Below are 72,089 nucleotides of genomic sequence, written 5' to 3' on the forward strand. Positions count from 1 at the left end.
AAAAATTGCGATCGATTGGGATTAATTTTTTTCTAGAAATTTTAACTGAGTGCTCATAACATCTTGATCTAGGTTGTGTAATAATTTTAGATGATTTCGAATTGTTGTTGTCGAGATTCGCACAAATTTAAGGTAAACGTTGAAACCATCTGTAACACCCCCAAATTACTCACTTTTAAATAAATAATTTAATATATAATATTTGAGTAATTTAGGAGTATTACCGCCACGTGACTAACACGCTTTCGGCAACCAACTACTAACTAACCAAAATAACTTGCAGCGGAAGACTTTAACCAAAAATAATAATACTTCTTTATTAATAAAAGTAAATATTGTCTCAAAACTCAAAATAAATGAAACATTCTAATCTAGGTGAAGATCCCCTTCCTAGTATGCTCCCATGCACATCCAAAATTCACCTGCAAATCTGCTTACTAAATAGGTAAACAGGGCAAAGCCAAATAGGAAAAAGAAAATACGCGTCAGTATAAAACTGAGTACGAAATGTACTAGATAAGTAACACATTTGTTAGTTCGTCATAATTTTTCATTTCGAAAACTCCATAACCAAAAATTCAAGAATAACTCTTTAAGAATAAACTATTTTCAAACACTTAATAATAATTCAAGAATAACATTTTAAGAACAAACTCTTACCAAACACTTGAATAATAATTTAAGAACAACAAGAACAAATTCCAAACACTTGAATAGTAATTCAAGAATAACCTTTTTAAGAATAAACTCTTTCCAAACAACTTGGATTAAAAATAATCCTGAAAACAATTCCTCTTCTTATCTCCCCTTCTAGTTTGCTAAGTGTGCACAACCCCCAAGCTAGTCATCCCATCACGGAGCTATATCAAGGGGTAACTATAATTGCCAACAAGTGGACTTTGAATCTCTTGATATTAATCAAGCGGAAATAATAATAATATGACTTGTAAGTCATGAATAAACCTCCTTTCCTCATAAACAACTTTTTGAACATTCAAAGTTCATAAAAACCAATCAACCTTTCCTTGTAAAAATAATTTAATTTTCCAAAAAGGATAACAAAACTTCTATATAAAATGATTGATAATATCATTCCTTCTTTTCACTTTCAAGAGTGAATAATAAAACATTGTAACCATTTTAAACCAAATTTCTAAACCAATCCAACCAATAAAATCAATAAACAACTTTATCATATAAACCACATTTTAAAAGATCTAGCTACATAACGTACCTTGATCTTGCACAAAAAGTATACTAGTATCTCCACTTAGTCTTAATCTTGAACGATCTCCTAACAAACCAATAATAAAAATCTAATAAGTAACTTATCACATGAACTTAATCATGAATGTAAACATGAATAACCTATCATGAGCATAATATTTTTGAGTAAGAAACATGGAAAATCTTTTTCTTTTCTTAACCCAAAGATAATTAGAACTTGAATAAGAAGTATAAAACTAGAATAGATAAGAAGAGAAAGAAGAACCTTGAAGTATGGATTCTCCAAAGTTTTTTGTGTGGAAAAGATGGCTAAAGGTGTGGGGTATTTATAGGAGTAGAATAGGTAGAGTACTTAATTTTGAAAATTAAAGAGTTTGTAACCTTCACCATAAATTAGAAGATTAAACCAAGATTTGTAACCTTCATCATAAATTTGGAAAACAAAACTCCCCTATTTACTTCACAATCCCGTCAAAAATAATGGCCTAAAAAAATAAAAAAATTTTTTTTTTTTTTTTTTGGTTTTTTGAATAATTTTGACTAGGATTTAAAACCAAAAGTTTAACAAATCCAATTTTGGTGCCATCTTCCGCCAAAATAATTTAAAACGAGTGAAATTGCTAAAATACCCTTTGCTTAAAATATTTATTTTAGAAAATAAATATTTTAATAAATAAATAAATACTTGAAAATATGGGGTATTACACCATCGTTCTCCTAGCATACTACGACTTTTTCGAAGTTTCTTAAGCCTAACATGTACTACTCCCTATTTAGTTTATCGTGTCAAAACTTCATGAAGCTCAGAGTTGATTTGATACAGTTTGAAGCGGAAGTTTGAAGTTGCTATGAAATAGCTAAAAACTGGCCAATGATAGTAAAACAAAAACAAGGATCTAATGAGATTGAATTTTTGATTGAAATTTTAACTAAGTGCTTATAGCATCTAGATCTATTTTGTGTAAAATATTTAGAGTATTTAGATTTCATTTAGTTGAGCTATAGGAATTCTAATGTAACAACCCGAAATCTTCGAACTAGCTTACAGAGGATCAAGCACAGCGGAATAGACTATAGTCGACATAACTGGGACTATTACCATCACCCTCATCTAACTACATCGGAGAGTGTTGAACTTAATCCCCAATTCAGTTCAATTCCAATTAACTATTACAACACGACGGCCTTGATTCTCAAACTCTATTCTAATAAATTACTATAGAAAATCCGACAGAGTTTCCTTTGAAAATAGGACAACACTAAAGCGGGAAATAATTTAAACCTGTTTACAATTTCAATTTACAAAATATTCCAAACTCAACAACCTCAATGCTTTTGCGGAGCAACACCAAGAGAGAATCAAGAGCTCTAACAACTCTTAAATGTGGAATTAGGTTATAAATAATTAACAACTAACTATTACCATGTCGAGCGTCCTCACTTCGGAAAAAAATATAACACTACTCTAGCTCATATCAGCTTCAACTTGCAAAATATTAACTTATGACTTCAACCTGAAACATTTAAGGAAACTGCCACACACCAAGTGACAGAACATAGAAATGAAAAAAATAACCTACACACACATCTGGAAAGCTGAGTTCCAAACCTTGTATATAATTTAAACACATGCTTTGGTGGTTTCTACCTGAAAACGACTCAACAATCAACTTAACCATCATAATCACAAGTGATATAATAATGCATAGCGAACATACAAGGCGACTGCCAAGTAATCATAACATAAACATATTTCACATATATTTATTTAATCCGCCTTTCAAACATATCACGATTCCTTATGAGGAATCTAAGTTAATCAACTCTAATATAAATGATATACTTCCTCAGTTTCAACTTAGTTGTGACACTTACTATTGTAGGAAGTTTCAATTTAATTGTGACACTTTCATTTTGGGTAATAACTTCTATCTATCTCTCTCCTAGCCATTGATACCAGAACGTGGTACATGGCCATGTTCCACGTTCCAGGGGATATATCCCGGAACATGGTACATGATATGTGGTCTAGGAGTCCATATGGTTTACTCTAGATGCTGAGTTTCGCGTTCCCGTTTCTGTACCACGTTCCGAAAAGTTCTGCGTTTCATGAAATAATGCTCGTAGCACATGGGACCCTTTTATTTTCTTTCTCTATCTCTCTCCTCTCCAAAAATTACCTAGGAGTCCATGATTTTAGAAGTGTTATAAATAAATTGAAACGGAGGAAGTACTTTATTCCCTTTAGTCGATTTCTTATCAGAAATCCAATACCATAAGAACTTACCATAATACGATTCCTTATCGAGGATCCAGATGCAAAACACGATGCCTTATCTGGAATCCAATATCCATATTCATATTCAAGTACTGAATAACCATTCATTACCTAACATGATATAATTCCAGGATTCTAATATCGAAACAACTTACGATGATATGATTCCTTATCGGGAATCCAATATCAATATCCAGGCTCGAATATTAAATTAGCATTCATTTCCATAATCTGAGATAACATTCTTTTAATTAGGAAAAAAGAACGTGGCGAAGGAGACAAAGCTTACACTCCGACAGTGGGGGTCGTCACCCAACTATTCGCTTTACTTTTGGCCAATAATCGTGACTAGTCCAGAGTTTATTTTTCGATGAGCAAATCAACAATCCACAGGTTTCACATTACTAGATATATCGCCCGATTATCGCCCCACATAGCAATGGGCAGGTTTCCATGTGGGGTCCCCAAGGTTCAGAGTCCATGGGGAACTGTTCATGTCACCTCAGCCGTCGACTCAGACGAGGCTACTTTCTCCTTTTATATTTCTTTCCATTTCTTGCATAATTGTTCCAATCAATAACGTAACTCTTAACAACAACCTTTGAACAATAAAGCAATCCACAACACTTTTGTTTACAGAATTATAATCAATTAACATAATATCTTTCCGGGTAACTATTTCATACCAATACATGTATGTTTTCAATATTCAACCAATTCCAATCATAAGACTTATGTCAAACAACAACTAATAACTACTCATGTTCGATAAACATCATTCTGAATTAGAATTAACTAACGAGAGTTACTAAGCTAATTCCACACAACATTTGCTTTCAAATATAGACAGTTCATACTATTTCTCTTTTCATACTTATCAATTTGTATTCATCTCGACAATAATATCAGTTTTCATGTCCCAATAACACTCACATTATATAGGTATCTCTCTTAAAATTTACTGAGGAGAGCTACTAAACCATTTACGCGCAACTCATACTCTTGCATATAAATAACTTATACTCTCTTACACTTCATGATCATCAATCCACATTTACCTCAACAACAACACTAATAGTGATTATGAAATAACCACAAAACTCACAATAGGTCTCTCAGTTAGAATGAACTAGCGAGAGTAACTCGGACTCTATAACTTAAGGCTCATTACACGCAGATTAATTCAAGGTAACTATATATAGTTCATATTATTTCATTGGTTGGATTCTACTTCATATAATCAATAATAACAAAAACCAATCATAATCATATAAAGTGAGTTTATAACCGAGGCTACATGAAAGTAATCCACGAGCTTCTAGACACCTAAGTAATAATCTCAAATACTAACCTACTTTTGTGAATTTTAACCAATCGAGACAACTTTAATATATTAATCAAAATACTAATATTATATTGAAGTTCCTTTTACAACCATAACCTCCATACTCTAATTCATTGTTAGGTAAACTAACTCCAATAGTTTTTGTATTATTAATACTAATTAGTTCAACATTTCTCCAACTTCATGTGAGATTATTAGTTAGTTTGATCCATTTAAGTAGTCTACTACTCAAACTATTTTTCCATATAGCATCATATGACAACTCTAGTTAGATTATATAATCTTCACCTCATTATGAATCAAACAAGATCTCACATGACTATCTTCCCTTACCCATTACTCACAAATGATAATCAAACATAAATTTGTCAATCGTATCAAAAGTGTAACCATTAATAAATAAAAAAAAGAGACAGTTTAATATTATATAATTTAATGGCTAACACTTTAATGCAAAATCTTCAGGGTTGAACTCTTTTTAGAATATTACATATACTTTTACTCATAGCTTTTATAAAATGTGTACCTTTTTCAATGGTTACATCCAAATTTAAGAAATTATTAGATTTGAAGTTAGACAGACACAAACCTACATTTCTCTAACAAGCTTATTTCATCTTACTATAACCCAACACTATCTCTAAATAAACATCTTGTACCAACCTAGTCATCCATTATTTTCTCCTTCCTTTGTTTCCTTTTAAATCTCGAATTACAACAGACAACTTCAAAACACAAACTATATATGTGGCTGCCCCATGTATAAAATCCATCATCTTCTCCCTATCTAATTCTTGTAATTTTCTTATCTGTTTCTTCTCTCTCTTCTCTCTCATGGTTTTCCATTTTCTTTCTCACTCGAATACTCGACAGCATTGCCCAAGATCCAAGGGAAACACTCCTTATTTGCTATCCAAATTCGCACAAAATTAAGGTGAACTTTGAAACATTCGTTCGCCTAGCATACTTCGACTTTTTCAGAGTTTCTTGAGCCTAAACTGTAGTACTCCCTATTTAATTTAACTTGTTAAAATTGCATAAAGTTTTGAATATGATTTGAAATGGTTTAGTCGCAGAAGTTTGAAGTTGGTATGAAATCGCTAAAAACTAGACCAGTTCGACTAAAACAATAATTATGATTGATTGGGATTAAATTTGTGCTTGAAATTTGATAACATCTGGATCTAGGCTGTGTAATATTTTCACATGATGTCGGGTTGTTTTTGTTGAGATTTATACAAAATTAAGGTGAACATTGAAACCATCGTTCTCCTAGCATACTTCGACTTTTTCGAAGTTTCTTGAGCCTAACATTTACTACTCCCTATTTAGTTTAATGTATCAAAAATTAATAAAAGTTTTGAGTTGATTTGATAAAGTTGCTATGAAGTCGCTAAAAACTGGTCAATTAGAGTAAAACGAAAACTGGGATTTACTAGGAGATCGAATTTTTGCATAAATTTTAACTAAGTGCCTATAACATCTAAATCTATTTCTTGTCAAAATTTCACATGATTTAGATTTTCTTTAGTTGAGTTATAGGAATTCTAACCTTAAAAATATTATGAGTAACCTCGTTTGTATCACATGAGAAACCTTGTTTAGTTATACAAGTAATGTCATTTGATTTATGTAACCTCTATTAATTTTGGAATTACCGTGTTTAATCTCATGAGTAGCCCCATATATTTATATAAGTAACCTCATTTATTTATACAAGTAACTCAATTTAATCATACAAGTAACCTCAATTTTTCACAAAAGTAACCATATTTATTCAAACGAGTAGCCCCTTTTTCTTCATGACAACAAATTGATTAGTTTCTCATTTTATCATTTAGTCATTCAAGTTATATCCTTTAAGCTATAAGTAACCTCGTTTAATTTTATGAGTAACCCCATTTATTCATACTAATAACCTCACTTATTTATACAAGTAACATCATTTAATCATATGATCTAGTAACCTCTTTCATTCATATGAGTAGAGTGATTAGTATATTATTATCTCGTCTAGTCATACAAGTAATGTTTAATCTACGAGTTTATTAATCTTATAAGTAACCCCCATTGATTTATAGTTTTATACTAGTAACCTCACTTAATCATGAGGGTGACCCTTATTGTTCACAAAAGTAGCTGAATTTATTAAAACGAGTAACCTTATTAATTAATTCGTAAGAGTAAATTGATTAGTTTCTCATTTTCTTGTTTAGTTATACAAGTAATGTTGTTTAATCTATGAGTAACTTGTTTAATCTTATGTGTAACATCGATTAGTCTTGTGAGTAACCCTATTTATCCATACCATGTAACCTCATTTATTTGTATGGGTCACCTCATTTATTTAATCATAAGATTAACCTCAATTCTTTACAAAAGTAACTTGTATATATTCAAACTAGTAACCCTATTATGCATAAGACTAAATTGATTTGTTTCTCATCTTTTTTGTTTAGTCATACAACTAAAATCATTTAATGTGTGGATAACCTCATTTATTCTCATGATTAACCTCGTTTAATCTTATCAATAATCCCATTTATCCATACTAGTAACCTTATTTATTTATACGAGTAACCTCATATAATCATACGAATAACCCCAATTGTTCACAAAAGAAACCGCATTTAATAAGGAGTAACACAATTCATTCATAATAGTAAATTGATCAGTAACTCATTTTCTCGCTTAGTCATACAAGTAATGTCATAAATATATGAGTAACCGCATATAATCATATAAGTAACATCGTTTAATCTTATGGGTAACCCGATTTCTTCATGCTAGTAACCTCAATTATTTATACGGTAACCTCATTATCATATGAGTAACCCCAAAGGTATGAAAAAGTAACCACATTTGTTCAAACAAGTAACCCATTTATTCATAAGAGTAAACTAATTAGCATCCTCATTTATTTCAGACGAGTAACCCCACTCATTCATAAGAGTAACTTGATAAATTCATACGAGTAACTTAATTTGTTCATAAGAGTAAGCTCATTTAATCATACGACGATCTTATATAATCATACCAATAACCCCAGTTGTTCACAAAAGTAACCCCCTTTTATCCCTATGAGTAACCCCATTCGTTCATAAGATTAAACTGATTAGTAATCTCATTTATTCAAACGAGTGATCCCCAACTGTTCACAAAATTAACCCTATTTTATTCATCATACGAGTAAACCTCACTTAATCATACGACAACCCTATACAATCATATGACCTCAAACGCTCAATAAAAGTGACTCTCATTTATTCATAGGAGTAATATCACTTAATCATATGACAATTTTATTGAATCATACAAGTAATACCTCGAAAGGTAAAAAGAATTGCAATCCCCATTCCACCTAATATTCTAGGAATTCGTTGATAATTGTACATAAAAGTTACCACATTTCTTCATACAAGTAACCTCACTTAATTATATGACAATCCTATTTAATCATATAAGTAACCCCAACTATTCATAAAAGTAACCTCATATAATCACACGATTAACCTCATTTAATCATACGACAACCTTATCTTATCATACGAGTAACCCCAATTGTTCATCAAAGTAACTCCAATTTTTCAAACAAGTAACCTCATTCGTTCACAAGAGTAAACTGATTAGTATTCCCTTTTGTTATAAAATTAACAACATCTATTTATAGGAGTGACACCGTTTTACTGTTGAGAGTAACCACATATTCATACAAGTAACTTCAACCTTAATTGTTCATAAGAATTTGTGCATAAGGGTCAACTTCAAGAGACTATATCTCACACCACACTCAATATCTTTGGAAAATTCAAGATGAAGATGAAAATTTGGCTCGATAACTTCGCAACGCTTGGTAAAAAGCTTGATTCCGATGAAAAACGAGTGAGAATGTGAGATATGACCTTTAGAAAATGAGCTGGCTGGCTGACAGGCGCGCGCACTATACCCAAGACACTTTGTTTTAAAAATTAACTTATCAATCTTAAATGAATTAAATTACTCACTAAGTGGGTTAAACTAGTTAGTAAATATATTAAAGAGTTATAGTAAATGGATTAAATAGATTAATTTGGTCATTAATTATAAACTAGTCGAGTAAATTCATCATGCACTTGGGATACATTTTGTATAGTCCACCCAAGACTAAGTTTTGCTCATTTAGAATTCTTATTATTTAGTATATTTTGCTTTTTTGGATGGTTTCAAATCAGTATGGTAATTTTTTTTGCAACTGGTCACTATTATTATTACTAGCATTTTTTTACATGCTATGCGTGCATTTAATATTAATGTTTTTTCTTAATTAGTTATTCATTAGGGTTACAAAAAAAATTGAACGTAGAATTATATTTAATTTCAAATCTTTTAATATGTTATTCTTAAATCAATGTTTCATTGGGTTTTTAGTTATTTGTTCATCATTATTTAAATATAGTATCAAGAGAAGGAAATATAAAATAGAAGAAAGCTTGTGGTCAAATAAAGTGAAAAATTTTGTGAGTAAGTTCAATTGTTAAATATTAATAAAAGTGGGAGATTTTGATTTATTTAATAGAGATTATTGAATAATAATCAACATTTAGGTTTCAAAATATTATCAGTATTATTACTAATATGAAATTCAATATTTTATTTTTTTCTTCTGATTGGGTCAATCAAGTTATATCGTCAACAAAAATTTTATCAAAGTTTTTCACACATATGTAAGAAGATGAAATCATGTTCCTTAATTTAATATTGAATTAAAATTTCACATTCAATTTCATTGTTAACTTCTTCAATATATATCACAAATAGGAAAAAGAAAAAGTTATTTAAAATATATGTCAATTTACATTCATTAAGGTTATATCAGACTTATTATAAGGGGACATCATCTTACTCTTTTTTCACTTATATAATAGAAATTGAATTTGAGTTGTTACCTGATTTTCAATGGAAAGCAGTCGTTTTTTACCCCAAATTTGTACATACACACGTCTATATGATGAGAATCATACACACGATGAATATGAAGGACTATTATTATGAACAAAAAGATCAATACCAATGAATATGTACTAAATGTACATATTCATTCATTTGACTTATAAGTCATATACTTCCTCCGTTTTTTTTAGATGTTACACTTTCTATTTTAGGAAATTTTAAATTAGATGTTACACTTTTATTTTTGGTAATAACTTCTATCTATCTCTCTCCTATCACATGTTCACATGGGGCCCTTTTGTTTTTCATTCTCTCTATCTTTCTCCATTCCAAAAATTACCTAGGAGTCCATGATTTGAAAAGTGTAACATCTAATAAAAAACGGAGAAAGTATATAAATTTACTTAGCTTTTTTTTTTTTTTGACAGTGTGAATTTACTTAGCTTGTTATTCATTTACATTTAACTTATTAACCATATACATACTTTTACCATCTAAGCGTTGTTTACCCCAAGTCCAACCAAAAAACACAACGAAGTTTCTCGTAATTGGTTCCTTGGAATTTTGAGTACGAGAGCAAGAGGAGAGAGAAAACCATGGCCGCTACCTCAGCCATGGAAAGCGTTCCAGCCACCGCACTCCGCTCTGTTCTCCATCGAGTCGCGCAAGCTGCCGAACTGTCGGGCCGCTGTCCCGACCAGGTTAAAGTTGTCGCCGTCAGTAAAACCAAGCCAGTCTCTGTCCTCCGCGAGGTTTACGACGCCGGCCACCGCTGCTTCGGCGAAAATTACGTTCAAGAAATTGTCGAAAAAGCACCTCAGGTTAAATTTCTCACTCATTTTTATCTCTACAATTAATCTTCACATCTTGATTAGGGATGATACTTGATCGTTGAGGTTGATTAATCGGAGTTTCATGAGCAATTTGTTTTTATGTGAAGGATTCTCATTTGAAATTGTTTTAGTTTTTGTTAGTATAGTATTTATGAAAATTTTGTCATAGTGTTTCTGCTTATGTAGCACACACTTAAATTTCTGCTTATGTAGAAAGCTTTTATCTAATTCCGACGAATTATGGTGTATGTTCAACCACAAATGTTGTATTTTGAATCGTAAATGTTGTATATGAAAAAAAGTATCAATATGACAATATCACTTTGTAGTGAACTTTTATTTACGGCATTTGTCTTTTGATATACAACATTCAGAAATAATTTGTACAACATTTGTATATGCTATGAGCCAAAATTGTTCAGCACCGAATTGGTCAAAGCTTATGATATAAATATGAATGTTTCTACCATTGATATTCTATATAAAGTTGCTCAAAGAAGTTTATGATAGTTAAACTTATTTTCAGTACCTTTGCAGTTCTGAAAAACGTGCTGTGAAAGAGCAAAAGAAATAGGAAAATTAGAACTAATATGAGATTTTGTTTTTGAATTATAGACGATTTTTGTGATACGGTAAAAAATTTGGTTACCTAAAGATATTAGAAGAAAACTCATGGTGTTGAATTTATGTATTATGTAGCTTCCTGAAGATATTGAGTGGCATTTCATTGGGAACTTGCAAAGCAACAAAGTTAAAGCTCTTCTATGTAAGGCACTCTTCCGCTTCCTGATGGTCACCCCACTCACCCACATGCACACAGATGCACACATGATCACCGACAGATAGAGGGAAAGAAGGGCAGGGAAGTGAGATTATTGGAGAGAGAGAAAAGCTAGTTCGTGCACACTTAAGCAGTTTAGTTCATATAGTTTCATCCAATTGCATCTTTTTTAATTCATTATATTGGGATTCAGTTTTGTATTTAATCATTTCTATTTTCAATTTTGCAGCTGCTGTCCCAAATCTCGCCATGGTGGAGAGTGTTGATGATGAGAAGGTAATCCTATACTTGGTTAGTTTGCTTTTGATGCCTCATACTATATTACAACGTACAGGCCTTATCTGTATTTGCAGATAGCCAATCATCTTGATCGTGCTGTGGGTATTCTTGGAAGAAATCCTCTAAAAGTATTGGTCCAAGTGAATACCAGTGGAGAAATATGTAAGTATCTAAACTTTGCTCAATCCTCAATATGAATCAAGGCTTATTGTGGTTGCTGTGTTCGAGACGAGGTGGGTTTTTTGTTGTAAGATATCTGCTTGTTTTATTTGCACACTTAAACAGAACAAACATTTTGTTATAGTAACACTAACCCATGCTAAAGTAGAGAGAAAAGGTCAATGCTTGTGCTATGGTGCCTCATTGTTGTTAGTAATTACTAAATCAAATCCATGGTATTGGAGATAGAGTATGTGACAAAAATGTCTTACATTAGTGGTGCTATAAATGTGCATACCACCTTTTTATGAGTCTATCCCGTGTTTAAAAAACGTGCCTTACAATTTACATGCAGAGGTTGTGACTGATCCTGGCTGTTTGTTGTCAGGCTAAGTAAGTTGCTCTCTCTCTCTCTCTCTCTCTCTCTCTCTCCCCCTTTCCCTCCCTCTCCTTCTCCCTCTTCCTCTCTCTCCCTCCCCTCTCCGCCCCTCTCCCTCTCTCTCTTCTCTCTCTCTCTCTCTCTCTCTCTCTCTCTCTCGCTCTCTCTCTCTCTGTGCCTGTTTGTGTGTGTGTAGGGAGCCATAAGGGTAGTGATATAGATATTTCATCTCAAGTCATGATTTCCAACCCCCTATGATTTTATCAACTAAGCTAGTTGACACCTACTTGTTCAAAGTACAGCGACAGAACTAAATTCTTTATTGGATGTGTTCCTTTTCTATCTCTTCTGCCGGGAGAAGGGGGGGGGGGGGAGGCTTCAAGCCTTTTTTAGCCAGTCAAATATATTGCCACTATGCTTCTTGAGTTGGTGGACTGACAGTTTTCCTGTAAACTACAGGCCATTAACGGTTGTATCACTAAATGAACCTTTTATGAGATTTGGATTTCATCCTTTTCAAAGTTTGCTTGGAAACTATTGAAACTTGTTCAAGATTTTAGTCCTTTTTCAGCTTTGAATTATCTTTTTTTTTTGGCATGGTACATAGCAATAATTTTTAGCCATTTAAGTGGGGCCAGTCTTATGATTCAGAATTTCCATGTACCAGTCTATAATTGCGGATGGTTAACATGGTTTTGGCCTTTGGGGTGCTTTTCTGTGGATGCTCTTTTCTTATGACACAAATTGAGTTGTGCTCTTTTCCAATGTGCTTGCAGCTAAGTTTGGTGTTGAACCGTCAGGATGTGTAGAGCTTGCAAAACATGTCTGCCTAAATTGTCCCAACCTTGAGTTCTGTGGCTTAATGACAATTGGGATGTTAGATTATACATCAACTCCTGAGAATTTCAAGGTATTCTTGTACTTGAGAACTCAGCACACAATTTTTTGTCTCACTGCTGAAGATTTCTTAAGGTTTGAAGCCAAATTTTTGTCAATTAGGCATTAGCAAACTGCAGAACTGAGGTTTGCAGGACTCTTGGGATAAAAGAAGAACAATGCGAGTTATCTATGGGCATGTCTGCTGACTTTGAGCAAGCGGTGAGTAAATTGTCACTAATTTGCATTATTTGAACGAAATGAACCTATGTCATCGTGCCGGCAATTTTCTCAAATGCTTGTTGAATTGGATATATGAATTAAAAACTAAATTTGGTGTCGTCGGTGGTAAAACTTACTCTGGAAGTTTGCCTGTTGCAGATTGAAATGGGCAGCTCAATTGTAAGAATCGGATCCACAATATTTGGGGCAAGAGAGTATCCAAAGAAACAACCAAACTAGTTTATTTTCCTTGCTTCCAAATTCCAAATCTATTGTCAAGGGATGCCTTAGGATATGCTGTTACAGTACTATTTTTTTCTGTTTAAGAATTTTAGTCTATGCACATACTGTTTTCAAACTCACATGTGCGATTGAACGTCTGGATTGTTGATACTTGATAGATAATGATGAAATGAGCCATTGTGTACTTGGGATATGTGCTTATTATCTCTGTAGTCTCCATTTCCGTTTTTCCTACAGTGATCTTTTACTATCTTTTCACAATGGATTAGGCTGCAAGCCTGCAAGAAGATATCACGGTTTAGTTGTATAGGATAAAATGTGCAGTATTTTTGGCGGATTTAACGTGGATTGTTTTTGGCGGCATACGGTGATTGTGGTTAGAATGGTGCGAAAGAGAAACAAGGATAAATTGTAGTTACCTATTCATCATTACACATTTTGTCCCTGGTTATCTATTCATCAACTGTGCATTCAACAACCAAGGATGTCTTGGCTTAGTGGTTAAGATTGAGGTGCTGTGAACGATAGGTCACAGGTTCGAATCTTCCCTCCCCTTCTTTGTACGCGCCATTATAACCACAACCAGGCCAAAAGCTGCATTTTTTTGGGAGGTATTCCCGCAATATTCAAGATGCAATACTTGCTGAGTTTAATCTGGTCAAGGCTGAGGTATCATTCAATTAGATGGGAGATCACCTCTCTTCCAAGTACCTCCCAACAATGCAATGCCAGCCTATGATCAAACAAATTATAGCTCAAATAGAATGTTGGGCCTTAAAACTTTTGTCTTCTGCTGGTAAGGCTCCAACTGATCGAATCAGTGCTCTTCAGCATGCGGACATATTATTGTCAAGTGTTTCTGCTGCCAAAGAAGATGAAATGTCACTTGCTTAAAGACGTGAATTTATAAACTAATTTGGAACTTAGGTCAAAAGAAATAAGTTTGGTTGAGGTGGTAACATGAATTTATGTGAACGGAGAAGATATGCTCTCATGCACTTTCCCTTAAAAGCTTCATGGGTAGTGAAGATTTGATTAATTCTTCCTTTTCAATTGATTTTTTCATCAACTCCAATGCAAAATTTGGGTAGGATAGAGGTAGAGAGGAAAAAAAGAGAGGATCCTATGTGATTGAGAGAAAATAAAAGCAAAAGTAGAAAGTGTTGCAAGTAATTATTATTTCCCTTTTAGGAAAGTGTTGCAAGTAAAAAAAAAAACGGAGGAAGTATGTCAAAGTATGATAAACTTTCCTTATTGAAAAGCTTCATTTTCCTCACCTGGTTGGCTATCCTTGAAATATAGGTTACATGTCATAGGTTCATTTAGTTTGTTGTGGTATGTGATCAACTCTGCAGTCTTTGCAACAAAGAAAATGAAACTTTTATTTTTCTCATGTGAGTACTCTGGTCCACATGGGTTTTGTTTGCCATACGTCCATGCGATGACCTTTAAAATAAGTAGTCAGTCGTTTGTCCCATTATCAGTTATCGAACTATATGCTATTTTGCTATAGTCTTAATCTCCAACCTTGGTTCTGGAATGGATTTCCTCTCGGTCGCTCCCCTTCTTTCATATGCTTTTTGGCTAGCTTTTACGGGTTGTTACTTTCTAGCTCTTTGCTTTAATACCTCTACCAGAAGCTTGGCTTCAGGTTTGCCTAACTAAATAATTATTTGCTCCGCATACTAACCACTTTTGAAAAAGGGCGTTTGATTGAGCACAAGCTCTTGTGATTGGTAGACTGAACTGTCTTTTCCTCAAACACGATGCAACACAAATGCCGGTTAGTATGAAGTCGGACTTTTTTCTTGATGGGAGATTCGGAGATGTTAGTAAGAGCTACTCTGAAGTCAAGGTCAGAAATGAAGAGGCAACTAGTAGGGTTGAGCACAAGCTCTTATGATTGGTAGACTGAACTATCTTTTACTCAAACACGATGCAACACAAATGCTGGTTGGTATGAAGTCGGACTTTTTCTTGATGGGAGATTCGGAGATGTGAGTAAGGGCTACTCTGAAATCAAGGTCAGAAATAAAGAGGCAACTAGTAGGGTTACCATTTGTTTATGCCGATTTTGTACCAAGTACGCAAAAGGAAAAGGGAACCAACAACGAGATCTATATACTATGACAATCCATATTAGCAAGCAGATGAAATATGTAAAGGAATTAAAGCAATAAAAAGACAAACGAATTGTTGACGCGGAAAACCCGATTGACGGGAAAAACCGCGGCTGATACTCTTGATCACCAATCCACTAATAGGCCGATGCCGTCAATACAATGATGAATTACAATGATGAGTCCACTTTTCCTTCGTAACAATGGATGCTAGAATAGTATAGAGAAAGTAGAGAGTGAAAGCGTTAACGTGAGCTCCAAAAAAGAAGAAGAAACTAGGTTTACATCGAATTACATATATATATCTAGGAATATTCCCAGCTGCCACTTCATTTATTCCTTCATATACGGGCCACGTCAGCCAAATCCTAATGTCCTCCTTTGTATCTCTCAACTGCCAAAACGCCAAGATGAATTCCTGTTTGACTTAGTCACGCCATTCTCCAGCCCAACTGCCTTGTTCTCCAAATTCAAAGTGAACCCATATTGCCGCCAAAACCACAAAACTCTGGGCCCAACAATTGCCCCTGATTGACGTGTGTCCTAAAACCGCTTTTTAAAAAACCGTCAATTATTTGCCTTGGGACAACCACCTTTTTCACCAACTTCTCACGCATCTTTATTTAAAACCAACCCCATCATCAATTTGTCTTTTCACCCTTTCATCTCCCACTCCTCATTTTCTCTCTCTCCTATTATTGCCGAAAATTCATTGTCTTCAAGAACGTCTGTTTCTTCAGGTGCTTCATCAACCCCAGGCGAACCAAAAACCAGGTATTTTCTTCTTTAAATCTTTTACATTATTCTCATGGCCCCTAAGGAAAACCACCCTAGAATTAGAAAATCCAAAAGAGCCCCCAAAGTTATGGAAAATTCAGAAGAGCTCGTCATAATTGAGGCGGGGGTTATAGGGGGGGAAGAGTGTTGCTAGTGAATTTACCGAGGACGACATAGACGCTTTTCTTGAAATATTTGGGTTACCCATTTCTACAAAAATTAGAGCCCCTAAAATGGACGAACGTCCTGACGATTGCCCCGGAGGTTGGATAGTTCTCTATGAATACCCTTTCAAAATTGGGTATAAATTTCCCTTGAACCCCTTAATTTCTTAACTTTTGACTGTCATGCAAGTGAGTCCGGCTCAAATTATGCCCCTAGCTTGGCGTGTCGTCCATGTAATTGACAAATTGACCCAAGACATTAACATGGAGTTCACTTTGGAAGACCTTCTATATCTTTATGAGGTTAAAAAGGTGGAGAATACTAGGTATAGTTTCTTCTTAAAAACTGGACGACGTTCTTTAGTGGAAAATTCCCGGTAAAATGACAGCGGGTGGAAGAAAAGGTACTTTTTTGTGAATAAGAAATCCTTGGGAAAAAGCTTCGACTTCTTACATGACGGTTGGAATTCTGAAGGTACTTACCATCCTCGTTGCGTCTTTTATTGAAAGTATTGTTGACGAAGTCTAATTTCTTTTGTGTTTGCAGAAGTACTCCCATTATCCGTCGAGGAATCAGTCTATACCAGGACAAAGGTCAACCAACTTCTGAAGAAATATTCTGCCAAGGAACGGACGTTCTGAAATAAATTTGAGTTGGCGACGTCGGACGGTGACACATTGCCCCAGTCCACTGACGAGCATACAACTAACACCAACGAACCAACCAACGACACCTCTCCATCAATGGCGTCAGGTAACCTGTGTTTCTCCCCTTTGAACTTTGAAGTTCTCCCTTTATCATGACGCTGACAGCACTTATGCTACTCCAGAGAATACCATGTCTACCAGGTCGAAGACACCAAGCGTTGTCCTCTCTGAAGCGGAGATGCTGGAGAGGGCAAAAAAGTGGAAACAGTATGCCAGCAGCATGACAGTGACGCCATCGCCCGTGAATGCTCCCGAAGTTTCCAGTACGACCGGTTCAAGTGACGCCCCAAAGGTCTCCAGGACGCCACTCCAAGAGGGAGAGACTTTACCATTAGTCTTCCCATGAACTTCTGCGAGATCACTGCGCCAACCATCTTCTCGTCGGCAGAGAAGCTGGCGTTCTCTGCTCCTCAACGTCGCTTGGCTAGTCTTCCTTTGGCGACAGTGACGAATGAAGGACTGGCTCTGCAAATTCATGTAAGTTATCCAGCACATATTATGTTTGCTGTTTTTAGAAAAAGCACTTACTAACGATGTTTGTTCATGTAGGCCGTCCAAATTTCGATGGCCTTACGCTCCACAGCCCATACTTTAGAGAAGGAATGCAAGACCTTGCGTGAGAAGCTAGAGAGGTCTACCTCTGCTTTGGCGGCAGCAGAAAAGAAGGTTTCAAAGCTTTCCACTAATTTGGCCAAGGAGAAGAAACAGAACGCCGACCAGGCAGCTGACATGGCGTCGTTGAAGGAGGAGACGGACGCCACGGTGGCGAGTCTTCGTGAGGAGCTGGTGGACGCTGCTAGCCGTTATACCTGGAAGACCAAGGATAGGATGATGAAGCAGTTCCCGGAAGGGCAGACGTCGCCATGGACCCCAGAGGCGGACGTCAAGCAGTTCCTGAGGTGTTTGGGACTCCTGAAGATCTGCTCCCCGACAGCGTCGGCACTGTTGACACCATGGTGACTGCTGCGACACCTATAACAAATAGTTAGTTATGTAATGTACTTTGGAGGTGCTGTGTCACCAAACTTGGATGCTTTTGGTTTGTTTTGTGTCGTGATGTTTTAAAACTTTAGTTTTTAGCTTGCGTAGTGCTCTTTCGTTATTATGACAATGTTATTTTTGTGTTCACTGTTTATGCTAAAATTTGTCTACTATGACAGAATTAAAGTTCGGGATGAATTTAACCAGATTTTGTATACGACAATGCTAAGAATGCAAAGAATGAATGCAATGGGGATCAAAGGGGACGAACACGCAAAGATGGTGACGCAGAAAACCCCAATGAAGATGGGTAAAAACCGCGGGTGGATGAAGATCCACCAATCTACTATGGTTGACTGTCGCTATAGGCTAGTGACAATCGTTACAAAGTATGTCTTTCTTTTTGCTTAGTACAAAGAATGTTTCGTTGTCCTATCTAATGATGCTTCTCTCTCTTTTGTATGCCTTTTCTTCCTTTGGCTTTTTCCAACGAATACAATAATATATTCTAAATCTATTACAATGGTAACACTAGCTTGATTATAGGAGATCTTCCTAATTATACTCCAACGTTGCAATCTTTCTCCCTCCTTTGCATAATCTACTCTTTGTCGACGGATCTCACGGCTAATTTAATGCATTGCTGAACTCTTTCCATTCTTAGATAATCCATTACTTGTACTCTGACTGTCCTTACCCTCGTGTCTTTTCGTCGCGTCTTCATGTCACAGTCGTCGTGTCATCATGTCAATGTCATCCTGCAAAAACTCAGCCATAACAGTTTACCCCCAATTGTCGAATCGGGATAACGCGATAACCATGAGACAATTGTTAAAAAAAATCATTAAACCAAATGAAGAATCTTTAATGCAATCAAGGCACTTTACCAAAAAAGCATAGAAAAAATTTCATGCGACAAATGTGGAAAATATCTTTCGGAAAAAACATAAGGGAGGAAACAAAATCCACTTGAGCGGTTTTACTGGGCAACCCAAAGGTCTCAAAACAAAAAAGGTAGTTTTTGTTTTTTAGATAGCCGTTTAAATCTAACCGTTAGCTCAGAGTCATGATTGTTTTTGAAGGCATAAATATTGTGGGCGGTTGAGAATTTCAACCCACCAAATCTTTCTCTCTCCTCAAGTAAGATAGTTTCCATAACTCCCATTATTCTCTATGCCGGAAAAACGATCACTAGTACCCGGTAATTTTCTACTTTCCATTCGTCAATTTCTTCAATTTGCACTCTTTTTTTTTGCTCTTCCTCAATCGCACTTATGGCACCTAGTAGACGTAGCATTAGGACATTCGTGAAAAACCAAGAAAAATCGAGAGGTAAAGAAAAAGTCGTGGAACAGAGGAATGAAAATGAGGATGAACAGTCAACGATGTCAGAGGAAGACATGCTAAGGTTTTTAGGCTTAGGGAATTTGCCCGAAAATACTGTTATTAGGAATGATGAATCTGATGAACCACCAGAAACATGTCCCACCAACTGGGTGGTGCTCTATGAGTACCCCTTTAAAATAGGCCTGAGACTTCCTTTCACCCCCCTAGCAAGAAACCTGATGCAAATTTACCAAATCAGCCCTGGGAAGATTATGCCCCAAGTCTGGCAGATTTTGAGCGTCATCGACAGGGTGACGGCGTCGTGGGAGGAAGCCTTCACCCTTAACGACCTACTATTATACTATGAAATTAGGGTCAAAGCAAAAAATAGAATAGCCCTACATACAAAAGCGAGGCTAGAACCTCTAGTTGGGGGAGTTCAGTCGAACGACCGAGGTTGGAAGAACAAGTTTGTGTTTGTGAAGAGATCGTCTCTAGGGGAAGCTGAGAAGTCCCTGATTAGCGGCTGGAATACTGAAGGTGTGTTTATTTTCAGTCTTTCTACATTCGTATCACGTCATTAACACTACTCTTACATCGTTTTAACCCCAAGTTACTGTTGCATCGCAACGAGTCTCAGAGTCTCTGCGACAAATTTTTAAAAGTACCAGAAGAAGACAGGCAGTTCAGAAGAATTCTATACGCTTCTTAAGACAGTTGTTCATCTATGGCATCTGGTAATTTTACTTATTCTTTCCGCCTTAGGGTACAACTTTTACCAGAAAAATTCACTTTACTGACTACACGATATTGGACAGGTTCATCACAATCGCGCCCTAGGGGGAGTCTGGACAGCCAAGCACAGGCTGAAATGCTGCGCAAACGCAAGAGGGAATCCTCTGCTGACACTGTGTCCCTATCAACGTCGTCGACAAAGAAGGACACAACGATCGTCGTCCACTTGGACGACGAACAAGATGTCGCGTCTAAGACGCGCAAAACCGACTTTCTGGCCCCTCCAAACAAGAGTGGGCCTTCGTACACTGTGACTGTTCCCAACGACTTTATGTCGTTGGAGAGGTCCATATGGCCTGAGGCTGACAGGTTCCTTTTTCCTAGTGTTGGAAAGGATTAAGGAACACACTCTTCCTCGCATGATGTCGGATGGATTAGAACTCCTATTCCAGGTATAGACACTTAATTTACTTTAAGACGCTATGCTATTACGACAATAACTTATAACTTCCAAATGACATACATTCTCCTCTCTTTATGCAGTCCTCTCAACATCTCCTTGTGGCGAAGAGGGAGATCTCATCCCTGCTGAAGGGTCACTTGACCATGAAGCAAAGGATGGAGAAGGCTGAATCGGACGCGAAGTCCAAGGGTACTAAAGTGGAGTCTTACAAGAAGTCTATGGAGGACATGGAGGTAACTCTAAAGAAAAATGGAGAAGAGCTGGAGGAAATTAGGAGGAAGGCGACTAAGTTGGAAGAATCCTCGCGTCGGGAGATCGAGACTCTCCAAGCGAGCATTGACGCACAGAAGAATGAACTGGACCTTATTGAGGCTGAAGTGACGACTAGGGTCAGGCCTAAGCTAGTGTACTAGTTCCTGATGAAGAAGACGGCATCGTGGACGCCACAAAAGGATATCGACCTGTACCTTCAGTATATGGGGTCGATGAAGGATCTGATGGACGAAGAAGACTTGGCTGCGACGGCGGATTCTTCATCAAAGGTGGATGAGAATGCTTCGTCTTGCGCCGGATTTATTGCGTCGGACGTCCCGCCCGACCCGGAGACTGAGAAAGAGGTCGCAACCACTCTTCCGTCAACTGCTGCGTCGCCAGAAAAAGAAGCAAACAAAACCTCTGACACTTAGTTTTTTAATCGTTCTATATTTTGCACTCTTTCTTTGAACTTTTATCGAACTTTGTTCTGGGTCACTCAAGGGGGTAACTCTTTGTTCAGTAATTTTTTGGGTCACCTACGGGGGTGACCATAACTTCTGACGTTTGTACTTTTAGGTCGCCCATGGGGGTGGCCATAACTTTGACAATTATGCTTTGTGCTTTTTAATCTTATGCTTTTACTTTGTGCAACATGCGTGTGTTTCAGTCGTTATTCTGACGTTCCTAAGGCATAGTCAGGCGCTTAGTAAGCCTTTGTTGGTCGTTCAGACGTAACGTTTGGACTTAACAACTTTGAATACACATAGGAAGTACATAAACACTTACATGCGATATATTGCCAGAAAAATACATTGAACGTCGAAAACAGTTGTGGCTTTGAATAGCAGTGCCCCTGTCGTAACGTTTAACTGGGGTAGGTAAAGATCGTCACAGCGTTATTGGAACAGGTGGGGATGTCTTGCCTGGAAGTCAGTAACACACAGTGAGAGAACACTAAGGTCGCTAGCAGTTAGCGGCACTGGATGATAATAATCATTATTTATTTCTTACACAATGACGGGAAAGCAAAGTAAATTACTTAACTAGAAGAAGTACCGTTTGAGGTGTGTAACGTTCCAATTGCGTGGTATGGAGCTTCCATCGCGTCGGACCAGTTGGTAGGCTCCATTACCTACTACCTTACTAATTTGATATGGTCCTTCCCATTTAGGTCCTAGCTTACCAGCGTTAGCTTCTTGTGTGTTTTGAAATACTTTTCTTAGGGCCTAATCACCTTCAACAAAGGATTTGGCTTGGACGTTTTTTTTGAAAATTCTTGCGACTACTTGCTGCTGAGCCGCCATGCGTACCAACGCTGCGTCACGCAACTCTTCAATGGTATCCAGGTCGCTTATGAGCTCGTCACAGTTCTGCTGCTCTGTCGCTAAACTATATCTCGCAGTCGAGACGCTCACTTCGGAAGGCAAGACAGCCTCACAACCATATACAAGTGAGAACGGTGTTTGTCCTGTCGCAATGCGTGGTGTCGTGCGATTAGCCCATAAGATGGAAGGCAACGCCTCCGCCCATTTACCCTTTTTGGCTGTAAGTCGTTTCTTTAAAGTGTCAATGATCGTCTTGTTACTGGACTCAGCCTGTCTGTTGGCTTGCGGATATCTTGGTGTTGATGTTAGCAACGTTATGTTTCATTCGTCACAGAAACGTCTCGTCTTGTTGCTAATAAATTGCGACCCATTGTCGCATATTATTTCGGACGGAACACCAAACCTGCAAATAATGTTAGTATGCATAAAAGAAATCACTTCCTTGTCACGTACCTGTTGAAAAGAATCTGCTTGTATCCACTTAGAAAAGTAATTGGTTAGTGCCAACATAAAGACCTTCTGACCTGGGGCTGGAGGTAATTTGCCAACTATGTCCATGCCCCGTTTCATAAAAAGCCAAGGTGTTAAAGTAGGATGCAAAATCTCACAAGGTTTATGCGTCATACCTGCGTGTCGTTGGAAACTATCGCACTTGGCAATATACCTTATTGCGTCTTTATTCATTGTGGGCCAATAATATCCCATGCGTAACGCTCTACTGGACAAGCTACGTCCTCCCGAATGATTTCCACAAGTTCCTTCATGCATGTCTTCTAAGACTTGCCCCCATTGATCCTTTTCTAAGCAACGTAGGTAGGGGCCTGCGGCAGATTTTTTGAACAGTATTCCTTGAATGAGCACGTACCGTGATGCTTTAAACCGAATTCTGCGCGCCTCTCCCTTGTCTGCTGGAAGCACATCGTTAGCAAGATAATCATAAAGCGGTTTTGTCCAACTGACACTTATCTCCTCAGTGTCAAGGTTGCTTGTGGCCACGAGGCTGCCGACGTTACCAACGACCTCTTGGTTGTCTTGGAGCCGTTCAGTCGTTGCCGCGATGGTATCTCCAACACTCCTAGCGACTGCAGGATTTGCCAGATGAACTATAGGGACGGAAGTAAACGAAATGTCCCTTAAAGAGGATCCGAGATTAGCCAACGCATCCGCCTGCGTATTCTGGTCCCTTGGTATCTGCAAAATATCAAACACTTTACTCTTACGCTGAGCTATTTCTAAGTACATAGCCATTTTAGATTCTTTTGCCGCGAATTCGCCCTTGACTTGGCTGACTATCAGCAATGAGTCGCCGAAGACTTTTAACGCTTTTGCTCCCATGTCTCCTGCTAACGTCATTTCTGCTATGAGCGCTTCGTACTCGGCTTCGTTGTTCGTCGCTCTAAATTCACAACAAATGGCTCGTACTACCTTGCCCCCTTGTGGCGACTTTAGCCCAACACCCATACCTGCACCACGAAAATTGGAAGATCCATCAACAAACAATACCCAAGACTCGTCATTTACTTGGTTAATCTTTGCGACTTCATCATTTGCAAGCTTTTCTAATTCTGGGCTAAAGTCCGCCACAAAATCTGCCAAAGCTTGCGACTTAATGGTTGTTCTCGGACGGAACTGGATGTCATACGCACTGAGTGCTATTGCCCACTTACTCATGCGTCCTCTTAATTCGGGGTGTCGCAAGACAGACTTGACAGGATAGTTAGTCATAACAATAATAATATGTGTCTCAAAATAGTGCCTAAGCTTTTTAACAGCATCAACTATGGCTAAAATGAGTTTTTCCAATGAGGAATACCTGGTCTCTGCGTCTAACAGAGACTTAGTGACATAATAGATTGGGATTTGCTGAGTTTCTGCTTCTTGTGTCAGGACAGCACTGACGGACACGTTACTCACCGCAAGATAAAGCTGCAGCGTCTCTCCGTCACTTGGCTTTGACAGTAACGATGGTGACGCTAAGTACCTTTTGAGTTCTTGCAGCGCGTCTTCATGTTGTTGCGACCAGTCGAAGCCTTTATTCTTTCTCAGGATGTCATAGAATAGATGACATCTTTCGGACGACCTGGATATGAAACGATTCAACGCGGCTACACGACCGGTCAATTTCTGCACCTCTTTGATGCTCCTTAGAGATTAGATGTTGACAAGAGCTTTTATTTGATCCGGGCTAGCTTCAATCCCTCGTTACGTAACGACATATCCTAGGAACTTTCCTGCAGGCACTCCAAATGTACATTTAGTGGAATTTAATTTCATGTCATACCTTCGCAGGACGTCGAAAGCCTCCGACACGTGTTGGACGTGATCGCCTGCTTGCTTGGATTTGATGAGCATATCATCTATATATACTTCCATGGTGTCGCCCAATTGGTCTTTGAACATTTGGTTGACCAATCGTTGGTAGGTCGCACCTGCATTTTTCAGACCGGGTGCATCAGTATTTGGTTGTACCCAGAGTATGCTTCCATGAACGTTAGGAGCTCGTGGCCTGCCGTCACGTCCACCATTGCGTCAATATGGGGTAGAGGGAATGGGTCTTTGGGACACGCCTTGTTCAAATCCGTGAAGTCTATGCAGACTCTCCACTTCCCGTTCTTCTTGCTCACGACCACGACATTGGCTAGCCAATTTGGATATTTAACTCGCGGATTTTTCCAGTGTCGATCAGCTTTTGAACTTCGTCATTGATGATTTGGTTCCTTTCAGGCGCGAATTTGCGTCTTTTTTGCTTTACGGGATTGTGCTCGGGGTCGACGTTGAGTTTATGTGTTATGACGTCGGGACTGATTCCTGTCATATCCTCATGGGACCAAGCAAAACAATCTTGATTAGCCTTTAAAAAATCGATTAACTGACCTCGTATTTCCTGTGATAGCGTCGCTCCGATTCGAACGACATGATCGGGGATGGATGGATCGAGCATCACTTCATCCACGTCCTGCTCACTAGGCGCGTCGGGCGCTGACCCATCCTTTAATTACTAGATGGCTGCCTTTGGGGGCTTGAGCGATGAGCTGTAGCATTCTCTTGCAGATTTCTGATCGCCCTTTATTTCTTGGACTCCCCACTTGGTTGGAAACTTCAACGTCTGATGATAGGTTGATGGGACGGCTTTCATCTTGTGTATCCATGGGGTGCCGAGAATGATGTTATATGCAGACGGGCAATCCACAACGTTGAATCTGGTCGGCAGGTTGACGCCTTTGGCTAATGTTGGCAGTGTGACCTCTCCGACATTGTACTGTTGGGCCTCTCCACTGAATCCAACCAAAACAATAGATTTTTTAGTAATATCTTTATCACACAATCCCATACCTTCGAGGGCGCTTTTGAATATGATATTGGTTGAGCTACCCCCATCGACTAACACTCGCTTCAACAAGCAATTACTGACTGTCAAGGATATGACTAGTCCATCATGATGTTCTACGTTGCAAACATCGTCGTCCTCAAAGGTAATTACCATCGCTTCCTGCTTGCGTTCTTCCGCTGACCTGCAAGATTTAAAAACGGCGGACGAGGGGGTGCCCTCTCTTGCTAGCCTTTTGGCTGCGGAGTACGTTAGTCCACATACATCAGACCCACCAGAAATAACATTAATTGCCTTTACGTGCGTGGGTGACGCAGGAGGGATGGACTGCGCATGATTCTTCTCGAAGGACGTTTTACCTTTGTCGCTTAAGAGATCCTTGAGATGCCCTTTATTAAGCATGAACGCGACCTCACGTCGCAACGCAATGCACTCGGCACTCCTCCGTCTTATGGCCATGATCATGATGGAACTGGCACCACCTTGTCTGATCTTTTTGCGCCTCCGGTCGGTCACTCTTCTTTGGCCAACGGACCGGTGCTCCGATTTTGGTCAAGGCATTTACGACGCCTCCGACATCGACGGAGAATCCATAGGAGTCTAGATCTAGGAAGGTTGGCGACTCCGTCCTCGTGTCATTACCTGCATTTTCGACAACGTCAACAACATTGTTTACCTGGTTGGAGCGACCATACGGGTGGTTTTGCCAATTTTTCTTTTTGGGGACGAAAGCCTTCCGGTTGTTGGTAGCTTCTGGTGCACGACGCGTTGATATGGTGTTGAGGATGGCATCATCTTCTTCCAGTCTCATTTGGGCCAACGCTCGTGACTTGACTTCCTCGAACGTTTGACACGGGTACTTTGTCAGACGGTTGTATAGTTTTGATCGCAGAATTAGTCCTTTCCTGAAACATTCAATAGCAGTCTTAGTATCAAGATCTTTAATGCTAATCATTTCTTTATTAAAGCAATTATAATAATCGCGAACAGATTCTTTAGGCCCTTGGACGACGCCATATAGGTCACTCGTCTGCTTTTCCAGGCTACGACTGCCTTCAAACTTCTCATAGAACTTGTTGACTAGGGTGGAAAAATTGCCAATGCTTCCTGGCTTGAGGGATCCGAGCCATTTGAGAGCGGGGCCGGTGACGTGGCTCCAAAAGACTTGCACATACAAGCTTCTACCAGATGCCAAGGGATTGACGCTTGCCACATCCGCTGCTTGTACTGGGCGACATGCTCGCATGGATCAGTCGAACCGTCGTAATTAGCAGCGAGGGTAGGCATGTTGAGCTTTTTGGGGAGCACAGCCCTCGCGATCCTCTCTACGAACGGTGACTCTGCATAGCCATCTGGATGTTCCACGATGCTTGGCGTCGGGGCCCCGGGGAGCTGGGACATGAGCTTCATTAAGCGCCTATTCTGCTTTTCGATCTGGACCATGCGCTTTGCCATAAGACTCGCTTCTCCTTCGCCTTGGTCGTTCTCTTCATAATTCAAAGTCTCTTCATCCTCGAGTTCTTCGTTGTTTTCAGGCTCCTCATCGTCTGACTCAGAGAGGTCCCTCATGTAAGGAATGTCGTTCAGATTAGTGCGACGTCGGGCCTTCGAAGCTTTGGACAACACTAACTATCCTTTCAATTTTTGAATCCTTTCTTGCGATGTTGTGAAGTCAGTGGCTTATCGTTCATTAACTTTCTTCATTTCGAGCAATTCTGCTCTTATTTGCTCATATTGCCTCTGCATTTCGTCGAGATTCGGTGTCTCCCCCATTTGATGGATTTTGAACAGTAGTTCGTCTGGTTATTCCCCACGATGGGCGCCAAATTGTTTATGCTAAAATTTGTCTACTATGACAGAATTAAAGTTCGGGACGATTTTAATCAGATATTGTATACGACAATGCTAAAAATACAAAGAATGAATGCAATGCGGATCAAAGGGGACGAACACACAAAGATGGTGACGCGAAAAACCCCAATGAAGATGGGTAAAAACCGCGGGTGGATGAAGATCCACCAATCTACTATGGTTGATTGTCGCTATAGGCTAGTGACAAATCGTTACAAAGTATGTCTTTCTTTTCGCTTAGTACAAAGAATGCTCTGTGGTCCTATCTAATGATGCTTCTCTCTCTTTGTATGCCTTTTCTTCCTTTGGCTTTTTTCCAACAAATACAATAATAAATTCTAAATCTATTACAATGGTACCGATAACTTGATTATAGGAGATCTTCCTAATTATACTCCAACGTTGCAATCTTTCTCCCTCCTTTGCATAATCTACTCTTTGTCGACGGATCTCACGGCTAATTTAATGCCTTGCTGAACTCTTTCCATTTTTAGATAATCCGTTACTTGTACTCCGACTGTCCTTACCCTCGTGTCTTTTCGTCGCGTCTTCATGTCCCAGTCGTCGTGTCATCATGTCATCATGTCAATCTCATCCTGCAAAAACTCAGGCATAACATTCACAATTTGTCTTTTGCTACGTCATGTTTGTTTGCCATGAATGTTGTTTGTGTATGTATGTAAATGTGTGCGTATGTAAGGTACCTTTTTATGTGGACCATGTGATGTTTTTGCTGCAATGAAGGGTCGATGCCATTTCCAGCTAAACACACTGGTCTGTCGATGTGGTGACTATGAAAGTTGTGATGGTCCGTCTGACGGGATAGGGCGTCCGTCGCGTAAAGATGTTAAGAGATATGTATCTTGCCCCTGTGTCGTCGTGGGATGGCCATAAGAGGTGTGGAACCAATAATACTGACGCCAGGTGTAATTACACTTACCTGTGTGATAAAGGAACCTACAAAGTTGTCAATACACCTCAAGTACTAATGTTAGTAAGGCATAAAACATGACGCAAATTTAAAACCAAACGAAGTAATGATACCACAAGTTCAACATGACATTACTTACTTCCACTACTTTTATCATAATGACGCGTCGATCAAAAGTGATAACGTTTAAGGTGGACGGCATTCCAACTCCTTGGGATTGGCTTACCCTCTTTGGTACGGTAGGCACCATTTCCCACTATCTTTTGAATACGATACGGACCTTCCCATGTCGGTGCTAGTTTTCCTGCGTTGAGCTCTTTAGTGTTTTGAAAAACTTCTCTCAAGGCCCAATCCCCAACGTTGAACGTTTTGGCCTTGACATTTTTATTGAAGCTTCTGGCCAATATTTGTTGTTGGGACGCCATACGAACAAGTGCTACCTCTCTCAATTCTTCACTAGTGACGATATCATGGCCTAACTCTTCTTCATTTCATTCTGGGGTCAATAATCCGTACCGTGACGTCGGGATACTTACCTTGGGAGGAAGAACGGCCTCACATCCATATACTAGAGAGAAAGGGGTTTGCCCTGTCGCCGTCCTGAGAGTGGTTCTATTCGCCCAAAGAATTGACGGGAGTTCTTCTGCCCATTTACCTTTGGCTGCCTTGAGGCGTCTTTTGATGACTTTGGTAATTAACTTGTTACTTGACCCAGCTTGCCCATTTGTTTGTGGATATCTAGGCGTTGCAGTGCTAAGCTGTATATTCCATTTGGCCAAGAAATTTCGCGTGGGGGAGCTAATGAATTGGGAGCCGTTGTCACAAATGATTTCAAAGGGGACGCCAAACCTGCAGATAATGTTACGCCATAAATGTAATAACCTCTTTATCGCGTACTTGAGTAAACGAGTCAGCTTCGATCCATTTGGAGAAATAATCAGTTAACGCCAGCATGAACACTTTTTATCCTGGTGCTTGGGGAAGTTTCCCGACGATGTCCACACCCCACCTCATGAAGGGCCAGGGGGTAATAGTAGGGTGCAACTTTTCTGCTGGTTTGTGTGACATGGCGGCATGTCGCTGACAAGCGTCGCCTTTCTTAGCATACTCGACAGCGTCCTGACGTAACGTCGGCCAATAGTACCCCATGCGTAAGGTCCTGTTGGAGAGGCTACGTCCTCCCGAATGATTGCCACAACATCCATCATGCATCTCTGGTAACACTTGGTGGCATTCGTCACCATCAAGACATCTCAGGTATGGTCCTGCAACGGACTTACGAAAAAGGATACCGTCAAGTAGTACGTACATTGAAGATCTAAAACGTACCTTTCGAGCTTGCAGCCTATCTTCAGGAAAGGTGTCATCCTTAAGGTATTTGATGATTGGCGTCTGCTAACTTACTGATGATGTCGTGATGTCGTTGACGTCGCTAACTGTAGTTGGTTTATCAATTGCAGGTGATGACAGATGTATTACAGGTATGCTTTTGGATCCCGACTTTCTCATAGCTGACCCAATGTTTGCCAGTGCATCTGCCTGTGTGTTTTGATCCATGAGGATTTGAAAAATGTCAAAACTTACGAAAGATTTTACCTTGAGTTGAACGACGTCCAAATATGCCGTCATTTTAGAATCCTTGGCGGCAAATTCCCCTTTGATTTGACTGACGATAAAAAATGAGTCACTGTAGGCTTCTACTTCGGTGGCGTTTAGGTCCTTGGCTAATGTCAACCCAGCTAGCAATGCTTCATACTCTGCCTCGTTGTTGGTAGCATTGAAGTCGCAACTGATAGCTCGGGCTATGATGTCCCCTTGTGGCGACTTTAGAAATATTCCTAGGCCAGCACCCCGAAAATTGGAGGATCCATCTACGTGCAAGATCCACTTATTTTTAGTTATATTAACTTCAAGCATACTTACCTCGGTATGTGCCATCGCTTCCAATCGGCCACAAAGTCCTCTAATGCTTGCGACTTTATAGTTGTCTGTGGCTGATATGAAATGTCATAACTGCTGAGGGTGATTGCCCATTTACTCATTCTTCCCGTCAATTCTGGATGTCTTAAAATGGAGTTAACAGGATAGTTAGTTTTGATGTGAATAGAATGTGCTTCAAAATAATGTTTCAATTTTTTGGACGCCATCACTATTGCTAGGACGAGCTTTTCCAAGGAAGAATACCTGGTTTTAGCGTCGACCAAGGATTTACTTACATAGTATACCGGCAGTTGTCGTTCTTGTCCTTCCCCCCCTAAAACGGCACTTACCGAGGATTCGCTGACGGCGACATCCAATTGTAGCGGCTCGTTTGCGGATGGCTTGAACAGCAACGGCGGCGTCATAAGGTATTGCTTGAGGTTCTGGAGAGCTTTCTCATGTTCCGGCGTCCACTCAAATCTTTTGTTCTTCTTCAGGACGTGATAGAACAGCCGACATTTGTCGGAAGACTTAGAAATGAACCGATTCAACGCGGCGACACGTCCGGTTAGCTTCTGTACTTCTTTCAAATTTCGTGGCGACTGGATGTTGAGGATAACTTTGATTTGGTATGGGCTAGCTTCGATGCCGCGTTGGGTGACTATGTATCCCAAAAATTTACCTGCAGACACTCCAAAATAACACCTTGTAGTATTTAATTTCATGCCATACCTACGAATGACGTCGAATGACTGTTGTAGATGTGATACATGATCATGTGCGGTTTTCGACTTGACCAGCATGTCATCTATGTAGACCTCCATGGTGTCCCCAATCTGGTCTTTGAACATAGCGTTGACTAGGCGCTGATAAGTCGCACCGGCGTTCTTCAGTCCGAATGGCATGACCTTGTAGCAATAGATGCCCCGGTCGGTGACGAACGACGTCTTCTCTTGATCTTCTGGGTGCATGAGTATTTGATTGTATCCCAAGAAGGCGTCCATAAACGTCAACAACTCGTGTCCTGCAGTGGCGTCTACTAATGCGTCGATGTGCGGTAGAGCGAATGGATCTTTTGGGCAAGCTTTGTTGAGATCAGTAAAGTCTATGCAAACCCTCCATTTGCCGTTCTTTTTTCCTACAACAACAACGTTAGCTAACCAATCAGGATACTTTACCTCCTTTACCTTACCGGTGTCAATCAGTTTTTGAACCTCGTCATTGATGATTTAGTTTCGCCGGGGGCGAATTTGCGTCTTTTTTGCTTGACGGGTTTATAGTTGGGGTCGACATTGAGTTTGTGTGTAATCACGTCGGGATCGATTCCTGTGACATCTTCGTGTGACCATGCAAAACAATCAGCGTTAGCCATTAAAAACTCAATTACCTGTTGTCGGACGTCGGGAGATAATGTTGCCCCTATCTTGACGGTTTGGTCAGGCTTGCTAGGGTCTAGTATAACATCATATACTTGTTGTTCGTCGAAGTCTTGTTCTCCCAACGTCTGCATCTGTAATTTCTATGCCTCCGATTTCCTTGTTTTGAGGGACGTTTTGTTACATTCCCTTGCGATCCGTCTGTCCCTTTTGATCTCTTGTACCCCCCATTTTGTGGGAAAGTTTAGAGATTGATGATACGACGACGGGACATCCTTCATGCTATGGATCCAGGGCCTGCCTAAAATGACATTATAAGAAGAAGGACAATCAATGACATAAAATTTAATTGGCATGTTAACTCCCTTGGCGAAGGTGGGCAGCGTCACTTCTCCCATGGTATGTTTGGATTCTCCACTAAATCCGACAAGGACAGTGGACTTTCTGATGACGTCTCGCTTGTCGATCCCCATGTCTTCTAGAGCGCCTCTCATAAGGATGTTGGCTGAACTGCCATTATCAACTAACACATGTTTAAGTAGACAATTACTAACGGTTAACGATATTACCAGTCCGTCATGATGTATGTCTCTGTCGTCATCAAAGGTGATGGGCATAGCCTCCAGTTCAGCGTCACGCGGATGACGGAGCTCTTTTGGGACGACGTCCTGATTTGGGCCGTCTCTAGCATGTTGCTTAGCTGCAAAGTATGTTAGTCCACAGATATCTGATCCACCACTGATAACATTAATTACCTTTACATGCGCTGGCGAAGAGGGTGGTTGTCGTCGATCCTCGCCTTTCGATGCTGTTTCTTTTCCTTTCTCTATTAGCAGGTCTTTCAGGTAACCTTGCTTCAAAAGGTGGGCTACTTCTCTTCTCAGGGCGACGCACTCGTCAGTATGATGCCCGTGGTCTCCGTGAAATTCGCACCATTTGATTTTGTCGCGATGGGCCGTTGGGGTCGTTGAGATCTGTGGTGCCGTCATAGAGCTTCATGGACGGGACAGAGAATCGCTTGGGCACCTCGATCAACGCAATGGGGTCGGCGAATGGAGAAGCTGCATAGCTATTTGGGGTAGCCTTCTCCATTGGTCGGGGGACGCCAGGAATGCGGGCGATCATATCTTCCAATTGCTGGAGACGCTGCTGGACGGAATCATCAAGACGACGACAGGGTTGACTCTGGGGCGGCTCCTTCGGGGGATTGACGTCACCACCGCCATCGCCATCCTCCTTTTCTTACTCGTCAGCGTCTTCATTGATGACATGGTTCAAAGGAGTCTCGAATCCTTCGACGTCCAAATTGCGTATTCTGGGGATGCCACTGGTGTTGCGAGGCTTTGGCCCTTTTGAGGATTTCTGGGCGGATTTCAAGCTCTGATTTTCCATGCAGGACGCGACGTAGCTTTCTTTCAACGCCGCTATTTCTGCTTTGACGCGGTTGAGTTCATCCATGACCTCTTGGGTAGTGATCCATTGTACTGTCATTGAAAACACAAAAGGAGGGGAGAATGCGGAAAACTAGTGTATCCAAAACGCCAAGATGAATTCCTGTTTGACTTAGTCACGCCATTCTCCAGCCCAACTGCCTTGTTCTCCAAATTCAAAGTGAACCCATATTGCCGCCAAAACCACAAAACTCTGGGCCCAACACCATTATCCTTTTGGAGTAACGAATGCAATATGTGTTCCTAAGAAAGGGAGTTGGTCCAATATTTTGGGGTTTCAAAGGTCTACATAATTATTATGCATTGCTGTGTATTTGAATGAAGGGAATTTCGTAAAGTTTTCAAAAGATACGTGAAGACTTTTTTTCTTCTGTCAGGATAAATCTGACCCCTTCCTCTATTACCCTCCTACATATATCGGATATTTTAAGAAGTGAACATCGTTTTTAGTGACAAGATGCGGCAAAAAAATAGGAATTTTTTTTTTTTTGAGAGTAAACATTACACAATCTCCAAGATAATTTTTTTTTTTGGAAAAAAGAGATCCTTCTTGTTTTTTTTTGAACTTACTCAATCAAAAAACCTTCTATTCTCAAAAGTCATTGTTAAGCGAAACCAAGTCATGCCTTATACCTGCGACTTCCAGTCTTCCAGATGAACAAAGTTACGTCTGGCTTTTGTTTGAGGCTTTATCTTTTCTCTTTTCGTTTGTCTTGTACCCTTGTTTTGTAGCTTTATTGGCTACTTGGTGTTTGTAATGATTACAGTGTTGATGAAGTTTGTAATCTTGTGTTGCAAGCTGATTTATAAGAAAATCAAGAAATATACTAATGCTCCACAGACTATATTTGACATAGACTATAATGGCTGCTATATTTTATATACAACTTTACCACAAGTTTGTAGTAAATTATGGGAAGCACGCAGCATAAAATATCACAATTGCACCCAATGAATTGAGACAGTTTGATTCATATCCGGGAAGCATAGCAAATGATAAATATGTATTGCCCCTGCGTCAAGATAGCATCAGCACACAAAAATCAGCTTTCTTGCATCAGTTCTTTGGCTGTTCCTCCTTAATACGCTGGTAACATCTGGGCTTCAGGATACCCACATACGGTAGATTTCTGTAGAGCTCGGCAAAGTCCATTCCGTAACCTACTGCAAAATTATCTGGACACTGCCAATACTAAGGCTGTTAGACATCGTAGCCGCTAGATACTATGCTGACACAAAGTTTATTATAATCATACACACACATATAATCTAAGATGAAATTGAGCATGAGAAGATGAATCAAAATACTAAGATGGTAACATCAAGCCAACAGTCCACTGTCCATAACATCTCAAAAGAGCATAATATCGATCTATTTCAAAATAAATTCCAAACGAGGTGGGCTATTGGCCTTAGGTAATGACCTCTTCCAAAACGAGGTTGGTTGTTGCCCTGCTTAAGCAATTTGATGCAACAACCAGTCAACCACATTACAGGAGCTGGCCCGGATAACCTAACAGTCTAGAATCTAGATTCAGAACTGAAACCAAAACACGGTTCTAATTATAAAATTTTGAGATGCTAGACAGATTCAACATGAATAACTAGCACAAGGTAGAGGTCATAGTAGAAGTAAGAGTATATAAGCCAAGTCGACCTGGTCAAACTAAATTTTTTGCAAGCTCTAACGGCAAAATGGTTCAATCTACAGCATCTAATTAAGGGACTACAATATTAACACGAAGAACAAGTAGCTGAGGATTAAGCAGCAGACGTAGACAAAGAAAAATGGTTGATTAATTCTTTTCGGATGTGCTAGTTTCACAATACTCGGTGGACAAATACATAATAACGCACTATTGCACTGCTACAGATCATGCACAACATAGAAGTATAACTTCAAATATCTGAAACTTATTCAAATGTTTGAGGCGTGATAACTGATGGTAAATATTATTTTACAAGCTTTCTACTTTGCATGATTTAGATTTACTATTCAATACACATATTAAGGCAAATAAATAAATAATACTTCATTTGTTGTAACTTTTGTCTCTTGAAATTTTTATGTGGCCTTTAAGAATCTTTGCTGCATTGATCAAAAGCAGATAACGCCTTTCAAAAAAAGAAATTATGTTCATCTTCAACAACCTTTCAAAGCTAATTAGAAAAAGCCGGGACCAATGAACAATTACCTCAAATCCTCGATAGAATTTTCCTTTCCCCACCACCTCAACAGCCGCCTTCCGCCTTGATGGCTTATCAAGGAAGGTACACACTGATACAGAGGATGCCCCTTTTAATTTCAGATGTTCAATGAGCTGTAGTAAGGTGAATCCCGTATCCACAATATCCTCAACCTGAATCCAACAGAAGAAAGTGAAGCTTAATAACATATTGAGAATATGGGCAAATATGTATTTTCCATTTTGTCCTACTGATATCACAGCTGTTGCTGCTGTTGTTTGTTATTTTGTCAGCTAGTGTTTTTTGTCTGTTTTATGATTGTACTGTTGTGGTCCAGTGGACACATTTCTCTAGGTCATGTTTTGATTCCTAGTATATATTTGGTGAGCAATGGCTGCGCCGTTTTGTAACACAGAAAAGAGAGACACAAAATATTGTGTGAGAGAAATACAGAAAGGTTGAGCAAAGTTAGCTCCAACCAAATGAAATTCTGAGTCTTTGAAACTTTTATTATGGTATCAGAGCAGGTTGTTTGAAGAATTCTATTTTTTCTTAAGTTTCTAAGGCTCTAGATAACACATAATTTACCACCTGAGATGGCAGGAAATGTTGATTCTGGTAACAAACAAACTGGTGGCAGCTCTCAAAATCCTTACAAGGACCCTTTGTTCATTGCTGTGAATGAAAACGCAGCAACACCTTTGGGAGGAATATTCCTTGATGGCACAAACTTTCTCAACTGGAATAGGAGTGTGAGGATTGCATTGGGGGCAAAAAACAAGCTAAGCTTTCTAGAAGGAAAGAATGCTAAGCCTTCATCTGGAGCAGATGAGATACAAAAGTGGACAAGATGTGACTACATGGTAAGGTCATGGTTACTGGCTACCATGAAACCTGAAATTGCTAGTAGTTTGGTGTGTATGAAATCCACTAAAAATCTTTGGGAAGAGATTGTGGAAAGATATGGGCAAACTAATGCACCACAACTATATCAACTTAAGAAGGAGCTTTGGGATTTCAAGCAAAATAATCTGAGTGTTAGTGATTATTATTGCAAACTTAAGGAATTGTGGGAGCAGATTGCAGAACTTGAGGAGATACCTGAATGTGGGTGTGGTGCTATGGAAAAGTGCTCTTGTGATCTTGCGAGCAAGGTGGCTCAGAGAGACTCAGATAACAAGTTGATGAAGTTTCTCAATGGGTTGAATGATGGTTATGAGCAGATGAGAACGAACTTCTTGGGAATGGACCCTTTGCTTGCTGTAAACAAAGCATACAACTTGGTTATGCAAGTTGAAAAACAGAAGAATATGGTTGCAGAGATGAATATTGGTTCTGAAGTAAGTGCTTTGGCAGTTAATAGGTATGGCCAGAGTGTAAGCTTGGGTCCTTTGAAGGATTTTCAAAGAAAGGATTACAAAAAAATGAAAATGGAGGACTATAAGAAGATGAAGATGGAAAAGGAATTTAAGAAGTGTGATTATTGTGGAATGAAAGGACATATCAGAGATGAGTGTTTCAAGCTGGTGGGTTATCCTGAGTGGTTCAAACAGAACAAAGGAAAAGGATGGACCAAGGAAGCCTCCAATATCTCCAGAAAAGAGTCAGAGTACTCTGGAAATCATCCTTTAGATTTTAATGACTCAACTGAAGCAGAGAAAGGTAAGAATGATAATGCTGTGATGGCCTCTTTTGTTCAAGAACTCATGAAAGCAATTAGAGATAAGCAGACAGCAGGAAGTGCAATCTCAAGCAATTATGCAGGTAAAGAGATTGTTTCTTGTTCTGCAAATTTTTGTAGTAATTTTTTATCAACCACTTGGCTCATAGACTCTAGAGCAAGTGATCATATGACAGGAAATAGAGATATCTTATGCAATGTTAAGAGCCTTGATAAACAGGTTAGGGTAGGATTACCTGATGGAAGAGTTATGGTAGTAAGGGAAGTGGGTGATGTGAAGTTGAATGATAAGATTACCCTAAAGGATGTTTTGTTTATCAGAGATTTTAGAAACAACCTACTGTCTGTGAGCAGACTCTTAAAAGAGAATGATTTCAGTATGTTCTTTGACAAATATGGATGTTCCCTACAGGGCCATTCCATTGAAGGGGGACTCAAGTTTGGAAGAAATGAGAGAGATCTTTACAAACTGAAGATTGAAAGCACTAATGAAGGAAGAGAAGGGTGTATGGCAGCAAAAGTTAAGAAGAAAAAGGAGGCAGGAGCTTGTAATAATTTAAGTAGATTGAACTTAATACATGCTAGACTGGGTCATGTATCTGTTTCCAAAATGAAATACTTAAGTTTTTGCAAATGTGAAGAGTTGAATGGCTATTTTTGTGATACTTGTTATGTGGCTAAGCACCACAAACTTCCTTTCATGCTTAGTAAATCCATTGCAGATGAGATTTTTGATTTGATACATGTTGATCTTTGGGGTCCATATAGGACCAAAGCACTCACAGGTGCTTCATATTTCCTCACCATAGTAGATGATTTCAGCAGGGCTACCTGGACTCACTTGTTATGTAACAAAGAACAAGTGAAAAATGTCCTGGTAAATTTCATTAATCATGTTGAAACTCAGTTCAACACCAAAGTAAAATCCTTGAGAAGTGATAATGGGACTGAGATCTTTCAGGAGGAATGTGGGAGAATTTTTTGCTGAGAAAGGTATCACACACCAAAGAAGCATTGCAGGTGTTCCACAACAAAATGCCAGGGTAGAAAGGAAACACAGATTCTTGCTTGAAACAGCAAGATCCTGAAAATACATGCTGGTTTACCAGGTTATTTGTGGGGTGAGTGCATTCTAGCAGCTACTCACTTAATCAACCTTATGCCTAGTGGGGTGATAGGATGGGAAACTCCTTATAAGAGGTTGATGAAGAAGGAACCTGATTATGATCATTTGAGAGTCATTGGGAGCCTTTGCTATGCAAGCCCTAGCAAGAAGCCAGCTGATAAGTTTGAACCTAGGGGTGTTAGGTGTATCTTGGTGGGGTATCCTTACTGTCAAAAAGGTTACAAGTTGATGGATCTACAAAGCAACAAGCTCTTTGTGAGTAGAGATGTGACTTTCAAAGAACAAATATTTCCTTTTATCCTTAAGGAAAAAAATCATGACTTTGCAGATATCCTAAGAAGCTATGATGTTGTTTGTCCTTTAGATGCTGATGATACTCACAGTAACCTGTTAGATGAGCCTAATGTTGAGGGTCAGCAGGATACTGAAGTTTTGCAGGACATTACAAGAGATGAGATTCCTTCACAAGACAACATTGCTGAACCTTATGTAAGAAGATCTACCAGAGAAGCTCATCTGCCCAGCAGGTACAAGGATTATATCCTTGATTTACCAAAAGGTAAAGAGGCAGGGGACCAAGCTAGTGCAAATATGATTCTTGCTAGGCTAAAACACTCCAAGTATTACACTTCTGATTACTTGGCATCCTTAAACAATGCTTTAAGGATTCGAGAACCTAGTCACTATAATGAGGCTTGTCAAGACACAGCCTGGGTAGATGCAATGAAGGCTGAATTGAAGGCTTTACATGATAATGAAACCTGGGAGCTTGTTAGTCTCCCAGCAGGAAAGAGAGCTATAGACTCCAAGTGGGTATATAAGGTAAAGTTCACTCCAGAAGGACAAGTAGACAAGCTGAAAGCCAGGTTGGTTGCTAGAGGTGACAAACAGATCAAAGGGAAAGACTATAAGCACACTTTCTCTCCAGTAGCTAAGTTTGCTAGTGTGAGAATTCTCATTGCTCTTGCTACTGCAATGAAATGGAAGTTGCATCAGTTAGACATCAACAATGCATTCTTACATGGGTTTCTAGAAGAAGAAGTATATATGAAACCACCTAAGGGTTACACAGAAGCTCAGGAAGGGCAGGTTTGTAGACTTAAAAGAAGTCTATATGGTTTGAAGCAGGCATCAAGGCAATGGAACCTTGAATTAACTAAATATTTCTTGGCACATGGTTACACACAGTCCAAGAGAGATTATTCCATGTTTTCCAAACATCACCAAGGGAAGCAAACTGTCATTTTAGTCTATGTAGATGATCTCTTAATCACTGGTGATGATCATTCTGAGATACATCTCATTAAAAAGGGTCTAGATGAAGCTTATACTGTTAAGGACCTTGGTGAAATGAGATATTTTTTGGGGATTGAAGTTGCACGCAACTCCCAAGGAACCATGCTAAATCAAAGGAAGTTTATCCTTGATATTCTTAAGTCTACAGGCATAGAAGGCTGTAAACCTTCTAGGTTTCCCTTTCCTAAAAATGTGAAACTCTCTACTGATCAAGGAGAGATTTTGACTGATCCAGAAACCTACAGGAGTATAATTGGGAAGTTACTGTATTTGAATCTCACCAGACCAGATATCTCTTACAGTGTGCAACAATTGAGTCAGTTTATGAGTGAACCCAGAAAACCACATTTGCAAGCTGCTATTCATGTCATAAAATATCTGGCAGGCACCATAGATTGGGGATTATATTATTCAATCCCTTCTTCTCTCACTCTCACAGCATTTTGTGATTCAGATTGGGGAAGCTGTGCCTTTAGTGCTAGATCTCTCACTGGATACTGTGTGTTCCTAGGGAATTCTCTCATTTCTTGGAAAACAAAGAAGCAGAAAACAGTATCCAAATCGTCCACTGAGGCAGAATATAGATGCATGTCTCAAACCACAAGTGAAATTGTGTGGATCCATGGCATCCTTGAAGACTTGGGTCTCCACATTCCTACCCCTATTGACTTGTTTTGTGATAACCAGTCTGCAAATCACTTGGCACATAATCCTATTTTCCATGAGAGAACTAAACATCTCAAGGTAGACTGTCACTATGTAAGGGACCATATTCAAGAAGGTTTCTTGAAGGTTTTGCACATCAAATCCTTTCTTCAGCTTGCAGACCTGATGACCAAGTCATTGAGTGAACAACAACATAATCACCTCTCTTTCAAGTTGGGCCTCGTGCCTTCTGCTCCAACTTGAGGGGAGGGTATTGAGAATATGGGCAAATATGTATTTTCCATTTTGTCCTACTGATATCACAGCTGTTGCTGCTGTTGTTTGTTATTTTGTCAGCTAGTGTTTTTTATCTGTTTTATGATTGTACTGTTGTGGTCCAGTGGACACATTTCTCTAGGTCATGTTTTGATTCCTAGTATATATTTGGTGAGCAATGGCTGCGCCGTTTTGTAACACAGAAAAGAGAGACACAAAATATTGTGTGAGAGAAATACAGAAAGGTTGAGCAAAGTTAGCTCCAACCAAATGAAATTCTGAGTCTTTGAAACTTTTATTATAACAATAACTATAAAGTCATGGTAAGTTCAGTTGCTAGTCAAAGATGCATCTTCTTTTTTCTTCAACTTTCGATTTATTGAGATATCTCTAAATGTCAGAAATCATAGAAGTGTATTGAAGTTATAGATACTATAATTATTTAAATGAAAAACACAGAGTATTTCGCAGAAAAGGTGAATCAGTCACCTCCTATGGATCAAATCTATAAAGCTCCTGGGGACGGGAGCAAGAAATCCATTATATCCATAAGAGCACAGAAACTGAATAATGCTCGAAAGGTAGAAATAAAGTCCCCAGGAACCAAAGAGATTAGAGAAATCAACAACATAAGCAGTGATCAGCAACATTATTCTAGTCATTACACAAGACAAGAATTGATATATTGATCAGTTATTAGCTCAGAACCTAACAGAATATGAGACCTTCTACAAGCACAAAAGTATATCAAAAGTTACAGCATGATGTTAGAATTTAAAGCCTCATTTGGTAGAAGTCAATACATAGTGATGATGATAATGCTTACCCACCTTCAAATTTCCCATTCCAACGTCATGTAAAACTCTTTAAGAAAAGTCCCATTCCAACGTCATGTACTCATGTCCATGACAATGCTTACCCACCTTCAAATTTCAATTTTTTCTTCATAAATTTTCATCAAGATTACCACCTTTGAGGTTGCATTAATAACTAATAAAAATGACTTTGTCTAGAAAGAGACCGCCTACTTTTTAAATAAAATTAGGCATTGGTAAGTCAATAATGACTAGGTTAAATTCTTTCGTGACGAATTTAATCTATTTAACGACTAAGTTACTTATATATTAAAATTAGACTGTCTCTTTTAATAATTTTTGAATAAAATCTATAATGGAGACATGTTTCAAAACAATAGACAATGGAAACAATTATTTATAAAAGTTAGGTGGAAATAGATGTGGAAGTAGGAATAGAAGTAATACCAAAACAACATGTTTGCCGAAAATATCAAGCTTCAAGTCGGAGGAGATAGTAGGAGAGCCATTAGAGAAAGTATCGCATCCATAGGAGCTAACACGAACCAAATCGACGGAAATTGGGAAAGATATGCGGCGCACTAAATCGGCTAGAAAGACGAAAGCGCCGGTAGCAACACCGACAAACACTGGCATATGAGTCGAAGAGGAGAGAGAGTCAGCTGAAAGGTCATGGTTGAGCTGCGCAGCGAGTTCTGAGACTCGGTTTGATATCTCATCTGCGCTCCATAGTACCCTCTCTATGTCATCTTCCATTGAAAACTGGTATTTGAGAGACAGACGGTTTTGTGCTTTTACTGTTGGCTGCAGCCTGCAGAGTTGATTACAAATATGAAACAATGTTCAAACTTTCACCACTTTATAAATCGGGGCTTTTGACACGAGGTAGGGACCAGGGATTATTTTTTGTCCAACTTTTTTGTATTTAGGGCAAATTTCACAGTAACGCTTTGTTGGTTGTTTCTTTAAATAAAGGAAGAAAAAAAAAAAGGGAAGAGAAAGGGATAGAAAAGAAAAGAAAAGAAAAGAAAAGAAGAGAAAAAAGTTAGATGTCTACGCGTTGGTATAATTGGTGGATTTGAAAGAAATGACATGTTTGGTTGTCATTGGTAAATGAATGGAAAAGAAGAAAATAAAGAAAACATAGATAAAAGATTCTTAGCTTTCTTTCCTGTTAAATTCCTCCAATTTTGGGAGAAAGGAAAGCAAGAATTTAAGAGTATTTTTTTCCTTCCACTTGCTCTCCTCCTTTTCAATCAAACCCCTCTTATTTTCTTTTACCAAATATGAAAAAGTTTGTTTTTACCTTTCCTTTCCTTTCTATCCAAATCCTTCCTACCAAATAAAGCCTAAGGCTAATTTGCTTGGAGAATGGGTTGACAATTAACTTGCGAATAATAACAACTTGCAGGAAATAAAGTTGCGAAATGTAAATGAGAACACACAACAATTTTTTACGTGGAAATCCTTTGGAAATGAGGGGAAAACTACGGGAGGATTGATATCCTGCTAATTAACTAAGTTGCTCGAGTTTGCGGAGGAGTACAAGTGTTTAAGCTAGAGAGAGAAGATAGAGTAGTGAGTGATGATTTACAAAGTTTGAGATAGTAGACTATTTATACTGATTTATAATAATAACACTGATTTTTAGCCGTTTTACCCTTGGCATCTGATTGACCTAGATCCTATTTTAATGGAACATGTGCAAATCTTTTCCTTTGGCGGTTATCTACTGCCCCACTTCCTTCTCCCATTATATGCTGCTTCCTTGAATATAGGATGGTTCAAACTGCTTCCCAAGTCACCGGTCTTTTTACTCTTCACGCGTTCAATAAGTTGCTGCCACCTATCTTGGCAAAGTGACACAACTTGGCTACTTGTTTCCTTGCCATGTCGGATTAAACTAGCCCTAACAATAGCGCCTAATATTCTTCTTTGGGCGGCAAAATAATGGAAGAAAATTATATTAACTTTCAAACCCTGATAACCGTCTTGCAAAATGCGCCCAATTATGATAGTTTTTTCCTTTTGCATGCGCTGATTAGACAGTTAACTTCTCCTGTAACACCCCGTAATTTTAACCCTTTATTTTTGGTGTTTGTTTATTTTAAAATGGTTTTTTCCTTTTCATAAGATAAATAATTTATTTTTTTTTTGAATTATTTTGGAACATATTATGAAAATGTGTATATATATTTATATGTTGTGATATATTTATATATATTTATTTTAAGTTGTTAGATATTTATTTTAAGTTGTTATGTTAGTTTCGTTATCTATTTGGGCGTTTAGGATCCGGTTTTGTCTCGTAGCATTTTATAACGTTGTTGGACCGACTTGGGTGATGAAATATTGCATCGCGTGTGGCATGTCGTGCTGGCCAAAAATCAGCAATTATGGAGTGGAGGATGAAGAGTTTTGGTGCTTATGAAGCAAACCTTTGAATATCTTGTAACCCCCTATTTAATTCCCCATTAACCCACCTTTGTAATCACCCTTTAAACCATTTCTTAATGAGGTTATTAATCAGGTTTTTGCTGCATTCTAACCCCCATTTTTCGTCCAACCCTTAGAGAGGAAGAGAAAGGGTTCTTCTCTCTTTTCGGATTTTCGTCCATTTTTGCACACCTATTTTGTTTGAGTCATATCTCCTTCGTTTCTTATCCGAATTGAATGTGTGAGTAGTCAAAATCTATTTACTCGGAAAGATCTTGCTCGTCGTATAATTTGTTTTTGAAGAAAGGGGAATACGCGACTGAAGTTTTCGTTTCAATCAGACGAGTCATCAGATTTTTGTTCCCTGTCACACCTTCACGAAAATAACCGTAGCCGGAGATCTAACCGTTGGGCCGTCTTCAAATTTGGACAGAATGTGTATAACACCGTGGGATTTACTTTGACCAGAGAGATTTAAAATCCAAGCTTTTGATCACCGGGAATCATGGTCGGAACAGAGCAGTGCAAAATAAGAATTTTCACCATTCAAGAAAAAGGTAACTAGCATTATTCTAGTTTGATAGAGAATAGATTGTGAACTTAGGTTGTTAGAATCGCTTTAGAGAACGTAGTATCATGCTAGGTGGAACTTGGAGGATTTTATGATTGAAGTTACATGTAGTTTCATGGTTGTTGGTGTTGTTTTCATACCTTGGATTGCTACTATGATCATCTTGTTAAGTTTTGTTGATTAGTTGTATCCTTGTTGTTGTTGTGGTTGAATTGATTCATTGGTTCACTTGGGTTATCTTTGGATTTTGATAAGTTGCCGTTGTTGATGAGATTTAGCCTCATGTGAGGATGATTGGTGTCGCGTTTGGCATGAATTTGAGTTGGTTTGGACGCTGGGGGCTTGGTGTAAGAGTCGTTGGATTTTTGGTTGGCGAACGAGCGAAGCTCGCAAGCCACGAGCAGACGCTGCTCGCGACTCGCGACGCGACGCTCGTCGCACCTCGCGACGAGGGTTTATCCCTGTGTGGTGTAGTTTTGATTTAATTTCCCTTTTTGTCTTACAACATGAATATCTTTGCTTGGTTGGTCTTAGGCATGTATGCTAAGTGTGTTAGAGTAAGTTTTGGTTGGTTTAAGTTATTACATTAAGGGTATGTGCCCAATTATCTGTTTCCTATTGTTAATATTTTGATATACTCTTTTGAAAAACGTTTAATTTCAATTGTTTTATAATGGTTTCGTAAAAGAAAGGGGGTTATGAAATTGTATTTCAAGATATTCTTCAAATTTCTCTTACCATCTTTGACCATCTATATCTATATATAAATATTTTTTTTCCTTTTAATATTTTTATTTTTCATGCTAATCCTTGTTTAGCCTTTAAATTATGGTTATAAGTTTTATAGTCTTTGAAAATAAAAGTACTGTAATGAGTTGTCTTGGTGTTAGATTGAAATGTAGACACAAACTATTTTGTTTTAAAGATTAGCATCCAATAACTTTTACTTTACTTACTTTTCTTATTACCATTATTTTTCAAACTCAAATGCGTGAAAGGATCTCGTTTACTACTTGTTGTTTCTTGTTTAAATATTTAGTGCTTTCTCATTTCATAGCAAAATTTTGGTTGTTTTCATTACTTCTTATTTAATTCTTTGGTTTTGACTGGTCTGTTTTATATTCTTTGAAAACGAAATTTATATCCTCAGTCTAAATTTTGAACTTGTTTGAGTTGATATTAAGTCATAATGGGTGATTCCTTTGACTTGTATGTCAATTTGATAAGTCTCGATTTTAAACTTGTTTGAATTGATATTGAGTCATAATGGGTGATTCTTTTGACTTGTATGTCAATTTGACGAGTTGACACATTTCATCTGTTTTGATTTAATTTCCTTTTTCAGTTGATATTAAGTTTATACTGGGTGATTCCAATAAACTTTAATGTCGAGTTGATAAGTTGGCTTTCAAATATTGTTTTGTTGATACTAGGTTGCAATGGGTGGTTCCATGCACATTTGTGTCGACTTGACAAATTTTATAATTGTTGTTAATAATTTATTACTCGATCGCCTATCTATTATTAGTGTTTCGTCGTTGTGAAATTTATTTTTAAAGTTTTCAATTTCTTTTGCGAACTTTAATTTTCATATATATGTTTAGGAGGCGTACGCTCTTATAACATATGTCATGACTTGTGTTCATAAGTGCTATTTTAATAAAGCAGCTAGCTACTATTTATTAAAGTGTTCTTATCTCTTTAAGTGGAGTATAAGCCCGTGTGGTTACCTCTATTTAAATTGGTTTGGGCTATCTATTTACGAACTTTTTCTTCTTCGTTTCTTTTCTAAAAATATGTATGTATGGTCGGATTTATTCTTCTATAATTTTACGTAAATATTTATTCTTGCTTCTTTTTGCAAAATTACCTGTAGTATTGTGCAAACGTTTTTACCGAAAACTTTCTACTTGTCTTGGTTCTTCCACATTTTATATAATAATTGTTGTTACTGTGCTTCTTTACTATACAACTCTTTTGGTCTTCCAAAATAAATTATATATTATTTGAGTTATCAAATTTTATACCTGCAAGGTTGTTTAGTTAACTAAAATCCATCGATTTCTATTTTCTTAATGTTCTTAATATCGAGTATTTTCTTTTGTCTCGTGATTGTTTTGAAGTTTCGAGGACGAAACTCTTTTAAGGGGGAGTGATTGTAACACCCCGTAATTTTTACCCTTTATTTTTGGTGTTTGTTTATTTTAAAATGGTATTTTCCTTTTCATAAAATAAATAATTTTTTTTTGAATTATTTTGGAACATATTATGAAAATGTGTATATATATTTATATGTTGTGATATATTTATATATATTTATTTTAAGTTGTTAGATATTTATTTTAAGTTGTTATGTTAGTTTTGTTATCTATTTCGGCGTTTAGGATCCGGTTTTGTCTCGTAGCATTTTTGTAACATTGTTGGACCGACTTGGGTGATGAAATATTGCATCGCGTGTGGCATGTCGTGCTGGCCAAAAATCAGCAATTATGGAGTGTAGGATGAAGAGTTTTTGGTGCTTATGAAGCAAACCTTTGAATATCTTGTAATCCCTTATTTAATTCCCCATTAACCCACCTTTGTAATCACCCTTTAAACCATTTATTAATGGGGTTATTAATCAGGTTTTTGCTGCATTCTAACCCCCATTTTTCGTCCAACCATTAGAGAGGAAGAGAAAGGGTTCTTCTCTCTTCTCGGATTTTCGTCCATTTTTGCACAACTATTTTGTTTGCATCATATCTCCTCCGTTTCTTATTCGAATTGAATGTGTGAGTAGTCAAAATCTATCTACTCGGAAAGATCTTGCTCGTGGTACAATTTGTTTTTGAAGAAAGGAGAAGACGCGACTGCAGTTTTCGTTTCAATCAGACGAGTTTTCAGGTTTTTGTTCCCTGTCACACCTTCACAAAAATAACCGTAGCTGACGATCAAACCGTTGGATCGTCTTCAAATTTGGACAGAATGTGTATAACACCGTGGGCTTTACTTGGACCCGAGCGATTTAAAATCCAAGGTTTTGATCACCGGAAATCATGGTCGGAACAGAGTAGTGCAAAATAAGAGTTTTCACCATTCAAGAAAAAGGTAACTAGCGTTATTCTAGTTCGATAGAGAATAGATTGTGAACTTAGGTTGTTAGAATCGCTTTAGAGAACATAGTATCATGCTAGGTGGAACTTAGAGGATTTTATGATTGAAGTTACATGTAGTTTCATGGTTGTTGGTGTTGTTTTCATACCTTTGATTGCTACTATGATCATCTTGTTATGTTTTGTTGATTAGTTGTATCCTTGTTGTTGTTGTGGTTGAATTGATTCATTGGTTCACTTGGGTTATATTTGGATTTTGAGAAGTTGTCGTTGTTGATGAGATTTAGCCTCATGTGAGGATGATTGGTATCGTGTTTGGCATGAATTCGAGTTGGTTTAGACGCTGGATTCTAGGTGTAAGAGTCGTTGGATTTTTGGTTGGCGAACGAGCGAAGCTCGCAAGCCACGAGCAGACGCTGCTCGCGACTCGTGAGCCTCCTCGCGACTCGCGACTTTAGGGTGTCGCGAACCGCGACGAGGGTCGCACCTCGCGACGAGGGTTTGTCCCTGTGTGGTGTAGTTTTGATTTAATTTCCCTTTTTGTCTTACAGCATGAATATCTTTGCTTGGTTGGTCTTAGGCATGTATGCTAAGTGTGTTAGAGTAAGTTTTGGTTGGTTTAAGTTATTACATTAAGGGTATGTGCCCTATTTTGTTGGGAAGCCTATGGTTGTCTGGTTTGGAGTATGTTGAGGGCTTATGCTTTGTTGTGCATTCACACAGTCGAACCTTGTTCGTTAGTGAATTCGATTTGCTTGTATACCTTGTTGTGTATACCTATGAAAGTTGGATTAGATGGATTTTGTGTATACCTTGTCGTGTATACCTTGTGCTTGTAAAGTTGGATTGACCCTATGAACGATATGGTTCTAGGAATTTGTGTTAGCTTATTCTAAGAACGGTATGTTTCTAGAGATATGTGATCCTAAGAACGGTATGGTTCTAGGAATTTGTGTGATGATCCTAAGGGCGGCATGGTCCTAGGAATTTGTGTTTGATTATCCTAAGGGCGGTATGGTCCTAGGATGTGGTTACTTAACCTTGGGCGGTATGGTCCATTGGTTCACTACGGGTGGTATGATCCGTAGAATTTAGCTATTCGAAAAGGGCGGTATGGTTCCTCGAATATGCTGGCTATTCGAAAAGGGCGGTATGGTTCCTCGAATATGCAACGTAGGCCTTGGGCGACATGATCCAATGAGTCTACTCACAGACGGCATGGTCTGTTGTGTTTTATAAGATGGAATTTTTGTTTTGTTTTCTCGTGTTTTGCAGACCTGTTACTCATGCTGCTGGCCAGCAGGGGTAGCAGGTCTGAATTTTTTTTATAAGAAAGGCTCAAATGCTCCGGTTGTTAAGGAAAAACCGGAGCATTTGTTATAACAAATTCTCCGGTTTTTCCTTAAAAATCGGAGCATTTGTAAAATGCACAAATGCTCATATGACGTTTTCTACGCGTTCAATACGGAGTGTTTAGGGCCTAAACAACCGGAGCATTTGAGGTTTTTTCTACTAGTGCAATGACCTTATTGTGTTTAGGTTTAGGTTCAAGGTGCCAAACCTTGTTTCTTTCAAATTGATGGAGTTCATCTTGCATAGCTACAATCCAATCAGCATCAGTGAGAGCTTATTCATGGTTCCTGGGTTCCATCATAGAAAGAAAAGCATGAGAAGCACAAACATTTCTAATTTGAGATCTCATTTAAGTTCTCTTGTTTATGTCACTGATTATGAGTTCCACTGGATGGGAACAATGATGTTTCCAAGGCTTTGGTTGAAAATCCTGGATGGAAACTTGATTTCCTTGATCATCTTCACCTTCCATGTTCACGGGAACCAGGTTCAACAATAGTGGATTCATTCACTTGTGTATCCTCACCTAGTTCTTCTTCTTCTTCATTGGGAATAGGAACATGATGTTGTTCCTTAGGCTTTGTTCCCATGACTTCTTCTTCTTCCAAAGTCTCATCAATTTGTGTGCTTGGGACAAGTTTATCTGTTTCATCAAAAATAATATGCACACTTTCTTCTACTCACATAGACCTTTTATTATAAATTCTATAGCTTTGCTACAAGAAGAGTATCCTAAGAATACAGCTTCATCACTTCTAGCATCAAATTTTCCAAGATTTTTTCCCATTATTATGAACAAAACATTTACATCCAAATGTTCTGAAATATGTAATATTGGGCTTTTTACCAAAATATGCTCATAAGGAGTTTTATTTAACAAAGGTCTACCATGGCACGATTTATAATATGACAAGCAAGTATTCACAGCTTCGGCCCAAAAGTTCATAGGAAGACCACTAGCTATAACATAGTCCTAGCCATTTCTTCTAATGTTCTATTCTTCCTTTCAACAACACCATTTTGTTGAGGTGTTCTAGGGGCGGAGAAATTATTGATCTAAGCCTGTCCACTAAAGTCATCAAACTTAAAGTTCTCAAATTCTTTACCATGGTCGGATCTAAGGTATAACAATTTTTGACCACTCAAATTTTGAACTTTGTTTGCAAAGACAAGGAACTCATCATAAGTCTCGTCCTTGCTAAAAAGAAAAATAACCCATGTAAATCTAGAGAAGTCATCACAATAACCAACACATATTTATTGCCACTCATACTTTGAATCCTCATTGGTCCACACAAATCCATATGAATCAACTCTAATGGTCTTGTGGTACTTACCACATTCTTGGACTTAAAGGAGGACTAACATGCCTCCCTTTAGCACACGCATCACAAACATGATCTAAATGAAACTTAATTGAAGGTAACCTAAAACTAGTTCTTTAGAACGAAGTTTGTCAAGCAAGAGAAAAGCTAGCATGCCAAGACGATATGCCATAAAAAGAATCATCATAATAACACTAAGGCATGTAAACTTTTTTGGGAACAAGGTTAAGATCCACAACATATGTGTTCCCTTTCTTGTTCCTTCTAAACAAAATATCCTTTGTGCTTTTGTTGACATTAGACATTTTTCACTATTAAATTTACAAAGTTCCCTTTATCACAGATCGAATTGGGAAATACTCAACAAATTATGCTTCAAACCATCAACTATAAAAACGTTATCTATGGAATGTGACGATGACTTACCAACTTTGCCCATGGCAACTATGTTACCTTTCTGTTGTCACCAAAAGTCACACTTCCACCATCATAGGCTGAGAGTGAGAGAAATCTTGATTTATCTCCAGTCATATGCTTAGAACAACCACTGTCTAGGTACCATGTGTTGTTCCCCTCACTCCAACCTGCAAGAAAACTAATTGTTAGAGTTAGGAACCCAATCTTTCTTGGGTTCCTTTCCTTCAGGAACAATAGATTTCTTTTTCCAATTATTTACTTGTTTCCAAGTTCTCTAAATGCGACCAAGTCTTTTAGGACAAGAGTTCCTAAAGATGACCAGTGTTCCCACAAAACATACAAACTTTATCACTTGGTAAATCAACTCTCTTTTTAGGTTTTTCAAATTTCTTTTTGTGATTAAAACCAAGACCTTCGTTCGTTTTGTTTGAGGGTTCTTAATCCATTTGGAATAGGTAGCATTTTTTCTTTTCTTCTTTGTGCAGTTCCCCTCAAGTTCTGTTTTCTATTTCCAAAAATGAAACATGATTTTTCAATTCGTTTATTTCAGATTTGAAACTTTGCAAGGGAACTGACTTAATGTCAAATGAACTTACTTCAGGAACAAACTCTTTTAATTGTGATAACTCAAGGCTTAACAAGTAGTTCTCATTTTTAAGATTTTCGAAATCCTCTTTTAATTTAAGATTTTTGTCAAACAACTAAAAAATCTTTTCTCAATATCAATTCGAACACTTTTAAGCCAAGAGGTATGTTCCTTTGCACTACTAAAGCATGTTGACATTGTTTTATTTAATGGACTCATCTTTGCAATCATTTACGCGTCAACAATAAACTCAAATAATTTTTCTTTACTTAAAGAATTAAGACGAGTTTTGATTGTGTCTAGACTTGCCTCAAGAGATTCAATCTCTTCATCAGATTCGGAATTGTCAAGAGCCATAAGACAGAAGTTTGCAGTCTCCTCATTTGGTTGAGGATCATCTTCTTCTTCGGAGTCAGAGTCTCCCCATGCAGCAACCATAGCTTTCTTCATATGTCAGATCGAGTATAGGATTTTGTATTCCTTGTTCCTATCTTGCTTCGTTCCCTTCCTTTGCCTTTTTCTTGTTCCCATTGGGGACAATCCTTGATAATGTCTCGAACTGCCACACTTATGACAAACAAGTTTGTTAGAATTTTCTTATTCTTACCTTTGTAGTCTTCATTCTTCATGTTCCTAAACATTCTTTTGAATTTTCGGACCATGAGAGCGGATTCTTCTTCATCAGTTTCTGAGTCTTCACTTTCATCAGCTTTTAAGGCAATCGATTTTTGCTTGGACATATTCTCCATTCTCATTGTCCAATTGCAACTCATGAGTCATAAGGGAACCAGCAAGTTGTTCCAATTGAACTTGTAAAGTCCTTAGTTTCCTGTAAGGCAGTTACCTTAGCCATCCATCGATCCCTAGGAAGGCTCCTTAGGACCTTTCGTACCTGTTCCTCAGAGTAATCACTTTCCAAGAGATGTTAGCTCATGAATAATATTAGTAAAGCGTGTAAACATGTCTTGGATTTCATTTGAAAAAGTTCATATTGGTTCATCAAAAGATCTATTTTTGATCTCTTAACTTCACTCGTACCTTCATGAGTGACTTCAAGAAGATCCCAAATTTGTTTTTGCGGTTTTACATCCCATGACACAATTGTGTTCATGAGGTCCAAGACCACAATGAAGCAGTTTTATAGCAAGAGCATTAATTTCCATTTTTTCGAAATCTGCTTTATCAAAATCAAATATATATTTAGGAATTACCTTTTTGTCATTAGTGGTAGTGACTTCAAAATCACCTACCTCTATGACTCTCCATACCTGGTAATTGTCGGCTTTGATAAAGATCTCCATTCTGTTCTTCCAGTAGTGTAAACTTACCATTGAACATTGGTGGCCTCTGCGTAGAGTACCCTTCTTCCAGTTTCTCTCTAGTATTCTATTTTTCAAGATCTCGAACTCAACAGGGTTTCCTGAGTTTTAGAGTTCCCGCTCTGATACCAATTGTTGTATAATATGAGCACTATAAGAAGGGGGTGAATTATAGTGAGAGAATAAGCTATACTTTTTGCGGAATTAAAAGTAAACTTGGGAACAACAATGGGAACACAAGAGATTTTACGAGGAAAAACTTCCTAGGCCTAGGAAGAAACAACCTCGACCACAAGGGATTTTAAACAACTTTCCACTATAATAGGCCAAAACAACTCTGATTACAACCTATTACTTTTCTCTCGACTCAACTTAAGTCACTAACTCAAGTTCCCAACGACAGTTCCCACAACTGACGTTTCTCTCAAACTTCACTCGAAGTTCCTTTCTCTTTCTCTTGCTTCACTCAAAGCTTCTCACACTTACAAGAGTTCACTCAAACCCTTTCTCAAAAATACAATTTTAAGACAATGGAAGAGTAATAACTCGAATAAAGTAAGTATGAATTCTCTTAGGAACAACACTAACTCATTAGACAACTAAGAATACTTAGCTAATCCACACACACGTTGGTGTGACTCCTAAAAGTCAGACACACATTTGGTGTGACTAATAAAAGTCAGACACAGAATGTTCTAAGGTTTAGGCGCCTATTTATAGACAATTCAGGCAAGACATAAACTTATCCACTACTTAATCCATTATCCCATGATGTCCACGACTCTAATTAATTAATTAGTTTATATTAAATATTCCTTGAGAAGTAATTAATCCACTTCCTCCACTACTTAACTTAAAACTAAGAAGCAGTAAGTATTACGTGGTTTTCAATACTTGGGGAAAAGTTAAACTATTTAAATTAATTAAGACTTGGGAAATAATTAACTAAGCCCACTAACCACTAACTACTAACTACAAGCGTGTAGTAGTAGTGTTTAGCCGTGATAACTGATTTCTTGGGGAGTAAATAAAATATTTACTTTAAATAGTTTTTAGGAAAATATCTTTAAAAATAAATTGATTAAAATGATAATCATTTTTATATTTAAAAATAAAGTCTTTTTAAAATCGGAAATTATATTTAATTTTGAAAACAAAATCTTTTAGTTTAATTAAAATATAAAAGATAAGATTTAAACGGTTTGATATTTATCCTAATTAAATCAGAAAATCAATTTAAATCTTTTACTAACAAATTAATAACAAACTCCCTAAAATAGTGGATCTAGTCAAAACTAGCCTAGAACTTCTAACTAACCTGTTGGGCGCACAAGTAATGTTAGGCGCACCACTTAGGAGTTATTTAGGTGTTCCTAAAGCTGTTTATAGGTATGTTCCTTAACCTTGTTCCTAACTGTGCCAGTGTCTGTTCCTTTCATGGGAGCAGAACCAAGTTCCATTTGAGAATTCACCACAAACTAAATTGAGCTTTCACTCAACCTTAACAAGAAGATATTAAATACACCCTAATGTATTCTAATCTTCACTCCAAACTTGATACTTCATCATTCGAACATCTTCACTTCGATCTTTGATTAATTCTCCATTTTAATCTTCAATCAAGTATTCTCTTTGCTCGAGAATGAATTACCTAACATTAACATAAATAAAATACAATATTTCTTTTGTGGTTAAGTAATCTTCAAAACTTCAAGGGTCAACAGACCTGACGACTAAAGTTGCCGCTTTCACCAAAAAGAAGGAAGATGCTGAGGACCGATGCCAACGTTGGCTGGACCGATTGAAAGAGGAGCAGGAGGAGGTGCAACGTTTGAAGGGGGAAGTGGAGAAAGTTGAGGAGGTTGTGAAGAAGTATAACGATCATCTTGATGAGATAGGTATGCAACTGTGGTTGGCAAGGATTGAGGCCATGGATGAATATGTTCCAGGCAAGCATGTGGAGTGGAATCCTGCTGCAGAAAGATTGGCTTATGAAGAAGCCAAGAAGTTCTACGGTGATAAGGACACCACTGCTGCTGCTGCTATGATTGAAGAAGTTGCCGACGATGCATCTATTCATGTGGCGACTTCCACTGTTGGTGCACATTCCCAGCCAATCAATGTTGATGCCGATAAGTTCCAGGATGATGCTCCTTAGGTTTTCTACTCTTACTTAGTATCAAACAATATTTAAATTTGTATGTGTTGTTTACTTGCTCATGGGAGCAATGTTTAACACAAGTTTGTTTGTTTTTGCATCTGCTCATGGGAGCAGGTTTTAACACTTTACTTTGTGTTTTTTTTCTGCTATTTAGAAGCAGAATGTAGGAACTAATCTTTGCCTTCCATATCAAGGGAGACTTTTATGATATTTGCATATTTTAGTTTATTTGTACGATACGATTATGCTTTTAAGAATAGTCTATGTTTGTGCATTTTTTGTCTCATGCATGCATGTTGTAGCAAACTAAAATGTCAACCCAATTTGAAGTTGCTTTTCGTATCTTTTTGTTTTGCAACTGCGGTGTTAATGCCACTGAAATTATTGGCATAACTCGCAAAAATGTGACAATTTGTAGTTTAGATAATTTTGAAAGAATTGCACGTTTATATTATCAGAAATTAAGATTACAAATAACAAGAAAGAGGAGTAATTTCCTTACTAAATACTTCTTAAAAGGTAATGGCAATGTGCCCTAATTAGAGATTACAATCTTGTAAAGCTGACATACTGCTCCTTGAGTTGCCATTATGAAGTTGCTCAATAATTTGCTTGATCTCTAATTACACATCTCTGACTTTGGATCAACCTAAGTTGCTCCTTGAATCGCTGCATATGTGTCTATCCAAGGAATTGCTAAAAGAACTTTGATATGGAAGTTGCTTCAGGAATTTGCTGGAGAAGTTATCTAGGAGTTTGTTGGAAACGTTGTCTAGAAAATTCTCTAGCTTCTGGCGCACTAGCCACTTGAAAAAATGGTTCGTTAAACCTAGACCATTGGCATTTTACCAATGGACCTACGATGCTTAAGTATGTATGTGTATTTGCAAATAAAATGGAATGTAGATGCAACTAAGGAATGGCATAAGGAGATGTTACAAGAAATTGTTTATCAAGCGCTTTGTATTTAGATATTACCCGGGTAGTTACCAAGTTATGATCAGGCAAGTTGCAGCCCCTTGTGAAGTGATCTGACAAACCTAGACCGTTGACGTTTTGCCAACAACCTTCCAATGCTTAAGTCAGTAGATGTTTCTGGAGGAAAAAGAATAGAATGCAAGATGTAGAGAAATGACTAAGGCTTAGAAATGATATTGTTTGAGGTGAGTTGCGTTCAACTGCGTGGAATTTGGACACCAATTCTGGTGAACAACCTGTATACTCTGTTGCCTACTACCTTTTCAATTTGGTATGGCCCTTCCCAATTTGCAGCAAGCTTACCTAACTTTGGATCTTTGGTACTCTGGAACGTTTTTCTGAGGATCGAATCTGCGACTTGAAATTGCTTGACTTTGATATGCTTGTTGTAACTCCTGACAAGTGCTTGTTGGTAGGCTGCCATTCTTACCTTGGCACTGTCTCAAATCTCATCAGTGGTATCCAAATATGTCCCAATTATGCGTCACTTCTATCTTTCGTCATGAGTCCATATCTTGCAGTTGACATGTATACTTCAGTTGGGATAACTGCATCGTAACCAAAAACTAAAGAGTAAGGAGTTTGGGTAGTGGCACTTTTAGGAGTTATCCTATCTGCCCATAAGATCATAGGCAATTCATCAGCCCATCTTCCGCCTGCTTTGTTAATTCGCTTCTTGATGTTGTTAACGATAATTTTGTTGCTAGATCCGGCTTGCCCATTAGTCTGCAGGTATCTTGACGTTCAGGTGTCTAACCTGATGTTCCATTTTTTGCAGAACATACGTATGTGAAATGCGATCCAATGTTGCAAATTATTTCTAAAGGGATGCCAAACCTGTATAATATGTTGCGTTTGATGAAAGATATTACCTCAAAGTCGGTGACTTGGCAATATGCCTCTACTTCGATCCACTTGGAGAAGTAATCAGTCATGGCTAGCATAAATACTTGCTCCATGGAGCTTGTGGAAGTTTACCAACAATGTCCATCCCCAATTTCATGAATGACCAAGGAGCAAAGATTGGATGAAGTTGCTCATCATGTTGATGGGAAACTGCAGCATGTCTAAGCATCGCATCTTCCTCATAGTAAGCCATAATTAGTCTGGAGTGCTTTGTTGGAGAGGCTTCTGCCTCCAGCATGGTTGCCACATTCGCCATCGTGTAATTCGCGTAACACAATAGACACATCTTGCCTTTTGAGGCATCTTAGGTAGGGACCTACAACTGACTTGTGAAACAATATGTTATCAATTAAGATAAAATGGGATGCTTTTACCTTGAAAGTTCGCAGATTTATAAGTTGCTGGGGCAAAATGCCTTCTTTTAGGCATTGAATGTATTCTTCTGTTCAATATGTGTCTCTGGAGGCAACTTTAGTGCTAGTTTTGTTTACTTGATGTATGTCCATTGTGGGTTGCTTGATGTACATAATAGGGATGTTGCTTAAGTTTAGTGCAGCAACGACTGAGCCTAAGTTGGCTAAAGCGCCCGCTTCAACGTCCTTGGGATTTGCTTTATGGTGAATTCTTCGAATCTACTGGCAATATCCTTAGCTATGTTAAAGTACTTTGCCATTTTATGATCTTTTGCTGCATAAGATCCATTGAACTGATTGACAATTAATAAGGAATCACAACTTAGCTTGATACGTTTTACCTTGAGTTCTGGCGCAACATTGAGGGCAACAATTTAAGCTTCGCACTCAGCCTCATTGTTAGTTGCCTTGAATCTGCAATATATAGCCTTGGCTAATATGTCCCCTTGTGGCGATTTTAGTAAAAATCCAAGTCCTGCTCCATTCGTATTTGATGCTCCGTCATAGTGTCCATTTGGGACTTGTAGTTTGCTCTAGCAATTGCAAAAGTTCTTCGTCAGCTTTAGTTTGCAGATTTAGACTGAAATCAGCCACAAAGTGTGCCAATGCGTGTGACTTAATGTCCATCCTTGGTTCGTACATGATTTCATAGCCACTCAAGTGTACTAGCCATTTGGCCATTCTGCCTGACAACTCAGGTTTGTTTTATAGGATAGTTAGTTTTAACACAAATAGAATGACATTCAAAGTAAGGGCGCAATTTAGTAGAAGCTATGACCAGAGCAAGTATAAGTTTTTCTAATGAAGTATACCTAGTTTCACTATCTACGAGAGTTTTACTTACATAGTATATGGGTGATTGAGTTCCATCTTTTTCTCTTACTAAAACGACACATATAGTTACACGGGCTACATCTAGGTAAAGTTGTAGTTCTTCTTTGTCTTTTGGTTTTGTGAGGAGTGGTGGCGTCATCATATGAGTCTTCAAGTTTTGAAATGCTTCTTCACGATTGTTGGTCCATTCAAATGACTTGTTCTTTCTTAGCACGTCAGAGAACAATTTGCGTCTATCCGACGACATGGATATGAATCTATTAAGCGCCGCAACTCGTTCGGTTAATTTCTACATATCTTTGACGCATCTTGAGGATCGCAAGTTGATAATGGCCTTGATCTATTTTGGGCTTGCTTCAATTCCTCTTTGAGTCACGTCGTATTTGAGGAATTCGCAAGATGCAACTCCGAACGAAGACATGCTAGGAATTTCGAATGCTTCTTCAAAGTGTTGTGTGGTCGCCGACTTTTTTGGACTTGACTAGCATGTCATCAAAGTAAACCTCCATGGTCTCCCCAATTTTTTTTCAAACATTTTATTTACTGACATTTGGTAAGTTGCACTTGCGTTCTTCAAGCCAAATTAAAAGGCATTACTTTTTAGCAATAAATTCCTCGATCTGTGATGAATGTTGTTTTTTCTTGATCTACAGGGTGCATGAGGATTTGGTTGTACCCACTGAAGGCATCAATGAAAGTCAACATACATCTCGTGGCCAGCAGTTGCATCCAACATGGCTTCAATGTGGGGGTAGAGCAAATGGATCTTTTGGGAATCTTTATTGAGATCTGTAAAGTCAATGCAGACTCGCCGTTTTCCGTTCTTCTTTGGCACCACCACCACGTTTGCAAGCCCTACTGGGTATTTTGCTTCTCTTATCTTACTTGTTCTAGGAGGTTTTGCAGTTCTTCATTGATCACTTGGTTGCGCTCAAGTGCAAATTTCCTATGTTTTTGGTTGACAGGCAAGTGGTTAGGATTAACATTTTTTTTATGTTTTATCACCTCAGGGTCAATTCAATTACGCGTTCGCGCAACTCACCTTGCAAGTCCGCTCCTATTCTGACAGTTTGCTTAGGCTTTAACGAATCAAGGACTATTTTGTCAATTTGTTCAACTTCTGGTTTAGCAGATTCTTCGATGGTCCGTCGTTGCTGTAATTGCTATGCTGGCATCTTGTTTGTTACAGAGGGCTTGAGAGCTGTCTTGTAACATTCCTTTGCCAGTTTCTGATCTCCCTTTTTTTCTTGCACTCCCCACTTAGTTGGAAACTTGATAGGTTGATGATAGATGGATGGCAGTGCCTTCATGTCATGTATCCAAGGCCTGACAACAATGACATTGTAAGATGATAAGCAATCAATAACTAGGAATTTTACCTAAATGTTGACGCCTTGTGCGTAGCTTGACAAAGTAATCTCGCCAAGCGTATGTTTGGTCTTATTGTTGAATCCTACGAGCATGGCGGACCTTTTGGTGATGTCGCTTTCGCTCACCCCATATCTTTGAGGGCATCTAGCATGATGATATTTGCCGAACTGCCATTGTCAACGAGCACTCTTCTTAGGAGGCAATTTTTGATTATGAGGGAGATAACTAGTCCATCATGGTCCAAATCCGCCAAGTCTGCAACATCTTCTTCATCGACAGATATAAGCACGCAATTTGCCTTCCCTTTTATGCATACGCTGATTGGTTTCTCCACGGCGCTTTCTTTGGCATGGTGCCTTGCAGCTGAATATGTTAAGCCGCATACATTTGATCCTTCTAAAATAAGATTGATTATTCTACAAGGTTGCGGGGGAACTGAAGGCCTTTATGAAGTTGACGCTTTGCGCTGCACAATTGCTTTGGTTTATCGGTGAAGAGGTCTTTAAAAAAACCTAATCTAAGCAGGTGGTCAACTTCTCTCCTTAGAGCAATGCATTCGTCTGTTGTATGGCCAATATCAGCATGCAAGTCGCACCATCTTGATGAATTTTTCTTGTCAAACGGGTTGTTTGGCTTTCTAGGCCATTTGACTGCGTCGCCTAATTTGCCAAGGCTCCTTAAGAGTCCTGTGAGACTGACACTAAAGTTGTATTCTTGAATTGTTGGAGGATGATTCGAATTTGCCACGTTGTCATCACTTTGCGCAACATCTTTGTAATAAGGCTGATATCAGTTTTCTCGACGGTTGTTGTTGCTTGGGGCATTTCTGCCGCCTCGGTCTAAGTCCGCTGCGCCTTTCTTGGTATCGACATCTTCCTCGAAACTGATATGTGCAAGAGCTTTTGCCTAGGCATCTTCGAAAGTTGGGCAGGGATATTTTGTCACCTCTTTGTATTGTTTTGTTTCTTCTAGCAAACTCTCTTCGTAAAGCTCCGATGGTGATGGGAGCATCAGATCTTGGGATGAAGACTTTTTCAGGGTTGAATCTGTTAAGATAGTCTCGCAGTGGTTAGCCATATCTTTGCATGACCCAGTCAAGTCACTGGTTTGCTTTTCCAGGTGCCTGTTGCTGGCGAACTGAAGATTGAATATGTCTACCAAACTTGCAAAAGTCAAGATTGCACCATTGAAGAGTAGGACCTGAGAGGGTTGATCCGAAGCCCTTACACATGCAAGCTTTACGCATCTCGCACAGAACTAGGATGGTGATCGTCATTTATTTGTATTGGGCGACATTCTCGCCGGGATCCGTCGTTCCGTCATACAGCTTCATGGCAAGAACAATGAAACGCTCTGCAATTTCAACCAAAGAAATGACATCTGCAAATGGCGAGTCATCATAGCTGGTCAAGGCAGCTTTCTCCACGGGTCTTCGCACTCCAAGGAATTTGAGGAACATCTCATCGACCTGCATGAGGCACTCGTACAAGGGATCTGCAGTTATAGCTAAAGGTGTGTCTCTAGGCATGTTTGGCACATGCTGCTTTCTCCAGGCATCTGGCGTCTATTGGGGTTGCTCCACGACTGCTTTGGACGATGACTCCTTCTGGGGTGGCTGATCTTGCGACTTGTTCGCTTCTGCTTCAAATGGGTTGATACATTCATAGGTAGTGTTGCGATTCAGATCAGGATATTTGCCGCCTATTGGTGCTTCTTGCTCTGGCGCGAAATCTTCGCCGTCTTTCTGAATAGGGCCCTCCATGTTGAGTTGCTTGGCTACGCTGCAAATATCGCTCCAACGCTGCTTTCGAGAATTGGACGCTTTGGACATGTTGGACAGCATTCGTGACTGGAGTTCTCGGTCTTTTCTCAATCTGGACACCTTGCATGGCAATCTCCTCTCTAAGGGATTTTTTCATTTTGTTGATGGCCTCCGTGATACGGTCCATGGCTTCTTGCATTGGCACCTTAGTGGGAGAGTTGGGAGTTGTAGGTGACTCAGTTGCGTTGATTTCAGACATGTGTGACTGATTGATTGAGGATTAGGATTGCTTTTTAATTATCGGCCCCATAGTGGACGCTAATTTGTTTAGTGAAAATTTCAGACTAAGGCTAATTTGATTGGAGAAGGGATTGACAATTAACTTGCGATTAATAAAAAATTGCAGGAAATAAAGTTTCGAAATGTAAATGAGAACACATAACAAGTTTTTACGTGGAAACCCTTTGGAAAGGAGGGAAAAACCATGGGAGGATTGATATCCTGCTAATTCACTAAGTTGCTCGAGTTTGCGGAGGAGTACAAGTGTTTAAGCTAGAGAGAGAGTAGAGAGAGTACTGAGTTATGATTTACAAAGTGTGAGCTAGTAGACTATTTATACTGATTTACAATAATAATGCTTCTTTTTAGTCGTTTTGCCCTTGGCACCTAATTGGCCTATATCTTATTTTAATGGAACATTTGCACATGTTTTCCTTTGGCGGTTATCTTCTGCCCCACTTCCTTCTCCCATTATACACTGCTTCCTTGAATATATGATGCCTTTAAACTGCTTGCCAAGTCATCTATCTTTGTACTCTTCACGTGTTCTATAAGCTTCTGCCACCTGTCCTGGCTACACAACATGGCTGCTTTTTTTCTTGCCACGTCAGATTCAAAATCTCTCTCGCTCGATCAAGAAAGGACCGCCGGGTCGGGAACAAATACCCACCCGATCAGGCAATTTCACCCGATTGACCGGGAAAGAAGTACTTAATTAGCCAATTTTTTTGATTAATCTGACTTTTTATCCAAAATGTTTTTACGCCTGGTAGGGAAAAATCAGCCCGCCGATCAGGGGAGTTGACTAACACCGTAAGTTTTGTAATATTTTTTTGAAAATCTCATTCCACCTGCAATAACAAACACCAAAAAACAAAGTGAGTAAAACCACGAAAAGGTGAGGAAACAAAGATAAGAATAAAAATAAAAAGTATAGAAATAAAAGAGAAAATAAGCAAAAACTCGATTGCCTCCTGAGAAGCACAAATTTAAGGTCTTGCATGACTGTTTAAGATTAGTAGACCACTCATAATAGTTCAATGCTCTAAGAAGCTTATCATATGTTCCTGCAAAAATCTCATAGCATATTATATAATAATGGAAGGGAAAAAGGAAAAAATTACTAAAACTACGAAAACAAAAATCAAAGGAAAAATTATATTTACAAGAAGAAAAAGAAAAATCGTTAGTCTTTTTACATGACTCAAAAGAAGGATTACAAACTAATTGTACATTATTTACATTATCATGAGAGCCATTCAAAGGGGAGAAAGAAGAAACGATGTAGGATATAATATAGGTGAAGAAAGAATGATTTCAAGTTTTTGAGAGAATGGTACGTGAGACTCAAAAAAAAAAATCAGATACCGACAAAGATTTATGGATTATCTCACTCTCAACTTTAGACTCATATGCTAATTAAAAGTTTATTGAAGAAGTGTGAGACACTTCACTCTCAACTATGGATTTGGCGACATAGAGACACTCACTACAAAATTCACCAATTACACCCTTACCTTCTACCAGATTATCATGAGTCAAATCAACGCATTTTCTCCTCCGAAGTATAATTTTCAACACTAATATCAATATCATCAGTTATTACCTGTTGGTTAGTAGATTGCTGCACAACAAGTAATTTATAGATTTCGCAGTGTTATGGTAATCATTCGAGAATTCATTTAAATATTCATGTTATTTAACAATATACTGTTCTGATGTTCCGGGTTGAAAATAATTATTCACTTCAGGTTGATAACATTTGGTATAATAAAGCACATAAGAATCACTAGTGTAATGTGAGTATTCATAGAAAATCACGCATATATTTTGTAAATTTGGACAATCATATGATGTATCAAATACATAATCATTCGCATTATGATACCCAGAATAATCATACTTCCCTTGATAATTAGAAAAAACATCTCCCTCTGAACTATAATTATATGACTCTGTGACAACACACTTATAAAGAAGGATAAAAATTATCCACAAAATGAATGAGAAAAAATATATATGTTATTTCACTAGTAACAATATAAGAGGAGGGGGGTGAATTGTATTTGTAGAAACAAAAGTAATTTTTTGCGTAATTATAAAACTTAAACAAAGAAACAAGCTAAAGGAACACAAGAGATTTTTACGAGGAAAAACTTCTTGGACCGAACAAGAAAAAAACAACCTCGATCACAAGGGGTTTTAAACACAATATTTTAACTAATTAGGCTAAACAACTTTGTTACAACCTAATCCTACTCACGGGCCACACCTTGAGTTCCTAAACTCAACCACCTGAACAACTGTTTTGATCCCTTAATAGTTTTTCCTCTCAACTTCGGTTGAAGTTTTCTCACTCTAACTTGCTTCACTCAAAACTTTTTCTCTTACAGGAGTTCACTCAAAATACCCTTACATCAAAACCAAAGTACAATGATCAATAAACTTAGTGGAATTAGAGTAAGAAGGCATAGAATGAATGACTTTAATTAATGAGAGAATGAAGGCACCGATACTTTACTTAGTTAAACTTACTAAATCTCTTAGTCAGACACAAATTAAAACTTAATTAGACATTAGTATCTATACCAATGATTACATAGAACGTGGGATAAAATCATGTGTTAGTGGTAAAAATATTTTCCCAAGATATTCCTCAACTAGAGGAACACGTTCCTTTTTACACCCATGATCTCCACGATCTTTGTTGAATGTGTGCAATAGAAATTTTACTGCTTCCTTAAAATTTAGCAACTACTTATGCAGTAAACCAAAAATCCGATTTAATTAAAAAATATTATCTTTTATCTAAATATTATCTTTAAAAAATATTTTCATTAAAATATTGAATCCTTTTATCTAAATATTATCTTCCACTAGGGGAAAAAATAGAAAGGGCTGCGCAGGAAGGGCTGCGCTTTTCCTAAAAGCGCAGCCCTACTAGTGAAGGGCTGCGCTTTTTTTAAAAAGCGCAGCCCTACATAGCAGAAGGGTTGCGCTTTTAGGAAAAGCGCAACCCTTCTGTAGGTAAGAAGGGCCACGCTTCTCCTAAAAGCGCAGCCCTTCTGCTATGTAGGGCTGCGCTTTTTAAAAAAAGCGCAACCCTTCCTAAAAAAATTTGAAATAAAAAAGTTCGCGGGCTTCAAATATTAAGCGAGATTCGTCAAATATATCCCTCATTCTTCTCTCTCCTCTCTCACGTCCCTCATTATTCCTTTTCCTCCTTCTCTCACGTCCCTCCTCCCTCTCCTCCTTCTCTCTCATCCTCTCTTCTCTCTCAAAAACTCCCAGAAACGTTGCGACAAAAACGCTGAAATAATTTGCACTAATCATGCCGACGGAGTCCGATTGCCTATTGTGGTACCTTTTCGGAAACAGAACGGGCCAACGAGTCAAACTCACCGCTATGCCGTGATGTTTAGGCTTTTTAAGCCATCCGAGTTCGTTTAAGCCTCCAAATAGCCATTTTAAGTTTTTCCGAAATTTTTTTTTTCCTTAATTATGTATTAGGGTTTTGTTTTATGTATTTAAACATTATTAGATTAATGTTTGGAGGTAGTTCTTGTATTTTCAGATCTATAATGTTCTTGTATACTTCTCTTTATTTTGATTAAATGTTCTTGTATACTTCTCTTTGTTTTGATTAATGTTCTTGTATACTTCTCTTTGTTTTGATTAATGTTCTTGTATACTTCTCTTTGTTTTGATTAATGTTCTTGTATTTTCATCTTTGTTTTGATTAATGTTCTTGTATTTTTAGATCTATAATTTCTTCTCTTTAGTATATTAGTTTTTGTTCCTTTTTTTCATTTTCGTTTCGTTCTTTTTTTTGTTTTGGGTTTAGTATTTTCATTTTTATTTCGTTTCTCTTCTCTTCTGTTTAATTTCAAAAAATGTGAGATTATGAGAAAAAAATGTCGAAAATTTATTTTTTTTAATTTTTTTTTTTTTGGTAGGACGGGCTGCGCTTTTTAGGTAAAAGCGCAACCCTTCTAAGCTAGAAGGGCTGCGCTTTTCTAGCGCAGCCCTACTTAAAAAGTGAAGGGCTGCTACTAAAAGGGCTGCTGTCAAAAAGCGCAGCCCTACATGCCTTTTTCAGCGCAGCCCTTCTTCATTTTTCCACTAGTGTTCAAAAAAATATTTTCATCAAAATCGAAAAGGATTTTAATTATCTAATAAAAATAAAATCGTTTCCTTAAAAAGATTTTTCTTAAAATTAGATTTTTACTAAATACAAACGGTTACCTATAATTAAGGCTTTAATAACTCAAACGTCATTAATTAACGATTATACAACTTCAACCTACGTCTAGTTGCTTTTAACAGTTAGTTCCTTTAATTTAACATGACTGTGCTAGTTCTGTTCCTCTTAAAGGAATAAACGCTCATTCTCTTTTTAAATTGCCACAGTCTCTTACCAATTCTTACTCGTTCCTTTTGCATTGAAACTAGAAACAAAATGCCTTGCTTTGGTTCTCTTGTTATATTACAATGCATCTCCAATATCAGTTTCTTGAGCATCTTCATTTACTCTTCAAAATCCAAAGTTGATTCTTCTTTTGACTTAGTATTCTCTTTACTCTTGTCAATGATACCTTGCAACAACCCATTCACTTAACAACTTGTTAGTTCATTACTTAGTTTGTATCTTTGTTCCTTTGTCATCATCAAAACTAGGGTTGAACAATTTGCCTTTTTTGATGATGACAACAACGTTACAGACTAAGGAAAATAAAACAACAAATAACTTAAGGAATTGAAAGACAAAAATAAAATAATACATTATAATTTTACTTTATAATTTTATTAAGGCAAATTAAGGATTTTAATTTTTTTCAACTTTTCAGTTTTTCAATTTTTACAACTTAGTTTGTTCCTAGTATCTTTTCCCCCTTTGTCATCCTCAAAAAGATCAAACTCTTGGTGATTTTGTAAAGACTGATAATTACAAAACCTTTTGACCATTAACAAGTACAACAAAATGGATAAGTTAGGATTTAAAAAGGTTAGAATTGCTCAAACACGAATCACATAATACTAGCCATTCCAAGTAAGAAATTATGCAATTAAATCACAAACGAAGATAAGTTTAGCAAAAGTCATTGTATTTATAGCACTTGTTCCATAAAATTACAAAAGACAAAGAGGAAGAAAAGAAAAAAAAATCTAAGAGTTCTTGTTCCTTTAAGAGAAACATAAACTAAACATTGGGAAGGAAAGGGAAGTTATGTTCGTCTACTACTTCTTCTTCGACCACCTCCTCTAATTTCTTCATAACCTCCTCATGATTCCCATTCAGTTGCTACTTCAAGGTGTTGATTGCCTTGGCCATTATTTCCATATTCTTTTGTTGTTTTATCACTATATCACTTAGGACTTTCATGAGACCCATCATTTTAACAATTTTATCATCCAAAGTCCCATGAAGGTGATTAAAGAACTTTATCATATGTTGAGTAGGGAGAAAAACCTCATTTACCCAACCATAATCATCCGAAGGAACTTGTTCCTTTCCCTTTGAACTAAAGTCTATAGGTGGTTTTGGTGGAGGAACGGGTGTACGTGTTAGCTTGGGATGGTCCTGTTGTTCCTGAGAGAGGAAAAGAAGGTGAAGTAGGGGTGTAAAGTGAAGGAAGAAATGGAGGTTAGGGTGATAGGTAAGTAGATGTAGAGGAGAAAGGGTCAGGCTCATTTATTGCAACCTTCATCTGTTCACAATTGAAAGAAACAAAGAAGGTGGAGGGAGGGATGGAAGGTATGGTGTTTAGGGCAATCGGTATGTTTGGTGAAGAAGGAGGAGTGGGTTCCTTAGATGAGTTTTTAGATAGTTCCTCTTCGTCAGATAGGAATAAATGAATGTACTCATTTGAAGGAACACAAGTGCGATTTTGGCAATCCTCAACCTATAACTTTGCCTAACTTGTTTAGGAATAGGTTCTGTAGGCTTTTTAATAACTATTTTTCGTTTCTTGGGTGGTTGTTCCTTTGGTTCAATAGATGTAGGAACTTGTTTCTTCAAGATTAGTTCCACTTGTTCCTTCTCTACCACCTTAGACAGTTTTCTCTTTTGTGAGGTACCAGAGGCTATCCTCCCTTGAGTCGAAACCCCATCTTAACCAGAGAGGTCCGACCCATACAAAGTTTTTTTTTTTTAAGATATTACCTTGCTTAATTCCCAAGGTAGGCCAACCAGCAGTTTTGACTTTGAAGTGGGAGAAACGAGAAGTGATGAGTGCTCCATACCCAACAACACTATGATATTCAATATGGTGTGTGAGATGTTGGATAAGAGAGAAGGGAAGTTTATTTGGATGTGATGGTCAAGGCAAAACATGTAGCACAAATCTAGGAGACCCACCTCATTCCTCTTTCCAGATTGAGGAAAGAGTGCTCTCTATACAAGGTTAAACAAAATTTTATGTACTGGCGACAGGAGATTGTGATTGACTTGGGTTTGTACTGGCTAGCAATTCCCCCAAAGGATTAATTGTGTCATCCTGGGAGAAATTAGGAAATTAAAGGTGACTGTTCATTTCCTTTTGAAATATAAATCAGTTCACGTGCAAGGAACTTCCCTTATTTTTCAGAAATTTTTTTTATTTTCTTCCCCATAACTTCAGTAGTTTACTCCATCAGTGTTGATGAAGTATGCACAAAATTCGTCCATATGTAAGGGAACTAAGGGATTTTTAAATGCAGTTTCAAAAAGGTATTCCATACATTGTTCCTTTAGAATTTCAATTAGTTCATTAAATTGAACTTTCTTGGCCCATTCTAGATTTACACAAAATTCAAGTACATACCATGAATCACTTCGTTCCACTCGTTTCTTTGAACAAGAAGTGGCAGTTCCTTTGGAAGGAACATATGTTGCTTCTTCTCCCCCCTCAACTAATTTAGAGGTTTCTTTTTCATCATCTTCCCCAATTAGTTTTTTCGCCTAATACTTGTTCTAGGTGACTCCAAAGTTTGTTCTTCTACCTCCATTGGTGTTTCTTGAGGATTTTCGATTTCTAGGGTTTTGGATGGAGAAGAGGGGTTTTCCATTTATGAGGTTTTGGGAGTTTTTGTTTTGAGAAAATGTGAATTAAGAGAAGTTTTTGCCATTTGGTGGGAAAAATTTGAGGTTTTATCACTAGTGGAAAAAACCCGAGGGGATGCGGTCAAATGTGGGCTTTCGGATGCGGTTTTGGTCCGCAACAGGTGGGGTCGCAGCAGGTGTGTAAATGAATCTGATGCGGTCCAAAACCGCATCAGAAATGGATAATCTGATGCGGTTTTCCCAAAAACTGAATCAGATTATGGTCTTGGCGCCAAGGTTTTGGACCTCTATATATATATATATATATATTATTTATATAAAGCATGTATCTAAACATGCCTTAATTAGAAAACATCTCACGCACGCGTTGTATAAAGTACTCAAAATGGTATTATTATATATAATATAATATTCATAATGTACTACAAATGAAGTTATAAATAAGTACTAAACTAAAAAATAAACATATGAAGTGAGTGTATCTAGTAACATAATCCTAACAAAAAAGCTCAAAGTCGCGACATCATCCTCACATGCAAATGTCGGTAAGGTAGCGTGCTAGCAAATCCCGAACCTCGTTTATCTCGGAGCTGTGAAAGAATCCTTCCTTGGTTTGCCCTTGATGAACACCTTACAAAACCATTAATAAATAAACACACATATACAAGAAATCAATAATGAAATTAAGTGCGGGAGGTTAAATAAATTAAAGTTGAGCTAAGAAGTCAAATATCGGCCCGAAATGACCTTCATTTACCCAAATCGGGTTTCAAAGCATGATAAATAGTTTTTCTTGACTCTAATGGTTATATAGGTATTAGTACTATATATGTCTTAAAATGTGGCTAAATGTGAGAATTTAAGGAAAATGAACATGAAAGTCTAAAATCGGCCCTAAATGACCTTCATTTACCCAAATTGGGTTTCAAAGCATGATAAATGGTTTTTCTTGACTCTAATGGTTATATATGTATCTATTAGTACTATATACGTCTTAACATGTGGCTAAATGTGAGAATTTAAGGAAAATGAAAATGGAAGTCTAAAATCGGACCTAAATGACCTTTATTTACCCAAATTGAGTTTCAAAGCATGAGAACTGATTTTTCTTTACTCTAATAATGGTTATATATGTAGCTATTAGTACTATATATGTCTTAACATGTGGCTAAATGTGAGAATTTAAGGAAAATGAACATGAAAGTCTAAAATCGGCCCTAAATGACCTTCATTTACCCAAATTGGGTTTCAAAGCATGATAAATGGTTTTTCTTGACTCTAATGGTTATATATGTAGCTATTAGGACTATATATGTCTTAACATGTCGCTAAATGTGAGAATTTAAGGAAAATGAACATGAAAGTCTAAAAGCAGCCCTAAATGACCTTCATTTACCCAAATTGGGTTTCAAAGCATGATAAATGGTTTTTCTTGACTCTAATGGTTATATAAGTAGCTATTAGTACTATATATGTCTTAACATGTGGCTAAATGTGAGCATTTAAGGAAAATGAACATGAAAGTCTAACATCGGCCATAAATTACCTTCATTTACCCAAATTGGGTTTCAAAACATGATAAATGGTTTTTCTTGACTCTAATGGTTATATATGTAGCTATTAGTACTATATATGTCTTAACATGTGGCTAAATGTGAGCATTTAAGGAAAATGAACATGAAAGTCTAAAATCGGCCCTAAATGACCTTCATCTACCCAAATTGGGTTTCAAAGCATGAGTAATGGTTTTTCTTGACTCCAATGGTTATATATGTAGCTATTAGTACTATATATGTCTTATCATGTGGCTAAATGTGAGAATTTAAGGAAAATGAACATTAAAGACTAAAATCGGCCTTAAATGACCTTCATTTACCCAAATTGGGTTTTAAAGCATGATAAATGGTTTTTCTTGACTCTAATGGTTATATATGTAGCTATTAGTACTATGTATGTCTTAACATGTGGCTAAATGTGAGAATTTGAAGGAAAATGAACATGAAAGTCTAAAATCGGCCCAAAATGACCTTCATTTACCCAAAATGGGTTTCAAAGCATGAGAAATGGTTTTTCTCGACTCTAATGGGGTGTGTGCAGTGGGGGGGAGGGGGGAGGGCTTCTTTGTCTTCTTTCACCAATCAGAACCCAATCAGAACCCAAATTGGGTTTTTCTTGTTCGGGACTGCATGATTGAATTACCCTAATTGGTGCATAATTCTTCGAATAGACTGAATGATTGATTCAACTTAAGATACAACACCTTGCTCTTCAGATGAGAAAAGATCCATCGATTTTCTGGTAGCAGTAAATGCCACACTAGTAAAATCGGCTCTCCGAACTCTGATGAGTGGAAAAGTAGGATGAATCGGCCCCCGAAGCAACATGGAGGACCAAATGATGATTCTACTAGTGTGGCATTTAATGCTACCGAAAAACGGATGGATCTTTTCTCATCTGAAGAGCAAGGTGTTCTATCTGAGGTTGAATCAATCATGCAGTCTATTCGAAGAATTATGCATCAATCAGGGTAATTCAATCATGTAGTTCCCAACAAGAAAAACCCAATTTGGGTTCTGATTCGTGAAAGAAGATAAAGAAGCCCCCCTATTGCCCTTCCCCTGCACCCCTGCACTGCACACCCCTCCCCCTGCACTGCACTGCCCCCCTGCACACCCCCTGCCCCCCTGCACTGCCTTCCCCCTGCACCCCTACACAGCATCCTGCACACCCCCTTACACAGTCCCCCACCCCGCTCAAAACTAGAAATAGGCCATATAACGAGTTTCATGTACCCAAATCGGTTTCTTACATATATAGTGATCTTAATAAGAACTAAACATGCCATTACATGCGGCTAAAAGTGAGAAAATAAAGAATTGGAACATGAAAAGCCGAAATCGGCCCAAATGACATCCACTTACCCAAAGTGGGTTTCAATACATGTGAAGCTAGTTTAGTTGATTGTAATACATATAGTGATCCTAATAAGAACTAAACATGCCATTACATGTGGTAAACGTGAGAAAATAAAGAATTGGAACATGAAAAGCCAAAATCGGTCCAAAATGACATCCACTTACCCAAAATGAGTTTCAATACATGTGAATCTAGTTTAGTTGATTGCAATACATATATAGATACTAATAAGAACTAAACATGAAATTACATGAAACTAAAAGTGAGAAATTAAAGCGAGTTACCTTCAAAAGCCAAAATCCGGAATTTGAAATTGAGAAGTAGAGCCTTTTGCCAACTTCCTATGAAGTGTCAACCATTATCCCTTCCCCATGATCCGCATGCCTGTAATTTGTTGCTAACTCCACATCAGTGACATTAGCGTCAGGAATGGTGCAAGAAGCGGTGTCTCTAAAAGCATCATACTCCTCCTCATCCTCAACATCACCAACTCCAAGTATACTTCTTTAAAAGCATCAGAAGGGTCAGTGACATATAATACTTGCTTAACTTGTGATGCAAGTGTACGAATGGCTCTTCACTTTCTCGTAACCGACCCAGATCTACAAGAGTAAATCCACAAGGATCATCTGTTCTTATGTAGCGTCGGTTATAATCAACCAACTTGCATCGGAATAAGCAGACCATGAAACCAGAGTAGTCAAGCTCCCTAATAACCCGCCCATAGTATATCAATATAGCATCAATAGGAGACTTGTCTTTGGCACTTGCATACTGTGCAGATGATGCCTCTACTAAAATGCCACTATTTTGCAAAGATCTCGATTTTTCATCTTGACGATCTGTCCAAAACGTATATCCATTAACATCATAACCCTCATAGGAGTGCACAGCTTCTCGAGGACCAAATGCTAGCCACTTAAGAGTTTCTGAAACAGTGGAATCTACTTTACGCATTAACTGGTTATGAAACCAATCAATAAACGTCTTATTATGCAACTGCATCATGCTCTAGCCCCTTTTCCAGGATTCTGATCACG

At 38.1% G+C, this 72,089-nt stretch overlaps 2 protein-coding genes across 4 annotated transcripts; one reads left to right on the top strand and one right to left on the bottom strand.

The window, feature by feature from the left end:
- Positions 1-10,282: 10,282 nt before the first annotated feature.
- Positions 10,283-13,735, top strand: LOC104901460 (uncharacterized). Of its 2 annotated transcripts, XM_010689046.4 has the most exons (7): positions 10,284-10,600; positions 11,312-11,378; positions 11,623-11,669; positions 11,747-11,834; positions 12,987-13,120; positions 13,210-13,308; positions 13,468-13,735. In XM_010689046.4, the coding sequence occupies exons 1-7, from the start codon at positions 10,376-10,378 to the stop codon at positions 13,546-13,548; spliced, it is 741 nt and encodes a 246-aa protein (XP_010687348.1). In that variant the 5' UTR covers positions 10,284-10,375; the 3' UTR covers positions 13,549-13,735. The 2 variants fall into 2 exon arrangements, with proteins under 2 accessions (XP_010687349.1, XP_010687348.1); XM_010689047.4 differs by lacking the exon at positions 11,312-11,378 and having other exon boundaries at positions 10,283-10,600; positions 11,728-11,834.
- Positions 13,736-34,049: 20,314 nt separating this feature from the next.
- On the bottom strand, positions 34,050-42,150 carry LOC104901461 (uncharacterized). 2 transcript variants are annotated; one of them, XM_048634732.2, is made up of 3 exons: positions 41,736-42,150; positions 35,458-35,622; positions 34,050-34,438 (listed from the first exon to the last, which is right to left on the bottom strand). In XM_048634732.2, the coding sequence occupies exons 1-3, from the start codon at positions 42,042-42,044 to the stop codon at positions 34,424-34,426; spliced, it is 489 nt and encodes a 162-aa protein (XP_048490689.1). In that variant the 5' UTR covers positions 42,045-42,150; the 3' UTR covers positions 34,050-34,423. The 2 variants fall into 2 exon arrangements, with proteins under 2 accessions (XP_048490689.1, XP_010687350.1); XM_010689048.4 differs by having other exon boundaries at positions 34,050-34,445; positions 41,736-42,134.
- Between the last annotated feature and the right edge of the window lie 29,939 nt (positions 42,151-72,089).

Source organism: Beta vulgaris, chromosome 8, assembly GCF_026745355.1.
Source record: "Beta vulgaris subsp. vulgaris cultivar EL10 chromosome 8, EL10.2, whole genome shotgun sequence".
NCBI lineage: Eukaryota > Viridiplantae > Streptophyta > Magnoliopsida > Caryophyllales > Amaranthaceae > Beta > Beta vulgaris.

What these genes read in the sequence shown, in the direction of transcription:
- LOC104901460 (XM_010689046.4), top strand. Translation starts at nt 10,376, where the DNA reads ATGGCCGCTACCTCAGCCATGGAAAGCGTTCCAGCCACCGCACTCCGC. An exon ending in TTGTCGAAAAAGCACCTCAG is followed by an intron (nt 10,601 to 11,311) that starts GTTAAATTTCTC and finishes TGTATTATGTAG; the next exon opens with CTTCCTGAAGATATTGAGTG. An exon ending in AGAGTGTTGATGATGAGAAG is followed by an intron (nt 11,670 to 11,746) that starts GTAATCCTATAC and finishes CTGTATTTGCAG; the next exon opens with ATAGCCAATCATCTTGATCG.
- LOC104901461 (XM_010689048.4), bottom strand. Translation starts at nt 42,044, where the DNA reads ATGGAAGATGACATAGAGAGGGTACTATGGAGCGCAGATGAGATATCA. An exon ending in TCGGCAAACATGTTGTTTTG is followed by an intron (nt 35,623 to 41,735) that starts GTATTACTTCTA and finishes TGTTGGATTCAG; the next exon opens with GTTGAGGATATTGTGGATAC. An exon ending in AATTCTATCGAGGATTTGAG is followed by an intron (nt 34,446 to 35,457) that starts GTAATTGTTCAT and finishes TAGTATTGGCAG; the next exon opens with TGTCCAGATAATTTTGCAGT.